At 35.8% G+C, this 60,922-nt stretch overlaps 2 protein-coding genes across 2 annotated transcripts; both read left to right on the top strand.

The window, feature by feature from the left end:
- Window positions 1-24,219: 24,219 nt before the first annotated feature.
- Window positions 24,220-44,527, top strand: LOC123665836. The gene is made up of 5 exons (XM_045600070.1): window positions 24,220-24,400; window positions 39,220-39,298; window positions 43,528-43,687; window positions 44,344-44,477; window positions 44,524-44,527. The coding sequence occupies exons 2-5, from the start codon at window positions 39,243-39,245 to the stop codon at window positions 44,525-44,527; spliced, it is 354 nt and encodes a 117-aa protein (XP_045456026.1). The 5' UTR covers window positions 24,220-24,400; window positions 39,220-39,242.
- Window positions 44,528-45,258: 731 nt separating this feature from the next.
- Window positions 45,259-51,750, top strand: LOC123665835 (protein toll-like). The gene is made up of 6 exons (XM_045600069.1): window positions 45,259-45,313; window positions 47,067-47,230; window positions 47,321-47,718; window positions 48,036-48,138; window positions 49,067-49,324; window positions 49,529-51,750. Exons 1-6 carry the CDS (start codon window positions 45,259-45,261, stop codon window positions 50,942-50,944), a joined length of 2,394 nt encoding a protein of 797 aa, XP_045456025.1. The 3' UTR covers window positions 50,945-51,750.
- The last annotated feature ends 9,172 nt before the right edge of the window (window positions 51,751-60,922 follow it).

Below are 60,922 nucleotides of genomic sequence, written 5' to 3'. Positions count from 1 at the left end.
CCTATATGCACATAAAATTTCATAAAAATCGGTTCAGCCGTTTCGGAGTTTGGTAACAAACACCGCGACTCGAGAATTTGAATATAATTTTTGGCGCTAAAGGGTTGTTTACCCCTAAGTGAGCGATTGTTTTCGTTTTATTTACAGTAATACTAGCAATAATGTAACTAATGCACGTATTAATATTAAAACCCTACAAATACTGAATGAAGGTTAATAGGGAGTAGGGCTGTCACCCGCCGCGAGTTTATAATTGTATTTGCTAGCAAAAGAAAAAACCTACTGCAGTTATCGACAAGTAATACAACGTAAGTAAACGAAAGAAAAAAAATAAGAAACGCACTAGTTGCCACTACGATTTTTGGAGATTCCCGTCGATTTCTCTGATATGCCATTGTCAGATCCTGGTTTCCTTATCATGGTTTCACCCTTTGAATATCTCCTTTCTAACAAAAAAAGAATCAGCAAAACCGGTTCATAAACGACTAAGTTATCCGCGAACACAAAAAAAAAAATATATATATATATATATATATACGGTCGAATTGAGAAACAGCCTCTTTTTTCGATGTCGGTTAAAAATACATCGAATGTTTAAAAAAGGCATTTTCAAATCCACGGGCCATATATCGTTATTGTTAAGCAATAATCATACTCAACAAATAAAACAAACACTTTTAATTTAATTACAATGCCAACAGCCCTAGCTAATCCTAAGCACTAATGGCACGCGCTCCCTAGGGCTACTGTTTACGTCCCAAGGGTGAGGGCGCACAATGCATAGTTACGAATGTTTGAAGTGAAATTTTAAGGTCAGGTCTTGGGAACTGATCGAGGGAAACGGGATAGTGGGGGGGGGGTATATATGTACATTTTAAAGGGGTTTTATTAATGGTGATCGCGGTTTCGATTTCGTTTTTGCTATGCTTTATACAAATATGTATTTAACCGATTTAAATAAAGGAGAGGGTTATCAATCAGCTGTATTGTTTGTGTTTCTTGTTCTTCATAACGTTCTTTATCATTTAAAGTTTTTATTTAAAAAAAAATTGATAAAGCTTATTACTCGGTGCAGGATTACATAGTTGATAAAGATGTGCGTACTTAGTAGCGCTGTATTTTATGCAACATGTTACTAATTTTGTACTAAAACACAGTTTATATATTATTTTTCAAAAGAGTAACTTCAGAGTTTCTTGCCGATTCTTCTCTGCAGAATCTACATTCCGAATCGGTGGTAGCTTTACTTAATATAATAATTTATTTTTAAAGTTTTAATTTGTAAAATGACGATTCGAAAGTGCTCTTTAGGCCTATTTGAATAAAGCTGTTTTGGTACTTTGTTTTTATTTTAACGTTATAAATGACAATAATATATTACAATTTTTTTACTATATATATAAATTATACTTTTAAAATTATACTATATAAATAAGATAAATTACATTAAAATAAAAAACTTTTAAGTTATATATACATAATATAATAAGCTGTTTTTGATTTTGATTTTGACATTTTGCAACTGTACCGATTTTGATGTTCCTTTTTGTCGTGTGGTCCGATTTAAATTTGATCAATATTGAAATACAGAGAATGTGTATTTGTCGACGAGGATTAATGTTAACTTTGCAAGCTGATCTGGAGAACTTCGTACCGCCTTATTTTTGTTTCTTAAATGTAATACATACATATAAAATAAAATACAGCCTATCTTTCAAGTTGGATCAAACTGGACACGGTGTGCAAATTTTATCAAAATCGGTTAAGTAGTTTAGGAGTCCATCGCGGACAAACAACGTGACGTCTAATTTATTTATGTTAAGATTATACAATTAGGTCGGCAGAAAAACGAACGGTTCCCTTGATGGTAAGTGTTTACCATAACCTATATACCCCCAATCCCCCAGGAACTCTCTACCTTACTTACCACAGGAAGATAACATATTTTGAGAGCAGTATTATTGGCGAGATTTTGGCGGTATTTTGTGAGTATTATGGTCGAGATGGTAAATAAGAATAATATATCATAAAGTTTATCTGTTGGATACCGTTATCCGTCAGATAGCGTTAACCACAACCGGTAAAACAAGCCTTAAGAAATTGGTAAAATGATGAGCGGTCAATGCATTAACACAGCGGGAGACGCCGCGGGGCACTATCAGCTAATGAGATTTCTTGTAACATAGAAAAACATAGGGATATTTGTTTTAATAACGTCGGTTAACTTAACTGATTTTTAACCGACTTCCAAAAAAGGAGGAGGTTCTCAATTCGACTGTATTTTTTTTTATGTATGTTACATCAGAACTTTTGACTGGGTGGAGCGATTTCGACAAATTTTCTTTTAATCGAAAGGTGGTGTGTGCCAATTGGTCCCATTTAAATTTATTTGAGATCTAAGAACAACTTTTCGAGCTATATCTAATAATGCGTTTTTACTTGACGCTTTTTTCGTCGACCTACATTGTATTATGCCACATAACTTTCTACTGGATGTACCGATTTTGATAATTCTTTTTTTGTTGGAAAGGGGATATCCCTAGTTTGGTACCATGATAAGAAAACCGGGATCTGATGATGGGATCCCAGAGAAATCGAGAAAACTTCTTGAAAATCCGCAATAACTTTTTACTGGGTGTACCGATTTTAATAATTTTTAATTTAATCGAAAGCTGATGTTTGTCATGTGGTCACATATAAATTTTATTGAGATCTGATGACTACTTTTTGAGTAATCTTTGACAACGCGCAGTTACTTGACTATTTTTTCGTCGATCTACGTTGTACTACTCTTCGATGTAATTGAAGTCGGTTTTTATTTCGTTTGCGAGCAAACACAATTATGTTGTTAAATATTGGTTTGTACAAATATTACTTTTCAGTTAAGTTGTCTGTCTCTGTGGGTCTCCCCACCGTGCCTCGGAGAGCACGTTAAGCTGTCGGACCCGGTTGTTATCACAGACACTTGATAGCGATCATTACTCATAGTAGGGAATATATCCGGCAACTCGCAGTAGAGCAGAGTGGTGGATTAAGCTCCAAACCTTCTCCTACATGGAGAAAGAGGTCTATGCCCAGCAGTGGGATGCTATAAGGAATCGTCGAATATTGCCAGAAAATAAATTTAATGTTTATATTATGAAGCGCTTAGTAGCTAAAGCGGTTCAGGATTATATTATCAAATAATAAATTCGAAATCACTACATAGTATAAAACAAAGTCGCTTTCCGCTCTCCGACTGTATGCTTCGATCTTTAAAACTACGCAACGGATTTTGATGCGATTTCCTTTAGTAAATAGAGTGATTCCAGAGGAAGATTTATATGTATAATCATCATCATTACAGCCTATACAGTCCACTGCTGGACATAGGCCTCCACAAGTTTACGCCAAAAATAACGTGAACTCATGTGTTTTGCCCATAGTCACCACGCTGGGCAGGCGGGTTGTTGACCGCAGGGCTGGCTTTGTCGCACCGAAGACGCTGCTGCTCGTCTTCGGCCTGTGTATTTCAAAACCAGCAGTTGGATGGTTATTCCGCCACCGGTCGGCTTTTTAAGATCCAAGGTGGTAGCGGAACTGTGTTATCCCTTAGTCGCCTCTTACGACACCCACGGGAAGAGAGGGGTGGCTATATTCTTTAGTACCGTAGCCATACAGTACGTAATGTATAATACATGCATAATATAATAGAGGAACACTAATAGTTTTTGCAAAATTACATTATCGAAGTGGCCTTCAAAAGCACTTTGTGATTTACATATTCAAATTATTATATTTTAGTTTTAATTATGTAATTAATTATAGATAAGGTGGACGGAGTGTAGATTAAGCTGTATCTTTTAATCACTGTGTTTGCTCGCAAACGAAAAAAACGAGTGTGCTTTAGACCACACGACTGAAGTAAAACTTCTTCTAATCTAACTTATATCTGTCTCTCATCCGATCACACTTTTCGTAATGCTCTCGTCACGCATCCACCAGCTTAATACCCAAGTCAAGAGTGCGTAAAGAAAATGAAACAGTCAAGTAAATACGCGTTATCAATGATTACTCAAAAAGTGGTCATCATATCTTGATCAAATTTAAATGTGACCACAAGACAAACATCAGCTTTCAATTAAACAAGAGTCATAAAAATCGGTGCATCGAATGAAAATTTATGCGCCATAATACAACGTAAGTGACGAAAATATAGTCAAGTAAATACGCATTATTAGATGTAACTCGAAAAGTACTTGTTAGATTTCAATTAAATTTAAATGGGACCACATAACAAGAAATCCTAGCTTTTTTTTAGTTTTACGTTTTTTTTATATACTCTAGCAACGTAAGAGCGGGTATAATTTACAATAAATATTCCTAATTTTTTCCTTGTATTATTGTACTGTTTGTTTCCTAAATAAAATAATATAAAAAATAAATAGCATAACTATCCACTATTACATCTTCAGAACCCCCCATTTAAAGGAACGGGTCGAATGGAAGTTAGGGGTCGAAGAATATTATATTTTGGAAACTCAATGTATCTACCTTTACCTGATTTAAAGATACAATTCGTTGGTAAACTTTGTCGTTACTGAAAGCCCTAAATATCATTTGAAAGGGCATTTTACTAACGTAATATAAAGATTAAAAGGCAATGATTCGTTTTTTCTTTACAAATTCAAAGTTGAAAGAAAAGTAAACTTTGTGTTTAATGATATTAGATTTCTGTACGCTTTGTCTTTTAAATAAAAGGAGACATGAGACAAAATTGAAAGATTGTAAAAATCAACCTTTAATTAGTCCGACTGGGGAAGTACCTCGACCTTACAGAAGGTCACAGCTAAATAACACATACGGCTCACCTGATGGTAAGCGATTACCGTAGCTTATAGACGCTTCAACACCAAATGCATCGCCAGCGCATCTCCGTACCTATCCTCAATTCCACCCAGGAGCTCTGGTCACCTTACTCACCATAGGAACACAACACTGCTTGAAAACAGTATTATTTAGCTGTGATCTTCTGTAAGGTCGAGTTCCTCAGTCGCTAGATCTGGCAAATGGTGTAACTAAACACTCAAAAATTATTACTTGTGTCTGAAACAATGCGACAGTCTTGTCGTGACAAAGTCGCACGTTTACGAGAGTCTCCCGCCGCGCCACGTGTGAACGGAGGGGTGACAAGCCATTGTCCGTGTTGACGCCAATCCGCTAATTATGGTTAAAACAGTGTTCGGATGACGTCAAGAACGAACTGGCTTTTGACTGACTTTAAAAAAGGAGGAGGTTATTAATTCGACTGTCTTTTGATGTGTCTTGCTTTATAATTTTTTAATGCTGTAGCGATTTTGATTATTCTTTTTTTTTAATCGAAAGTCGGTGATTGTAGTGTGGTCCCATTTAAATATCTGATCTGACGAGTAGTTGTGCTAGTCAACTGGTTACTTTTCGAGTACCTACGTGATTTCTCTCCACATTGTGAAAAATACAAACTGTAAATTTAAGACCGACATCTCGTCGTTGTGTGTTCTATTACAGCCTTATCTAGTTTGAAATAGATGAATTAATTACGTTTTTTTAACCGACTTCAAAGTACTTTTTAACCGACTTCCAAAAAAAGAGAAGGTTCTCAATTCGCCTGTATTTTATTTTTATGTATGTTACTTCAGGACTTTTGACTGGTTGGACCGATTTCGACAAAGTTTTTTTTAATCGAAAGGTGGTGTGTGTCATTTGGTTCCACTTAAATTTATTTGAGATCTAACTACTACTTTTCGAGTTATATATAACAATGCGTTTTTACTTGACTATTTTTACGTCGATCTACGTTGTATTATACCGCATAACTTTTTACTGGGTGTACCGATATTGATGATTTTTAATTGAATCGAAAGCTGGTGTTTTTCATGTGGTCACATTAAAATTTCATAGAGATCTGATTACAAATTTTGGAGTAATCTTTGATAACGCGTATTTACTTGACTATTTTTCGTCTACCAACGTTGTATTATTTTTCAATGTAATTAAAGTCGGTTTTTTTTCGTTTGCGAGCGAACAACAATTTTTTTTAAATATTATAGCGTTTAAGCAGGCAGAAAAACTGTAAAAATCTATCTGCATTTTATTATCTTATTACTTTTTAATTTATTATTGACTAGCCCGTTGGCGCAGTTTGTTGTGCTTTCTGTTCTGCGGGTTGCGGGTTCAATACCCGCCTGTGTTTGGTTATAATATAATATTTTTATTTATATATGTATTATTTCTATGTATATTTATGAAAAAAAAAGTTATAGCAGTCGGCTGTTACCAACACACAAGCATTAAGTTGCTTACCATAGGAACAAACGACCGTGTGTGTATGTTATAAGATATTTATTTGATATTCATTACTATCAAATCCCTTTCAAATTTTGTCAAAAATAGGTTTTGCAGGTCATCCCCAGCAGCCCTGAAAACGTTACTCACAGGAACAAAACACAAATAACATTGCTTAAAAGCAGTAATACTGAGCTGTGATCTTCTGTAAGGTCGAGGTACTTCCCCAGTTGGGCCGCTACAGATTTTAAGAAAGCTATACCCTTCTATACCCTAACCCGATTACATTTAGACCGTTGACACCGTTTGTAGTTACCCTGCTTTCACAGGAGTTGTAGATTCGATTCCCGACCGGAGGGTGTAATGTAAGTATATTTCTTAATATATTTATTATTTTTATGTATAGTTATCGAACCGAGGCACCAAAGAATATAGCCGCCCCCTCTCTTCCCGTGGGCGTCGTAAGAGGCAACTAAGGGATAACAAGGTTCCACTACCACCTTGGAACTTAAGAAGCCGACCGATGGTGGGATAACCATCTAACCGCTGGCTTTGAAATACACAGACCGAAGACGGGCAGCAGCGACTTAGGTGCGACAAAGCCAGCCCTGCGGTCACCAACCCGCCTGCCCAGCGTGGTGACTAAGAGCAACACACATGAGTTCACGCATTTTTGGCGCGAACTTGTGGAGGCCTGTGTCGAGCAGTGGACTGCAATAGACTGAAATGATGATGATGATAGCTATAGAAAAAATCAGCTTTACCAGTTGGCTGTTACCTTAGTCTGGCTGTTACGCAAGCCTCAAGTTACTTACCTTAGGATCGTGCACGAAAGCAGGCGTAACTATTATTAATTAAATTAAAATCAATAATAACACAGATGCCAGCCCATCGAAAACTGTACAAAGTAAACGCAGCTTAACCTAACATTATTTGATGGCGTAAAATGACCGCGAACGAAACAGGGGCGCGGAATCATCGTCGGTAATGGATTAGCCGTTTAACGGGCAAACAGAAGGGTTGATTTCATGTTTTATTAAATTTCTAATTGTTACGTTGATAGTGTCGATGGGGAGGGAATCATGAATAAATAAGTAAATAATAAATTCTTTATTTGGACCAAATACTTTAAAAAAAAAAAATCCCGCCAAAATGCGTGACAGTTTAGCGACGAAATTCACGCTTGTCAAATCAATTTTTTTTTAAGTACAACTTCTTTGTGCTTAGTGCGCGTTATCAAAGATTACTCAAATGGTCACCAGGTCTATAATTTAAATGGGACTACGAAACAAGCATCAGTTTTCGATTACAATAAGAATCATCAAAATTAGTATACCCAGTGAAAGTTTACGCGCTTCAAATTATAATACAACGTAGGTCAACGAAAAAATTGTCAAGTAAATACGCATTATTAGATATAACTCGAAAAGTACTTGTCAGATCTCTATTAAATTTAAATGGAACCTCATGAGTCACATGACACGCACTACCTTTTGATTTTAAAAAAATCATCGAAATCGGTCCACCCAGTCAAAAGTTCTGAGGTAAATACATTAAAAATCCGCATTGGAGCAGCGTGGATTAAGCTCTGATCCTTCTCCTACATGGGGAAAGAGGCCTATGCCCAGTAGTTGGGTATTACAGGCTGAAGCGATACCTTAAAAAAATACAATCGAATTGAGAACCGCCTCCTTTTTTTTGGAATCGGTTAAGAAGTTCTACCGTCTTCATATCTACGTGTTTAAAGGTTTTTTTACGCGATTTGAATCTATTCGACGATATAATGGATCGGTTATTGTGTACATGTTATAATTTCGAGTAAAGCTTTGTACGAAGATTACACGTCAGACGTCGCGAGCAAGTGTAGTGTGACCACAAAGTATGAGATTGTGTAGCATTTTATTGTATTCGAGTTTACTTCTCAATAGACTATATAATTATGTGTCTATGTAAGTGTATGTGTTAATACTTGTAATTATGTAATATATTACAGTTATTTAGCTATTTTCATTTTCTTTACGTTATTATTTCTTGCACTGCGTTCCCCGCTATATGACACTCTCTCTCATGACCATTGGTTGACTGGGAGAGATCACTTCTAGGGATAAGTCCACCTTTGCTATCAAATTTTTCTGTATATTATTTTTAGTGCAATAAAGTATAAAATATAAGGTAACAATAATTGTGTTTGCTCGCAAACGAAAAAAAAACCGACTTCAATTACATCGACGAGTAATAGAACGTAGGTAGGCGAAAAGATAGTCAAGTAATATGCGTTATCAAAGATAACTCAAAAAGTAGACAGATCTCAATCAAATTTAAATAGGACCATATGACAAGCACTATATTTTGATAAAAAAAAAAAAAAAAAATTGAATCGGTACGCAAGCAGGCAGGTAGGTCAGTGCGTACATTTCTGCGCAATTTTTTTTGGTCGTACCAACTCAGAACCTTTGTGAGCTCATGGACAATACTTTGCTGAAGATCATGACATGATCAAATGCATAGTTTGCGATTCTATAAAGGACATACAGACAAACATTCATTTATATATATAGAGAATACAACATAGGTCGATGAAATAATAGTCAAGTAAAAGTCCATTATTCCACCACCCAGTCAAAAGTTCTGAGGTAAATTAAAAAGATACAATCGAATTGAGAACTTCATCCTTTTTTGGAAGTCGGTTAAGAAATGTGCGTGGGGGTTGTAAAATCATGAGAAATAACGAAACAGCAGCGACGTTGAGTGACGCTTTACAGCGCTTTCAGCTGTAGCGATAGGTAAAGCGTTAGTGTGTGTTTTGATTGTAGCATAGAGTATATTTTAATCTTTGATTAACACGTCAGGTGTTCTTATTTTTATTATTATTAGTTATACATGATAAGCTTATGTAATGAGATTTCCTTACTCACCACAGGAACATAACATTTCTTGAAAGCAGTATTATTTAGCTTTAACTTTCAAGATTAAGGTTTTCCATGCGAACTGCTCCAGAGTTTGAGCAGGATGTTGTTGGCTTTCTGATGAGTTGTGTTCCTGTGGTGAGAATGGTGGCCATATCTCCTGAAGGGGGTCGGCAAAACGCTTGTTGTTTTGCACGGGCTGTTTTCCGCAACTCGACGTCTTAGTGCGCCTTTTTTGCGTGATTGCGGCAAAACACTTGCATTGCTTCTGATGTTGCAAGCGTCTATTAACTACAGTAAACGCTTACCGCATTTATAGTCAGGTGGGCAGTACGCTTGTATGCCGACTTTGTTAAATAAAAAATACATTAATAAATAAATATTACTAAATAACAATCCGCCAGTTATTTTCTTACAATCTCAGTACAGAATGCTCACCCTACACAGGCGTCCCGCGGTGCGAATCAAAAATGTCATATCTGAGTCGCAGTTGCAAAACAAACTTACACTCAGACAAAATGCCATACACCTTAACTGAAGGAAATAAAGTTCGATTTCCTTTAACATCTAATTTATTAACAACAAAAGAAAACTTACAGCGGTTTAAGAAGTCAATGATAATTTTAATAAAAGAGTCGTTAAGGGATTTCAGATGTTATTTCGCTTTTATATAAAGTCTAAAATTGCTTAAAATTGTTCAGTTTTTGATGTTCTTGTCAATAACAGTAAATTATCAATCGAGGGAAAACCTGGGGTTGGAAATGTTTAAGGGATGCTCAATCTGTTTGATTATTAGGTCAGAAGGTAACTGTCAGGTGGAAAAATATTGCAGCGCTTGCTGATAAATATATATTAAATATGATAACTAACAGATAAAAGTGAATAAATTCTAGTTCTAAATCTGGAGTATCTTGACTGGAGAAGTACCTTACAAAAAAAAAAAAAACTAGTATGCTTACTGGGGTAAAACTTCTGCACAACAGGTCTGCACTGTATCTTAGATATACCAAACGTAACTGGCTATGAGAGGAAGAGAGAAAGAAAATGTGAACTGGCACCTCTCTCTCTCGCTCCGTTCGCCTCGCGCGATCACACTTTTCGTAACGCTCTCGTCACGCATTCATCAGCTTACTTAAAGAAGGTTTACTTCAAAAGTACAAAATTTAATAAAATTTTAACAGTCAACAAAATCTAAACAATCAAATTAACTTAAAAGACATTAAAATATGTTTTGGCTGAACATATTTTTCGCTTCAGCCTTTAATATCACACTGCTGGACATAGGCCTCTTTCCCCATGGAAGGATCAGAGCTTAATCCACCACGATGCTCCAATGCGGGTTGGCGGATATATTCCCTACTATGAGTAACGATTGATATCAGGTGTACATTATAGCAACCGGGATCGACCTACTAGGACTGAACAAACACCCAGACCACGGCAATTATCTGTATGGCAATACAAATGTTTGTCATGTTAAGGGATCGAACCTGCAACTAAAAACCAGTGCTGTGACCGTTGTGCTAACGCGTTTTTTATTTATTTTTATTTGTAAATAGTATCATTTCAGAGTAAAATCGTTAGAAAAATCGGAATAATTTCAACAATCAAAAATTTGTGAAAAAATCCATTTCGGTTTTTTAGGTAGGTGCCCATATCGGTAGAAATGCCGAAAAACCGATAGATTTGTGACTAGTGGCTCCAATGGAGGCTCAGGGGTAGAGTCGGCAACGCGTTGGTACTGCTTCTGGTGTTGCAGGCGTCTATGGTTATGATTAAAAGAATGGTATGAAGTATGAAATGATGAATGAACAAAGATGAAGGTTAGGTGATGTTTAAAAGAGATCGATTTTCATGTTTAATTTTTTTTTGTATAGTATTTTTAAGAACTATTGGTTTAAAGTTATTATAATGTATGTATATTTTTTTTCAATGAATACAACTATTTGTTCCTAAATAAAAGAAAAAAAAAATGATGATTGGCCAACAGGTGAGCCATACGCTTGTTTGCCGATATCTAATATATAAAATTCTCGTGTCACAGTTTTCGTTGCCATACTCCTCCGAAACGGCTTAACCGATTTTGATGAAATTTTTTGTGCTTATCCGGTATCTATGAGAATCGGCCAACATCTATTTTTCATCCCCCTAAATGTTAGGGGTAGTCCACCCCTAAATTTTTATTTTTTATTTTTTAGACAAAATTTTTAATTTCTGTTTTTTTATGGATACAATATTAAAAAATACATATAACCCTAAATTTTCAACCCTCTAACATCAACCCCTATTTTTAAATAGCGTTTAGCGGCAAGACAACGTTTGCCGGGTCAGCTAGTAGTTGTATAAAAAGGATGTTTGAAATATTTTGCGGAAGGTATTTTTGGTCGTAAGGTAACCAGAGCTTCTGGGAATTTGCTGAGTGGTGTTAGAGACCTAGTTCCTAGTGTTGCAGTTCATAGGCTAGGGTATCTGACCATCAGGCTGACCTTACTTATTAAATATTATATAACAAACACACACGACTGTCTGTTCCTGTGGTAAGCAACTTGATTCCTGTGTAACAGGTAACAGCCGACTGTTATAGCTAATTAATTTTTCGATAAATAATGCTTATACAAATAAATACATATATAACACAAATAATCGAGGTGGGAATCGAAACATAAGCCCCTGGAGCAGAAAGCAGGGTTTCTGCTAACTGCGCCAACGGGCTAGTCAAATTCATATTTATTTATAAAGTTAAAGAAAAATAATTGTTCTATTCACAATTTGTTTTTCGGTGGTTAATTTAATCCGATCCATTATAAATATAAATGTTTTTGTGGATGTCAGTCAGTTCAGCCTATGGCAGTCCACTGCTGGACATAGGCCTCCCCAAGTTCGCGCCAGACATCCCGGTCTTCCGCAATCCTCATCCAGCCTACACCGGCAATCTTACGTAGATCGTCGGTCCAACTTACAGAAGACCACAGCTAAATAATACTGCTTGCAAGCAATGTTGTAAGGTGGCCAGGTATTAGGTTTAAGGTCGGCAACGCGTTTGCGATGCTTCTGGTGTTGCAGACGTCTATAAGCTACGGTAATCGCTTACCATCAGGTGAGACGTACGCTTATTTTTTTTAATGTCACTAAGTCAGCAAACAAGCGTACGGCTCACCTGATGGTAAGCGATTACCGTAGCTTATAGACACCTGCAACACCAGAAGCATCGCAAGCGCGTTGACCCAATCCCCAATCCCCCCAGGAACTCTGGTCACCTTACTCACCAACAGGAACACAATACTGCTTGAAATTTAAAAAACAGTATTATTTTGCTGTGATCTTCTGTAAGGTTTACCGATATAGTTGTAGCAATGATGTACCTAACACAATATGGAAAGACGCCTCTGATTTCCGCTCTGGGCTGATATGAAATAGTCCTAGTATTATAATATATTATAAATGCGAAAGTTTAAGAAGTAAGACTTCTTTACGCAAACGACTTGGGGAGTAAGCTGGTGAATGACGAGAGCGTTACGAGAAGTGTGATCAGAGAGTTACGTTCCTTAAGTTTTACTTCAATCGTGTGGTCTAAAGCACACTCGTTTTTTATTTTGTATCTGTTAATCTCACGTAAATACTTACTACAAGATCTAATTATAATGAAATTCGTAATGTATGTTCGGGGATGACTTCGTCGTTCATGAAACGATTTTGATATTTCATTTTTTGTTGGAAAGGAGTTACCTTAGGTGTGGTACCATGATATGGAAACCGGGATCTGATGATGGAATCCCAAAGAAATCGAGGGAAACACTCGAAAATCCGCATAAATTTTTACTGCGTGTACCGATTTTGATGATTTTTAATTTAATCGAAAGCCGACGTTTATCATGTGGTCACATTTAAATTTTATCGAGATTTGATTACAAATTTTGGAGTAATCTTTGATAACGCGTATTTACTTGACTATTTTTTCGTCTACCTACGTTGTATTACTTGTCGATGTAATTGAAGTCGGTTTTTTATCGTTTGCAAGCAAAAACAATTATTCTTCAACAAACGCTCTGGTCTAGTGGTGCAAGTAGTCGCCTAAAATACCGACGGTTTGCGAGTTCGAGTCCCGGTCGGGATGGATATTTGTACTCCTACAAATATTCTCCGTTTGGATGTCTGTCCTTGTGGGTCTCCCCACCGTGTCTCAGAGAGCACGTTAAACTGTCCCGGCTGTTATCATAAATACTTGATAGCGATCGTTACTCATAGTTGGTTACGCAAAGATCAGCGTGGTGGATTGCTCCAGTCCTTCTCCTACATGGAGAAAGAGGCCTTTGCCCAGCCGTGGGATGTTCAAGACTAAATGCGATGCGACAATTGTCCTAGATTTCAAATATATTGTAAAAGGTACTAAGTGGTAAAGGTACGTAATTAAAAAAAAAAGAAAATTAAGCTAATCATACAGAAAAAAGTACGTGGGTACAAAGTACATGTCAGAAGTGAAACTTCTTTGGCAAACTAATTTTTATTTCTCGTTGATATTTATACAAATCTAAAGCTTTGGATTTCCGTTCCAGCGCCATCGACAAAAGCGTTGCCGTTTCATCCGTAAAAATGTTACCCTCATGCGCCTAATGAGTTCACTTCGAAAACTCAGAGAACCCAAGGATTACTTACAATTGTGTTTGCTCGCAAACGAAAAAAACCGACTTCAATTACATCGACAAGTAATACAACGTAAGTACGCTACGATTTTCGAGGGTTTTCCACGATTTCTCTGGGATTTCATCGTCAGAGCTGTGATTCCTTATCATGGTACCACACTTGGGATATCTCCTTGGGATATCTCCTTTCCAACAAAAAAAAAAAAAGAATTATCAAAATCGGTTCATAAATGACGAAGTTATTCCCGAACATACATAAAATATATATACATATATATACACGGTCGAATTGAGTAACCTCCTCCTTTTTTGAAGTCGGTTAAAAATGCTTGTACCTATTTGACAGTTCGCAAGAAAAACGTCTGCCGTTTCACGTAATATACAAACAAATATACTTACATATGACGAAACAAAATCCGTTCAATAAAAGCACAAGAACAGACACACAAACAGAACGCCACTTGCGCTTCTTAACGCTTTTCATGAATCACTGAATGTAGGGGTTGATTCGGAGGGCGGGGTTCGGGGTGGGCGTGACGCGGCCACGCCCAGGGGGTTGGAAGGTGAATTATTAAACAGGGGATGAAACCACCCCCGTTGAAAACGTAATCTAGGTAAATGGTTAGGTTCTAGCATTTATTATTTAATGAATGAAATGTTTTGTCAGGATTTTGAAAGCTCTTTTGAAAAAGTTTAAAATAACATTTTAATTTAGTGACTAAAGCGTGTTATTCGTTCTGGATTAAATCACAATACCCATCTTTTTTATTTCGAGTCGGTTAAAATACGTTAAATTCAAATGACTTTTTTATTTTTGTGCTACCCACACATTAGGAATTCTAAACATTTTTGAATATCAATATCAAAAATTGACCGCTCCAGCGGGGATCGAACCCGCGTCTCCGATTGACCGTGTCAGTGCTCTAGCCAATTAAGCTATGGAATTGGAAATGGATATTAAGCTATCGTTCCATAGCTTAATTGGCTAGAGCGCCGACACGGTCAGTCGGAGACGCGGGGTCGATCCCCGCTGGAGCGGTCGATTTTTGATATGATATTCAAAAATGTTTAGAATTTAAAATTAATAGAATATTAAAAATTTGTATTAAACAAAAATCGATATCTGAAGCAGATGTGCAATGCTTACTTTCAGATTTCGAAAGATGTGCCTGAATATACTTTAGAACAGCGGTAGACTTCAGTTTGCTTAAGAAATGTTTAGATAATTGTGTTTGCAGGCAAACGAAGAAAAACCGACTTAAATTATATCGACAAGTAATACAACGTAGGGAGACGAAAAAATAGTCAAGTAAATACACATTATCAAAGATTACTCCAAAAGTTGTAATCAGTTCTCGATTAAATTTAAATGTGACCACATGATAAATATCGGCTTTCAATTAAATTAAAAATCATCAAAATCGGTACACCCAGTAAAAAGTTATGCGAATTTTCGAGATTTTTCTTCGATTTCTTTGGGATCCCATGATCAGATTCTGGTTTCCTTATCATGGTATCAAACTAGAGATATCTCCTTTCCAACAAAAAAATAATTAACAAAATCGGTTCATAAACGACGGAGTTATCCCCGAACATACATAAAAAAATATATATATATATACGGTCGAATTGAGTAACCTCCTCCTTTTTTTGAAGTCGGTTAAAAAATCGTTTTTTTTGGTTAGAATTCCTCTTTTTTTTAAGTAAGTTAAAAATTATTTAGTAGCTTAAGCATATTATTCGGTTCAGGATTATATCTTTACTAATATATATTATAAAGACGAACGATTTGATTGTTTGTTTATTTGCATTGAATAGGCTCCGAAACTGCTGAACCGATTTGAAAGATTCTTTCATTGTTAGGAAGCTACACTATCCGCGAGTGATATGGGCTATAATTTTCAAAAAAAAAAAAAAATTTGGGTAAAAAATATTTTGAAAGTTTTGTTAAATACACGTGAGAAGCCGGCGGGCTGCTAGTTAACGATAAATATGTATGGATTTAATGAAAGTGTTTTTAATGCCAAGATATTATACTAATTTCTTAAAAGATTAACTGCGGAGTTTCTTGCCGATTCTTCTCTGCAGAATCTACATTCCGAATCGGTGGTAACTTCAGTTTTAACTATTATGTAATATATACTAAAAATTAATGAATTAATTATTGTTTTAATGAACTATAAATTAGTAAATAAATATCTATAACATACACACACGGTCGTCTGTTCCTATGATAAGCAACTTAATGCCCGTGCTACAGGTGACAACTGAGTGTTATAACTATATTATACATAGAAATAATACATATAAATAATACATATAAATAATACATATATACATACAATTTTTTTTTATATCACTAGTTCGGCAAACAAGCGTACGGTTCACCTGATGGTAAGCGATTACCGTAGCTTATAGACGCCTGCAACACCAGAAGCATCGCAAGCGCGTTGCCGACCCAATCCCCAATCCTCCCAGGAGCTCTGGTCACCTTACTCACCAACAGGAACACAATACTGCTTGAAAGCAGTATTATTTAGCTGTGATCTTCTGTAAGGTCGAGGTACTATCCCAGTCGGGCTGCTCCATATAAATAAATAAATACAAATATTACACCCAGACTCAGGCAGGAATCGAACCCGCAACACGCGGTATAGAAAGCAGGGCCACTACAAACTGCGCCAACGGGCTAAACAATGACATCTACCACTCAATGTCGCCTTGTCACATTTTTTTTGACATTTAACTAAATTCCTGGGTTAACAAATGAACGTAATATTAACACTCTAAAGAGTACGGAAATTGTAATTAAGGCCGTTTCCTTGTATGCGTAAGTTGATTTTGCAATTATATAACTGTCTTGACATATGTAATGCGATCATTTTGTTTGGGTTTTCCCTAACGGCTAGATTTGTAATGATTGACAGCTATATATGACAAGATGAAATTGAGAATATATGATACTAGCGACCCGCCCCGGCTTCGCACGGGTGCAATGCTGATGTTAAATATACTACAGAATGTTATTTATAGTGTGAAGCTAGCTTATAGCATGGTTATTAACATAATAACAACAACATTCAAATATGCGTCGTTAGATTACACGTTGTTAAAGAATGCGTCGAAGAAATAAAGGTTCACTGCTCGTTCCCGGTAGGTGATAGCGTAATAATTTGTAGCCTATATGTTGACCCGACTTCTTAATAATATTCGTGCCAAATTTAAAGTAAATCCATGCGGTACTTTTTGAGTGTATCCCGGACATAAATACAGACAAACAGACAAAAATCCTAAAAACTATATTTTTGGCTTCGGTATCGATTGTAGATCACACACCAAGTATTCTTTTAAAAAAATATTCAATGTACAGTTTTGACTTTCCTACCATTTTATTATATGTATAGATATAGATGACCTTCGTCGAATCTTCACTTCGAAGATTCTTCAATGCTTGAGGGCAAAATTATTCGAAAAATGCGTCCTGCCTGTGTTGACATAGCGGAGACGTGGATAGTGACGAAGGGGCCGGTCCAAAAGTTTAAAGTCGCTCAACGTGCGATGCAACATGCTTTGGGTCCCTTTCACAGATAAGAACAGAATTGAGACTATTCGAGAGTGAACGAACGTAATCAACATAGCCTGTAGAACAATAATTGTGTTTGCAGGCAAACGATAAAAACCGACTTCAATTACATCGACAAGTAATACAATATAGGTAGCCGAAAAAATTGTCACGTAAATACGCATTATCAAAGATTACCCCAAGTTGTGATCAGTTCTCGATGAAATTTAAATGTGACTACATGATAAGCATCGGCTTTCGATTAAATTAAAAATCATCAAAATCGATACACCCGGTAAAAAGTTGTGCGGATTTTCGAGTTTTACTCGATATCCCTGGAATACCAACATCAGATCCTGGTTTCCTTATCATGGTACCACGCCATGGATATCTCCTTTCCAACAAAAAAGAATTATCAAAATCGGTCGAATTGATAATCTCCTCCTTTTTTAAACTTGGTTAAATCAAATTTTAATGCGCCATAAAATACATCGATATCTTTTATTGTAATGCGAATACAATAACAATATTATACCTATTATAATGAAACAGCAGAACCTCCCGTGACCATGGTTGCTGTATCCGAAACATCGGATATCTGAAAAACTTAATAAATCGCGATAAAATCAGAAAAAATTGTTTCATTATAATGACAACAAAAATATGGACATACGTCTGAAATAAATTATTATTATTATTATTATTGTTAATGAACGAAGTTCGCGTAAACATTAAAAAACAATATTGTACCATAAGAATTGCTAGCCAGCGGATCTTTTATTATCATAATTACCTATATATTAATACATTAAGGTTAAGATGTTTTTCTCCCTTTTTAGAAAAAAAACCTCACAATTATTCCACATAAATTATATGTATATTATTTTATAGATAATTGCTCGCTCTACCGGCATCCACATCTAAATTTTTAAAATTTTATAGGTATACTAGCTGATTCGGTAAACGTTGTCTTGCCGCTAAACGCTACTTAAAATTAGGGGTTGGGGGTAAAAGGGTGAAAATTTAGTGTTGTATGTATTTTTCAACGCCAAATCATAATAAAATAAAAAGTAAATAATTTATCTAAAAAATAAAAAAATAAAATTTTGGGATGGACTACCCTTAACATTTAGGGGGATGAAAAATAGATGTTGTTTGATTCTCAGACCTACCCAATATGCACACAAAATTTCATGAGAATCGGTCAAGCCGTTTCGAAGGAGTTTAACTACAAACACCGCGACACGAGAATTTTATATATTAGATGATGGCTTTAATTTTGAAACGGCGTCAACATGATTGATGGTCGGTAAATTTTTGTTTACAATTCCCAGATAATAACTTTAATTTTTTTTTTAATTAAATTAAAGCAAAAGCGTAGGTATTATTCTATTCGAGATAATATAAATGATAAAGGTGTGTGTATTTGGCGCAGTATTTCATACAGATATGAATAAATTTATTTAAATGACCTACTGTGACGCAGTGTTTTAATCCAAATGAAAAACGATGATTTGTATGTGAAGTTATTGTTAACTATTGTATGTTTGAAATAGGGATTTCAAAATTTTCATACAATTTTTATCTGTATTTGCTAAAAGAAACATTGCTAAAAGAAACATTTAGCATCAGACACAACAGGCAGCGTTATCATTGAAATAATAATAAAAAAATTTTTTTACTAAGCACTTGATTTGTCATTTTATAAATTAATAATTAAATAATATTTATTATATTTGCCTTAATAAAATAATAGTGTTTGCAGGCAAACGAAAAAAACCGACTTCTATTATATCGACAAGTAATACAACGTAGATCGACGAAAAATAGTCAAGAAACAACGCATTATCAAAGATTACTCAAAAAGTAGTTATCAGATCTCGATGAAATTTAAATATGACTACATGATAATCATCGGCTTTCGATTAAATTAAAAATTATCAAAATCGATACACCTAGTAAAAAGTTATAGCGGATTTTCAAGAAGTTCCCTCGATTTCTCTAGGATTCCATCATCAGATCCTGGTTTTCTTATCATGGTACTAAGCTTGGGATATCTCCTTTCCAACAAAAAAAGAATTATCAAAATCGGTACACCTAGTAAAAAGTTATTGCGGATTTTCAAGAGTTTCCCTCGATTTCTCTAGGATTCCATCATCAGATCCTGGTTTCCTTATCATGGTACTAAGCTTGGGATATCTCCTTTCCAACAAAAAAAGAATTATCGAAATCGGTACATCCAGTAGAAAGTTATGCGGTATAATACAACGTAGGTCGACGAAAAAAGCGTCAAGTAAAAACGCATTATTAGATATAGCTCGAAAAGTAGTTGTTAGATCTCAAATAAATTTAAATGGGACCAATTGGCACACACCACCTTTCGATTAAAAGAAAATTTGTCGAAATCGGTCCACCCAGTCAAAAGTTCTGATGTAACATACATAAAAAAAAAAAATACAGTCGAATTGAGAACCTCCTCCTTTTTTGAAAGTCGGTTAAAATCATCGAAATCGGTCCACCCAGTCAAAAGTTCTGCGGTAACATGGATAAAATAATTGTGTTTGCTCGCAAACGAAAAAAAAAACCGACTCCAATTACATCAACTAGTAATACAACGTAGATCGACAATAATTGTGTTTGCTCGCAAACGAAAAAAAAACCGACTTCAATTACATCGACGAGTAATACAACGTATATCGACGAAAAAATAGTCAAGTAACTACGCGTTATCAAAGATTACTCAAAAAGTAGTTATCAGATCTCAATAAAATTCATACGTGACCACATGATAAACATCAGCTTTCGATTAAATTAAAAATTATCAAAATCGGTACACCCAGTAAAAAGTTATTGCGGATTTTCGAGAATTTCCCTTGATTTATCTGGAATCCCATCATCAGATCCTGGTTTCCTTATCATAGTACTAAACTAGGGATATCTGCTTTCCAACAAAAAAAGAATTATCAAAATCGGTACATCCAGCAGACAGTTATGCGGTATAATACAACGTACGTCGATGAAAAAAGCGTCAAGTAAAAACACATTATTAGATATAACTCGAAAAGTAGTTGTTAGATCTCAAATAAATTTAAATGGGACCAATTGGCACACACCACCTTTCGATTAAAACAAAATTTGTCGAAATCGGTCTACCCGGTCAAAAGTTCTGATGTAATATACATAAAAAAAACACAGTCGAATTGAGAACCTCCTCCTTTTTTGGAAGTCGGTTAAAAAAATAGTCAAGCAACTACGCGTTATCAAAGATTACTCAAAAAGTAGTGATCAGATCTCGATAAAATTTATATGTGACCACATGATAAACATCAGCTTTCGATTAAATTAAAAATTATCAAAATCGGTACACCCAGTAAAAAGTTATTGCGGATTTTTGAGAGTTTCCCTCGATTTGTCTAGGATCCCATCATCAGATCCTGGTTTCCTTATCATGGTACCAAACTAAAGATATCCCCTTTCCAACAAAAAAAGAATTATCAAAATCGGTACATCCAGTAGAAAGTTATGTGGTATAATACAACGTAGGTCGACGAAAAAAGCGTCAAGTAAAAACGCATTATTAGATATAACTCGAAAAGTAGTTGTTAGATCTCAAATAAATTTAAATGGGACCAATTGGCACACGAAACCTTTCGATTAAAACAAAATTTGTCGAAATCGGTCTACCCGGTCAAAAGTTCTGATGTAACATACATAAAAAAAAAAAATACAGTCGAATTGAGAACCTCCTCCTTTTTTGGAAGTCGGTTAAAAATACAATCGAATAGAGAACCTCCTCCTTTTTAACCGACTTCCAAAAAAGGAGGAGGTTCTCAATTCGACTGTATTTTTTTTTTTTTTTTTTTTTTTTTTTTTATGTATGTTACCTCAGAACTTTTGACCGGGTAGACCGATTTCGACAAATTTTGTTTTAATCGAAAGGTGGTGTGTGCCAATTAGTCTCATTTAAATTTATTTGAAATCTAACAACTACTTTTTGAGTTATATCTAATAATGCGTTTTTACTTGACGCTTTTTTCGTCGACCTACGTTGTATTATACCGCATAACTTTCTACTGGATGTACCGATTTTAATAATTCTTTATTTGTTGGAAAGGGGATATCCCAGGTTTGGTACCATGATAAGGAAACCAGGATCTGATGATGGAATCCCAGATAAATCGAGGGAAACTCTCGAAAATCTGCAATAACTTTTCACTGGGTGTTCCGATTTTGATAATTTTTAATTTAATCGAAAGCTGATATTTATCATGTGGTCACATATAAATTTTATTGAGATCTGATAACTACTTTTTGAGTAAACTTTGATAACGCGTAGTTGCTTGACTATTTTTCGTCGATCTATGTTGTATTACTTGTCGATGTAATTGAAGTCGGTTTTTTTTCGTTTGTGAGCAAACACAATTATTGTGGAAGTCGATTAAAAATATAGCGCCTCATTTTACTTTTTTGGGTATAATAGTAGTAATTTTACATAGTATATGCATAACACCGAAAATAAAAATGATTAGACAATTATTTCAAATAAAACCAGCCAGCTGTATTAATACTCTTTCGTCATTATATATTTTCTTAATTATTTTATGTTAGAAAGATTTCGAGATAAATAAATACTCGGAATAATAATATAATTGTGTACATAATTAGTTTACCTAATTTGTATGTTTCTCAATAACAAACGCCATAACGTCTCGAACGTGACGAAAGAGATGGCTGTATGCCGTCTCTTTCAACCGTGAGAACTGGAATAGACTTTTGCGAATAAATGTGTTGCTATAATGAAAAATATTGCCTAATCTATCTCTTTAATAAGGAAAAAAAGAGCTATAATTAATCTAATACGCATTTAAACATTTTCTTTTGGTATTTATATGAAAGTTTGGATAATTTAATTCTTATGTTATATGAAAAATAAATTATATTAATTTGATAAATGATATAAAATATCTCGAAACGCCACTACCGCCTTGGAACGTATAAAGCCAACCGACGGCGGAATAACCATCCAACTGTTAGCTTTGAAATACATTTTTATTTTTTGAATGACCCTTTTTTCATTATCTTTGAATGTATCTTTTTATACTATTATTCCTATTAAAGTATGTCGGCAGAGTTAGGATAGTATTTTGACATTTTTATCAACTTTTAAACTAACTTATGAATCAGTCTGTGGATTAATTAAAACATCATGAAAACAGAATTAAAACTCGATCAGTAGTTTTAGAGTTTATAACAACTCAAAATCAGATCAGATCTTACTCAAATTTAAATGGCACTTAGTACACGACAACCTGCTCACTTTCGAATGAAAAAAGAATCTTTGAAGTTAGTACACCCAGTGAAAAGTTATAAAGTAAAACATATACAAAAAAATGTGAGGCGTAACGCGACGGCTGGTAGATGTGAAACATTTAATAAACATTTAATTTGGTGATATAAGAAAAAAAAAATTCAAAATTTTCTTAAAAATCGAAACAACTCAATTATTATATAGTATAATATAGTACATACATATATTCCATCATATAGGTTGGCGATGTGTCTCCATGGCCTCTATCGCCACGCCAACAATCAGGTATACCCTCACCAATATATGTTTCACATCACAATAGAACTGAATTGAGAATCTCTCTCTATTTTCTTAAGTTGATTAAAAAAGATATGATAATCATACTTACAGGAAGCTACAAAAATTAAAAAAGCAACTGAATAACTTTTAAAATTTATTATTATGTCTCTTTTACTGTTTTAGCTTCACTGTGTATTCATCCTTCTTCAGATGCTACTGCTGTAGTTGTTAGTTCTTGTGTGATCTGTCTTCGGCTTTCATTCTCCAACTCTTTTCACCAACAGCGTTTATGTAGTTTTTCTCGGCTTGGTCATGTAATCTATATTTACAACAAAAAGGTCAATACTTTTTATAACATAATTTTACCTAGCATCTAATAAAAATTATAAACAAAACCATAGTAACAACCACTCTGGTGTAGTGGTGCGTCGTCGTCATCGTTTGCGGGTTAGATTCCCGCTCGGGATGAATATTTGTATTTCTAAAGATATTTCCTTCCGGTTTGGATGTCTGTCCTCGTGGGTCTCTCCACCCTACCTTGGAGAACACGTTAAGGCATGAGCCCCAGTTGTTATCATAATTATAATTATATTAATAATAGGGTACCTATTATTCATCAACGCGCATTGCGTAAGTAGCGTAGTGGGTGAGGCTTCAATTCTTCTCCTAAAAATGAAGAAAGAGGCCTATGCACAGCAGTGAGATGTTACGGTCTAGATGCGAATGCGTATAGTAAACAAAATCCATGATAACATAAATCAGAACTCAAGAAGTGGACGTGTTATTTAGTTTGCTAATGGTATTGTATTTAGGCTTATTGGCTTTTCAAATACACAGGCCGAAGACGGGCAGCAGTGTTTTCGTTGCGACAAAGGCAGCCCTGCGATCACCAACCCGCCTACCCAGCGTGGTGACTATGGGCAAAACATATGATTTAACACAATTTTTGGCGCGAACTTGTGGAGGCCTATGTCCAACAGTCGAGTGTATTAGGCTGAAGTGATGATGATGATGTTGATGATTGTATTTAGAACGTTAACATCATCAAAATGGCGGCCACGCCTATTAGCAATTGACTACTGATGTTAAGTGGTATTTTTACTTGGTATTTTTTAAATGTTATCCAATAAATTTACTTATATAAATATTAAATATATTTTTATTTATATATTCAGGGAAATATAAATATAATACCTGGCAACACAATCCGATGTCATTCAAGTCGGCCATAGCCCATATTTCTAGATATGCTAGAATACTAGACGTGTAAAAGTCGTAGTAACGTCGTGAAATCGTTTCGTGTTTTTTTTTATGTTTGTTATTTGTTTTCGTATTGTATTGTGCATGTGAATATTAAGTGTTTGTGTGTGCTTTGTTGAATATTGTTTCATTGTAACATAAGGTAAGATGTATGTTTGAGTATGATATGTAGATCGTAAACAGGATCTAACCGTAGATAAATTCTTTTAAGGAAAAGTCATTGATATCTTCTATACAAATAGAAATCAATCGCCAAATGTGTTAATTAGCGTTAAACTTAAGAAGGACTTGACCGTTTCTAGTAATGTTTTGTTATTAACATAGTTAATACTTTGTATAAGGTGCTTACGGATTGAAAGTATTGAAAAATTGCGTATAACAGTAATAAAATCGTAAACATGGTAACGATGATTTGAAATTTCACGCTATTGACAGATTACAAGACAGCGCGTATTTCGTTTAAACTAGTTTTGACATAGAAAACTAATTTAAAATTTATTTATTAATAACGAGCTGCCTGGACAGACATTGTCCTGCTAAAACATACTCATCATTACAGCCTATACAGTCCACTGCTGGACATAGGCCTCCACAAGTTTACGCCAAAAACAACGTGAACTCATGTGTTTTGCCCATAGTCACCACGCTGGGCAGGCGGGTTGGTGACCGCAGTGCTGGCTTTGTCGCACCGAAGACGCTGCTGCCCGTCTTCGGCCTGTGTATTTCAAAGCCAGCAGTTGGATGGTTATCCCGCCATCGGTCGGCTTCTTAAGTTCCAAGGTGGTTGTGGAACCTTGTTATCCCTTAGTCGCCTCTTACGACACCCACGGGAAGAGAGGGGGTGGCTAAATTCTTTAGTGCCATAGCCACACAGCACACATAATACACAGCTAAAACATAATAGTAAAAAAAAAATATTTTTTTTCAGTATTAATACCTTCTGTAGGTCTTAAGAAACATAAAAAAAAATTAGCCGAATTGGTCGAGCCATTCTCGAGTTATGCAATTCGTAACATTCATTTTTATTTATATAAGATTGACCGCTGTGCCTACTTCGTCCACGTGGAATAGTGATTTTGGACAGCATTTTTTGGATATATCTTTTGGTTCATTTTTATTATAAACATTGTCATTTGGCTATTTACATGTTCAACGTGATTCTTTAAATTGACATAACTTTTTTATTTCTGAACCGATTGACATGAAACAAACACTCAATGTTAAGTGAAGCTTACCACAATATATTAGTGAAAACCGCATCTAAATTAGATGAACCGTTTCTCAGATTAGCGTGCACAAACGTTACATTTACATTTTAATTATATTTATCAATAATAAACATGCATAATTATGAGTAGAGATTTACTGATGAAAATCGTAAAAAACATGCACGTAGACTAGAATATTTATTTATTTATCACGACAACTTACAATACACACTAATATAGATACTTTTGGTTTCGGAGCGTTTTGAAACAATTTATATTAATTTACTACTAACTAACTTAATTTAAATAAAATAAAATGAAAGACATGTAACCGATTTGGAGGCTTTGATGTCTCTGTCTCTTAAAATTCTCTGAATTTTATTTATAGTATCTTATTCTTTGTACCTTATCCTATGTATTTTATTCTATGTAATAATATATAAGGCGGATGGACGAGTCGTAATTATAACTAGATTTTACAAGAATATTTATAGTTATTTGTGGAGTGTTGGTTTATTTAAAAGTTACAAAGGCATTGTAAAGGATGGTTTTATCTATGTAATTAATAACTTTTATTGAACTACTAGATGACCAGGTGAACTTCATATCATCTACACTAATAATACTATAAGACTAGCCCGTTGGCGCAGTGCGTAGGTGACCCTGCTTTCTGCTCCGGGGGTTGTGGGTTTGACTCCCACTCTGAGTCTGGGTGTAATATATATATTTATTTATATATTTATATATGTATTATTTATAAGTATGTTTATCGAAAAAAAAATATTATGTAGATATACCAGTCGGCCGTTACCTATAACACAAGCTTTAAGTTGCTTACCGTAGGAACAGAGAACTGTCTGTGTATTGTGTAGATATTTATTATGTATTATTATTACATATATTTGTGATAAATATGGTTATATCCTATTACTGCCGTAATATTCAGATTATTCATGTTTTTAAAGACAATATCCTGAGAATTATAATATACTTTGCTGGAAAAACTACATAATTTCTGGATAAACGTCGTTTAAGAACATCACGTGATAGATGGATGACCCCTTTCATGATAAAACTCGGCTTTTTTCAAAAGAGTAAAAGTGGAGTATCTTGCTGATTTTCCTCTGCAGAATCTACATTCCGAATCGGTGGTAGCTTGACGTTTACTATAACTAATTATTTATTTAAAACAAATTCATCGAAGTAAAACTTCTTTACGTACGCTTGACTTGGGGAGTAAGCTGGTGAAGGCATGACGAGAGCGTTACGAAAGGTGTGATCAGGTGAGGCGAATGGAGCAAGAGAGAGGATATATACTAATTTTTATGTGTTATGGGTTAGGGTTGTGCTGACTTTCGTTGACAATTGAGAGGGGGTGGGTGAAATTACTGAAATTCCGCTTACGTAGGTAATACTTGAATGATCCCGTGTTATCAATATAACTATAATCTATACTAATATTATAAAGCTGAAGAGTTTGTTTGTTTGTTTGAACGCGCTAATCTCAGAAACTACTGGTCGGATTTGAAAAATTCTTTTAGTGTTCGATAGCCCATTTATCGATGAAGGTTATAGGCTATATATCATCACGCTAAGACCAAAAGGAACGGAGCACCAATGAAGAATGTTTCAAAATCGGGGGTTCTTTTTTCCTTTTGAGAGCTTCCGCTGCGTGCGCTGTGAAAACAGTTAAAGTTTCGCAAAAATCATGTATGACAGAATTGATCCTCTTTAAAAGTTCTAAAAAAAAGTCCGCGACAGTATATATCTATCTTTTAAGGTTGGCTCACTATAACCTTTTTTATGCTAACCAAGTTTGTTCTAAAATAATGCATTATTTGCGAAGGTGTTTTTATAAACATGATATTAATCTTACCTAAATAAATACGTTATTTATCACAAGTATTTAATTTAAAACAAAATAGCCTTTTATATTATTCGATTCCAATGAGTATCTCAGGAGATATCGCAGTTTTAAAATAACATCGCAGCAAAATAATGATCAAGTATTGCGCGCGCATCTGTTCCACGCGGACGAAGTCGCGCGCAGACGATAGTAATATAATAAGAAAATTTTTGTTTAGAATAATCCAGTTTTTTGAGTACTGTCGCTTCAGCCTGTAATATCCCACTGCTAGGAGAAGGATCAGAGCTTAATCCACCACGGGGCTCCAATGCGGTTTGGCGTATATATTCTCTACTATGAGTAACTCTATCAGGTGTGCATGATAACAATTGGGACTGACGGCTTAACGTGCTCTCCGAGGCACGGTGGGGAGACCCATTAGGACTGCACAAACACCTAGACCACGGCAAACATCTGCATGGCCAGTACAAATGTTTGTCATGTGCGGGGGTCGAACCCGCAACCGTCAGCACAACGGCCACAAACCAGTGCTGTGACCGTTGCGCCAGCGTGTTGTTTTGTACTTTAGTACTTTAACCGCTGGATATTTGAAAATTGTCTATCGCTCTCAGCTAGCGGGTATACGTTGTCTATATGCAGGAATGATAGTCTTTTACATAGGGTCTTTCAACAAGAACTTTGTTTTAAATCGACTTCCAAAAAAGGAGGTTCTCAATTCGATTGTATTCTTTTTTTATATTACCTCAGAACTTTTCATTGGGTGGGACTAACCCTTGTCCCATTTAAATTTAATCGAGATATGTTGACTACTTTATGAGTAATATTTGATAACGCGCATTTACGCCTCAAAATGATGCATAACTTAAACATCCTGATAATATTTTTTATCGACCCCCAAAATACCCATTACGTAAAAAGCTGACATATTTAACATACATCTGCCGACCATAGCAAATTGGATATGTGTTAGAAGATCATTAAGAATATGGACAGTATGTAATAATATAACCTGTGATCGCCAATTGGTCGAAATTCAAGTTCTGGTAACAAAGAAAAATTAACTGTCCAAAGTCATCATATGTATCGGAATAATTTTTACAATAGAGCAAATAGTCAGTCAGTTCAGCCCCTTGCAGTCCACTGCTGGACATAGCCAAGTTCGGTGCCAGATATCCCGGTTTTCCGCAATCCTCATCCAACCTACATCGGCAATCTTATGAGATCGTCAGTCCAGCTGGCTGGAGGACGTCCAACACTGCGTTTGCTAAGACGCGGTCTCCACTCCAGGACACATCTGCTCCAACGGCCATCGGTCTTGCAACACAGGTGTCCAGCCCACTACCAATCCAACTTGGTTGCTTTCGACTCTCGCGGATAGTCTCATTTCTAATCCTATCCGAGAGAAATCCCAAGCAAAGCCCGTTCCATTGCACGTTAAGCGGCTTTAAACTTGTGGACCAGTCCCTTCGTCAGTGTCCACGTCTCGGCTCCGTATGTTAACACAGGCAGTAGTGATTGAGTTAATTTACTTTGACAGTTTCACCCTGTAAACTATAATATATTAGTCTGCCACTTTTAAAGGTTAAAAAAAATCAATTCATGTGACTAGATCGCACAATTATCGCGTAATCAAAATAAACGATCGCGTCGCGCTGGCTCGTGTCGCAATTAAAAAGTCATTTCAATCATTCATTCACTCATCAATTAATTACGGTTGAGACAGTATTACAGTGTTTAATTTAAAAAACCCATAATTATCGCTCCAATTAAAATCTTTGTTTGTAAGGTTTTTGGTGCTCACTGAAGTTGACCTAATTTGGTTCCGGGATTGATTTCTGCTGAGGGCGCAAAATAGCTTATTGATGTGATAGCGATTTGAACCTCGCATCCCTACTGGGGCCGTTACGTGTGAGGCTTTCAAATTTTGATATATATAATTACATAATGAATTAGTATTTGGGAAAAAAGCTGTTAATATCGTGTGCCTAAAATGAAATGAAATGACGGTTTACGTGTCAACTCCGAGACACGACTGGAGTTTGCTGCTTCCGCTTCAGCCTGTAATATCCCACTGCTGGGCAACATTTTATTATTTTATTTAAGTATTTATTTGTAACACTAAGAAAAGCATTACATTTACCTACTTGCAAAAGCCGTTAAGCTTGTCCGCAAGTAACACTCACACATTTTACTATAACATTATAACTCCAATAGTTACAAAAACATATTTATACTACGCTTAGACAATTTTTGTTAAACAAAGTTTTGCGTCTACTTATTAAAAATAGTTTCTCCTTTATTAATTTAACAATACTATCATCGACGGTATGGACGGTATGGTCACAAAGACGATTACAAAAAGCATACGGGTGTAAACGAGATAGTTGTTGTTTTTTTTTTAATTTAAAAAGCCAAATGTCATAAGTGTTGAAACTAGCGTTTTTCCATTACATTTATATGTATATATTGTTCTACAACTGCGATTAAAAAAAAGGAAGAGACAATTGTTCAAGGAATCGCTCGATTTTTGTAAGGCGAGTGTCGAGCACAACCTCATCCGCTTCGCTTATGAGGCGTGCAATTTGATATGTCTTATTGGTAAATAAAAGCGTAAGTCATGGGCGGGAATCGAAATTGTGACGTCTATTATCCAGACCATTGATAGCGTTATCTTATTATTAAGGAAAAAATTGTGTATTTTTGCAGTTAACCCTAAACCAGTATGGAAGTGAAAACCCATTACTAACTCATATAATAATAACTCATTATCGACAAATATACTTATTATTATATACTTTATTGCACTCAAAAATACATATAGAAACATAAAATAATACTAAGGTTTATGGTAAAGGACTTATCTCTGAAAGAGATTTCTTCCAGTCCACCCATGGTCATGAGTAAGTGTTTCATATAGGGAGGCAAACAGTGCAAGAAGTATTTAAAAACAACGCTTGGAGTAATTCTAACCCATAGTCATGAGTAAGTGTTTCATATAACGAGGCAAACAGTGCAAGAAGTATTTAAAAACAACGCTTGGAGTAATTCTAATGATAACTGCGAAGTCGCTTGCCGGTTCGTCTCTGCCGGATCTACATTCCGGATCGGCGGTAGTTTTACTTAAATAATCTTGTAACATACACACGGTCGTCTGTTCCTATAGTAAGCAACTTAATGCTTGTGTTATAGGTGACATCCCATCGCTGTAGCAATTTTTTTTTGTTGATAATTATACATGGATGTAATACCTACACATAAGGCGAGGTAACCGCGACCGTACAGAAGATCACAGCTAAATAATACTGTTTCCAATCAAGCAGTGTTGTGTTCCTGTTGGTGAGTAAGGTGACCAGAGCTCCTGGGGGGAATAGGGTCGGCGACGCGCTTGCGATGCTTCTGGTGTTGCAGACGTCTATAAGTTACGGTAATCGCTTACCATCAGGTGAGCCGTACGCTTGTTTGCCGACCTAGTGACATAAAAAAAAGAACAGAAAACACGAACAATAGAACGCAGGGCCACTACAAACTGCGCCAACGGGCTAGTCAAACCTAACACACTTTCAATGACTATTAAAATTTTAATTGGTTGGATGACGATTCGAAGATGCTTTTGAAGCCTATTTGAATGAAGCTATTTTGATATTGAAATATAAATACAAAAGTTTGTCAGGATGTATGTTTGTGGATTTTTCAAGAATAATTGTTTTTGCTCGAAAATGAAAAAAAAAAACCGACTTCAATTACATCGACAAGTAAACAAACGTAAGAAAAGTAACAAACGCACTAGTTGTCACTACGATTTTCGAGGGTTTCCCTAGATTTATCTGGGATCCCATCATCAGATCCTGGTTTCCTTATCATGGTACCAAACTATGGATATCTCCTTTCCAACAAAGAAAGAATTATCAAAATCGGTTCATAAACGACTCAGTTATTCCCGAACATACATAAAAAATATATATATGCGGTCGAATTGAGAAACATCCTCTTTTTTGAAGTCGGTTAAAAATACTACTGATTTGATCGTAATAAAACTGGGTACGTAGATAGTTACGTAGATATCTCAACAAGATTTTAACTGAGGTAAAGCATAGTAGAAAATATCCTGGTCCAATCTGGAACAGCCCGACTGGGGAAGTACCTCGACCTTACAGAATATCACAGCTAAAAAATACTGCCTACAAGCAGTGTTGTGGCTCCTAGGGCGAATTGGGGGTAGGGTCGGCGACGCGCTTGCGATTATTCTGGTTTTCCAGGCATCTATAGGCTACCATTAGTTGGATCTGTTATATACATGTTATGTATGTAATAACCCTGACACTGGTGCGTCGTAAGCACTTTGAATTATACGCTAACCAATCTTGAGTCTTTAGGTTCAGTCTCCAGTCAACATCGGGCCAGACCATTCGCCTTTTCTGTTTCCACTGTTTCAAATTAAGTAATTTAAATAAAGTTGCCTTTTATTATAAGTCAAGTTCTGATTTCTTTTTGCACTTTTTTTAAATAATAATAATAATAATTTTATTTCAGACAAAGTTCATACAATTAAACAGCAGTATACAAACATAATTAATAAAGAAACAGAGAAATAATTGTGTTTGCTCACAAACGAAAAAAAACCGACTTCAATTACATCGACAAGTAATACAACATAGATCGACGAAAAAATAGTCAAGCAACTACGCGTTATCAAAGATTACTCAAAAAGTAGTTATCAGATCTCGATAAAATTTATATGTGACCACATGATAAATATCAGCTTTCGATTAAATTAAAAATTATCAAAATCGGTACACCCAGTAAAAAGTTATTGCGGATTTTCGAGATTTTCCCTCGATTTATCTGGGATCCCATCATCAGATCCTGGTTTCCTTATTATGGTACCAAACCTGGGATATCCCCTTTCCAACAAAAAAAGAATTATCAAAATCGGTACATCCAGTAGAAAGTTATGCGGTATAATACAACGTAGGTCGACGAAAAAAGCGTCAAGTAAAAACGCATTATTATATATAACTCGAAAAGTAGTTGTTAGATCTCAAATAAATTTAAATGGGACCAATTGGCACACACCACCTTTCGATTAAAACAAAATTTGTCGAAATCGGTCTACCCGGTCAAGAGTTCTGAGGTAACATACATAAAAAAAAAAAAAAAAATACAGTCGAATTGAGCACCTCCTCCTTTTTTGGAAGTCGGTTAAAAAACAAAATAAAACATAGAAAAATAATAAAAAAAAGATAATTATATCAAAATACAGACACATATACAATATTCATAACCGATTAAAAAGACTTAAACAAAAACTCGCATAACAAGATCGAACGTATGCGGTAAATCGTAGTATCATATCATCATCATCATCATCATCACATCAGCCTTTCGCAGTCCACTACTGGACATAGGCCTCCACAAGTTCAAGCCAAAAATGGCGTGAACTCATGTGTTTTGCCCAAAGTCACCACGCTGGGCTGGCGGGTTGACGACCATAGTATAGTTAAAAAAATTTTTTTTTTGTACCAGTAAGTTTTCTCAATAATTTTTTCGAGTATTACCGAAGTCAAGCCCTTAGCGTAGTTTTTTTTTACGTACGAGGTTAAGGTCAACGATCTTATAGTAAGAGGTTCGCAGCGTTCTGATCTCGTCATACTTGTTTTTGTAATGAAAGGGATATACCTTACATATCGAGGCTTATCCAAATGTCAGATGGCAAGGTCGGAAGGTCATTCATTCACAGACTAATTAAGTTATCATAAAAAAGAGAACAAGCAAGGGCGTACTGATAAAGTTTACAGTCAACGTCAAACAGGCCTACATTCGGGATAAGAAGTTGGCTATGTGTTATTCTGAATTTCCAGGTGTCACGTAACGAGTTTCATTAAAATTAGATCTGTAGTTGGTGCGTGAAAGAGTAACGAACATCAATCCTCACAATATTTCACATTTATGATATTAAGTAACTAGCAATACCCTTTTTTTTGTATCACTAGGTCGGCAAACAAGCGTACGGCTCACCTGATGGTAAGCGATTACCGTAGCTTATAGACGCCTGCAACACCAGAAGCATCGCAAGCGTGTTGGCGACCCAATCCCCAATCCCCCCAGGAGCTCTGGTCACCTTACTCACCAACGGGAACACAATACTGCTTGAAAACAGTATTATTTAGCTGTGATCTTCTGTACGAGGTACTTCCCCAGTCGGGCTGCTCCATATTTTGAGCAGGAAGTTCCTGCTGTGCCTTACCTCAGTTGCGTATAATTCGCACTAAATAAATAAAAAAATTACCCACCGTCAATCATGTTGACGTCGTTTCAAAATTAAAGCCGTCATATATGTAAATTTAATAATTAAGTAATATACAAAACAAGCAATAACATTTTTTGTTATTGATGCCATAGAGCAAGCAATCATCTATAAAATGATATATAATTTATGTGGAGTAATTGTGAGGTTTTTTCTAAAAAGGGAGGCAAACATACCTTACCATATTAATATATGTAATAGGATTAATGTGGCTATTAACTGACTTCAAAAATGGAGGAGCGTCTCAATTGGACTATATTTTTTCAAATGTATGTTACCTTAACTTTTTCACTGGGTGTACCAATTTTAATCATTCTTGTTTTAAATGAAATTGATGCTTGTCTTGTGGTCATATTTAAATTTGGTCGAGATCTGATGACTAGTTTTTGAGTAACCTTTGACAACGCGTATTTACTTGAATATAGTTTTGTCCACGTTGTGATACTGGTCCATGTAATTGAAGTCGGTTTTTTTTTTCGTTTGCAAACACACAATTTTTTAGAGTTATTTTATATCTGCTTCACGCGGGAATCGAAACCGTGCTAAAATTTTACGGTTTTTCATCACCACTACAGTACACAGTGTACTGTGTGGCTACGGTACTAAAGAATATAGCCATCCCCTCTCTTCCCGTGGGTGTCGTAAGAGGCGACTAAGGGATAACAAGGTTCCACAACCACCTTGGAACTTAAGAAGCCGACCGATGGCGGGATAACCATCCAACAGCTGGCTTTGAAATACACAGGCCGAAGACGGGCAGCAGCGTCTTCGGTGCGACCAAGCTAAGTACTGCGGTCACCAACCCGCCTGCCCAGCGTGGTGCCTATGGGCAAAACACATGAGGTCACGTTATTTTTGGCGTAAACTTGTGCAGGCCTATGTCCAGCAGTGGACTGTATAGGCTGTAATGATGATCACCACTACAGCAGATCACGCCACGATTCAGCCCGTAACATCCCGCTGCTGGGCATAAGGCATAAAGCATTGGGCATTGTTCATGTAGGAGAAGTGTCGTAGCTTAATCCACCACGCTGCTCCACTGCGGGTAGGCGGATACACGAGATGCGTAATAAATATGTTTTTAGTGCATAAGTGATAAATGATATAATTTTTTTTTGCGTTGATACGAATTTGCGCTCGGGTAAAACCCGGTCTGGTAAAATTGATAAGTATATTGTTTTGATTTTTTATGTATATATATGTACTTGCGTGTTTGTGTATATTCTATATTTGTTATCCATATATTAATACGTGAAGCAAACACTTTGTTCAACTTTTTACGAAAATTGCGCGGACGGAGGAGTGTGAAATTTCGCACATTTTTTTTATATCACTAGTTCGGCAAACAAGCGTACGGCTCACCTGATGGTAAGCGATTACCGTAGCTTATAGACACCTGCAACACCAGAAGCATCGCAAGCGCGTTGCCGACCCAATCCCCAATCCCCCCAGGAGCTCTGGTCACCTTACTCGCCAACAGGAACACAATACTGCTTGAAAACAGTATTATTTAGCTGTGATCTTCTGTAAGGTCGAGGTACTACCCCAGTCGGGCTGCTCCATATTTTGAGCAGGAAATTCCTGCTGTGCCCTACCTCAGCTAATCTAATAATATCTCTTAATAGTTATCTATACTTCTATACTAATATTATAAAGAGGAAATTTTGTTTGTTTGTTTGTATTGAATAGGCTCTAAAAGTACTGAACCGATTTGAAAAATTCTCTATCTGTTGGGAAGCTACACTATTCGCGGGTGACATAGGCTATTTTATAGTTAAAAAAAAAAAAAAAAAAAAATAGTGAGATTAAAAAAAATGTAATGTTTGTTAGATACCCGTGCGTCGGGGCGGAATGCTAGTAGTTTATATAGAGGAGTGCAGAATGCTAATATTTTTTTAAAATTACGCATAAAAAACAGATCAATAAAACAAAAACATTACACACACTGCCATGTATTTGACACGCCCAAGCATATATACTCTTTTGTTTAATGTTCAAACTTTATAATTTAAATTAATTATGGTCGAATTTCGGTTGGTCAGTTTATTTATATATATATATTATATATAAGTAATATACATCCACGGGCGTTTGAAGCCGTCCTTTTTTATATCTAAAACATGCAATTTTATTTTAAATCAAGGTAGGCGTTTGTATGTGTATGTGTACTTAGTACGCACGTAAGAAGGTATACTTCATTGGCTAGCTAACTTCACGTTGCTAATTTCTTCTTCGTTGACTAGCTAACTTCAGGGAGTCGGTGTTTGTGACGGTGTGCGCGCGCATCGTAAACGTACCCTCATCATTTTTCCCTAATACGCCAAAAGCCATAACTTCAAAAAACCGAATTCAATTACATCGACAAGTAATACAACGGAGGTAGATGAAAAAAACAGTCAAGTAAATACGCGTTATCAAAGATTACTCAAAAAGTAGTAATCAAATCTTGATTAAATTTAAATGGTATTAAATGATAAATGAGCTACCACTCAAAAAACAGCACAGTCGAGTCGAGAACCTCTTTATTTTTAAATTCGGTTAATAAAACATTTGTCTGGCGTATAATTTATATATTGTGATAACCATGTCCAAACAAAGAGTGTGTGGTGATGAATGTCACTTCGATAACAGTATCTATTGTAAGTTATCTACGCATAATAATAAGTACCCGGGTGACCGAGCTAAGCTCGGTATTTTTAGTAAATCGTGTTTTTTGGAAATCATAAAGTATAAATACGAATTACATATTGATAAAATATGAATAATATTTTTCGATTTTACCGACATAATAATAAAAAATAAGAATAGTTTATTTAAATAAAAAATAACGAGTGCAATTAGAAAAAGAAAAAGAAAAAATAATTGACCAGGGACATGTGGATTTGAACCATGATCTTCTCGGTTGATCCCGCGCGGCCGATTTCCCACCGAGCTATTTCAACTACATTGACTTATGCGAAATTTACCTTCGTATTCTAACGATATTTTTTTCGATTCCTGAAAACAGGGATAAAACGACATTTCCTGAAAATGAATCCTAGCTAGATAAATTTATCTCCCCCGAAACCCCCTAAATACTAAATTTTATGAAAATCGTTGGAGCCGTTTCCGAGATTCAGATTCTATATATATATATATATATATATACAAGAATTGCTCGTTTAATAGTATAAGATAATAACAATAATATACATTATTAACATTATTCTGCACTATTAATATAATTTAACACAGTAACGAAATAAAAATTATATATGGTTATCGCTGCAGCCTGTTATATCCCACTACTGGGTATAGACCTCTTTCCCCATGTAGGAGAAGGATTAGAGCTTAATCCACCACGCTGCTCCAGTGCGGGTTAGTGGAAGGCTATATAACTAAATAAAAGTGAATCTTTCTTTGGAACGACAGCTCCGGATTGGTTAACTCTTTTTTCTGTTCGTTATTGACAGGACAATATTTTTGTATCAGAAAATTGAAAAAAGCTTGTTACGATAATTGTGTTTGCAGGCAAACGAAGAAAAACCGACTTCAATTATATCGACAAGTAATACAACGTAGGTAGACGAAAAAATAGTCAAGTAAATACGCGTTATCAAAGATTACTCAAAAAGTTGTAATCAGATCTCGATGAAATTTAAATGTGACCACATCGCTGGCCCCGGGCAATAAAGCGGTATACGCCGGTTACACCCTTTTTAATGTTATTTAATTTTTGGCTTCTCTGAGTATCAATCTATCACTCTTATTTTTTTCAGTTTTTTTTATTAATATTTCGTTAGAATAAATGACAATAACCGTTTTATTGCATGGATAATTCTCTTACGACTAAGCTATGTATTATTGCATTACTCTAAGAAAAATAACACAAAAAACTGGTGAACATCTTTACAGTAATTGTTAATGATCTTGCAATTAAAATAGTATCATCTATGAATTGTATTATACATTTTTTTAATTATTTCATTAAAAAATTATACGATTTGTTTTTAAAAAAATATTTTTAAAAGCTTAATTTGGTAAAAAAATAGCTTTCATTTGACATATTGAACGTCTGTTTTGGATCACTGTACACTGCACTATAAACAAATTAGCTTCTTTTATTTCTCCTGTAAAATTTGATTTTTGATATTACCGCTTTATTGCCCGGGGACAGCGACATGATAAACATCGGCTTTCGATTAAATTAAAAATCATTAAAATCGGTACACCCAGTAAAAATTTATGCGGATTTTCGAGAGTTTCCCTCGATTTATCTGGGATCCCATCATTAGATCCTGGTTTACTTATCATGGTAATTGGTACCAAACTAGAGATATCTCCTTTCCAACAAGAAAATAATTATCAAAATCGGTTCATAAACGACGGAGTTATCCCCGAACATACAAAAAAAAATATACAGTTAATTGAGTAACCTCCTCCTTTTTTTGAAGTCGGTTAAAAAAAGATAACGAGTGTGCTTTAGACCACACGACTGAAGTAAAACTTACGAAACGTAACTATCTCTCTCTATCTTCACTAACTTATATCTCCCTCTCAACTTCCGTTCGCCTCGCCCGATATCACTTTTCGTAACGCTCTCGAAGTTTAACTTCTAAAATTTTAGTACCACTCAGTTGGTCAGATCAGCTTATCAAAACATATATAATAAAAATGTAACGGGTCGCTATCTGTACATTTAAGATATATGAGAAAAAATATTATTGGGACCTTTATCAAAGCAAATAGCACCTGTAACAATGATTGTCAGAATTTTTGTCTGTCTGTTTGTGCATGCTAATCTCAGAAACGACTTATCCAATTTAAATGTGTTTTTTACTAACATACTGCGGCAAGTTTAGCTTAAAATTAAGTGTTGTCAATCGGTTCATAAAAAAAAAGTTATGCCAATTTAAAGAATCACGTTGAACATGTAAAGTTCCACGCGGACGAAGTCGCGAGTTTATAATATAAATAAATTATGAAAAATTATGTGTTGTCATGGGACACCAGGTCGGAACGAAGTTCCTTCGGATAGTAGGTATAGAAGCAACACAATAAAAAAAAAAAAATGTTGAATTTTATATATATTTTCTATTTGTTGATTTTTTTTTTTAATTTTGTTGATTGGTTTTTAATTAAGAACATAAAAGTATTTAGAAAATTTAGTATTTAGAAAATAACAAATACCGTAAAATAAAATAAATCAAACAAAATAATAATAATAATAATTTAAACTATTAAGTGTTATAAAAAACATATATTTATTTATTTTTGTCGACAGTATAAAATTACATAAATAATTAAAAAAAGTTTACTAGTAATATTTTAGTTTTACAAACGTCATATTATACAGTCGTGTGACTGATATTACGTCACTTCTGTTATATATTTTCTTACGGTTTTAGTATCATATTTTTTTTAGTTCGGTCGCCCAGCCAAATATCAAGCCTGCCGTAAGGAACTTCGTTCCAATATACTTGTATATGCATGCGCAAGGGTTACTTCTCGAGAATTCTCGAGAAATTTGTCTTTCATGTAAAGGTGTTATGTTGATTTATTTTAATAGATTTGTGACTAATAATGGATACATTTTATTCCAGATATGGACAGAAGGTAACGCAGGATGCTGCTATGGGTGGTGGTGGCCACCGTCGCGCTGGCGGCGACAAACGCCCAGATGTAAGTATAAAATTGCTGATTCACAATTTGTTGATTCTGGGGGCTATGTCGGTTTCTTTAATACAACTAGATGAGCAGTCGAGCGTACGGCTCACTTGATGGTAAGCGATTACCGTAGCCTATAGACGTCTGCAACACCAGAAACCAGGTGACCAGAGCTCCTGGAGATGGTCAGAAACGCACTTGCGTTGCTCTTGGTATTGCAGGTGTATATAGACTATGATTTGTGACGACGGGTTAGCGCTTCGATCACAGCACTGGCTATTGCGCGAGCTATCGCGGGTTCGATCCCCACTCACGACAAACATTTTTACAGGTCATATAGATGTTTGTCATGGTCTAGGCATTTGTGTATTATGTGTTTCCCGACCCCGACACAGGAGAAAATCTTACCGTCGGGTCATAGGTTTTTTAGCCACTTTAGTGATATGTTTCTTTCTTTTGCCCTTTTCTTGCCCTTGATATTCCGTGGGAATTTCCAAGATAGTCTTGGGAGACTTTGTTGGCGCAGAGGTCACATGCTATACAGATGTTGGTCGTGCTTTATGCGTTTGTCCACTACAACCTTTAACATCCCACTGCTGGGCATAAGGATCTTTCTCCATGCAGGAGAAGGATCGAAGACTAATTCACCAATACTATAAGTAATGATTGCTATCTTCTTATATTTTCTGTTTGTTGTATATGCTTTAGGCCCTCAGACACATTTCACACTATACGGAGGGCCGTAGATTTTTGTATTTTATTGATTTCCTTAGAATTTATTCCAAAGTAACGTTAAGTAACCGGTTTATAGAATGAGACCTTGAAGTTTGGGTTTTTTTTTGAATATGATTAAGTAAGAAATTGCTTTTGCGGTTTATCTTTCTTATGGACAGGTTAACCGGTGACTGATAGAGTTTATCTCACGCATAAGTTGTAGATAAATTTTATATTAGGTTATGTTGATTTGAGTTTTACATCCGCTTGCTCGGTATAGGCCCCTATGTCCATGTAGAAGAACGGTCGGATCTTAAATCCACCACGCTGCTTCACTCCGGATTAGGTTAGGTTATCTGTAGTTATTCGCTTCAGCCTGTAATATCCCACTACTGGGCATAGGCCTCTTTCCCCACGAAGGATTCCCTACTACGAGTAACGATCGCTATCCGCTGTACATGATAACAATCGGGACCGACGGCTTAACGTGCTCTCGGAGGCACGGTGGGGAGAGCCACAAGGACTGCACAAACACCCAGACCATGGCAAACACCTGTATGACCAAAACGAATGTATGTCATGTGCGGGGATCGAACCCGCAACCGCTAGCGCAGCCGGCACAATCCATAGCTGTGACCGTTGCGCCAACGCGGCGTCGGTGTAGTTATTGATCAGTATAAATTCTTCCTCATTATATAGCCCATGCTAAGTCGGGGTGGATTAGCATACAACTTTGAGGAAAGATTTGGTTAGGTTCAAAATAGATTACCTTAGAATTATTTAACAGACTAGCTTTCCGCCCGCGACTTTATCCGCATGTATTACACGACTAGTCGTGCCCCGTGATTTTACCCGCGTTGCTTTGGCTGTCTAATAATCAAAAAGAATTTTTCAATTTGAAGCAGTAGTTCCTGAATAGCGCGTTCAAAGAAACAAAAAACAAACTTATCAGCGTTATATTAGTATCCTTGCAGGAAACTATTAACCCTTTAACCGCTATGTCCATGATGTAAGATATCAATAAATTTAGCATAATTAGGTAGACTCATGTCTGCATTAGGGATACTAAGATAGAATAATTAGTTCTCTGAATGTAAGCTGCAGTAGTGTACCAAGTAAACGATCACTAACAAAAATAAAAATCGGAATAACAAAAGCACGGGCATTGTAAGCCTGTGGATATAACTTTATATATATAAAACCGCCATGTCATAGTTAGCGTGGAGTGCGCCAGCAACCTTTAGGTACAATTTTGCATAATGTTGGAAGGTATAGTTTTCGATAAACGAAGTAATAAAATAAATAAAATTTACAAAATTTTAATCAAAGTACCGCACATAAATAAATCTTCAAACATACGTTAATCAGTCTTTTAACATACTTAATCAGTCTTAATTGTTATTTCTTCATAAAAATATTTACACCCCGGTGATGGACACGGGCTGAAAGTCTCTCGATTTTCTGTTAGGTCATCATATTTCCATTGTTTGATTGCTTAAATAAATTTATTAGTTCTTCATCGTCGTATAACATCATCGACAACTACTTGACACTAGCAAAGAACTAATCATAAAGTGAGCACGTGTTATCACGGCGACGGCGCTAGCACAATGGATCTTTCTACAAAATATGACTAGTTGATCTTGAGCCGCACGTAAAATTACGGTGACGGCGTTCTCGGATCGCCTGCACTAGTGACGTTCTGTGATAAGTCGGTAATTTATATTTCTTTCGTACGATTTTATTTTTGTGTTACCCACACATTAGGAAATTCTAAATATTTTTTTTTAAAATGTCATATCAAAAATCGACCGTTCTTCCGACTTAACGCCACGGTCGCTTAGACCGAATATAAAATTATCATATCGAAAATTTCGATCTAGCGAGTACATCGTTCCACAGCCTAATTGGCTAAAGCACCGACACGGTAAGTCGGAGATGCAGGTTCGATCTCCGCTGGAACGGTCGATTTTTGATATGATATTTAAAAAAAATGTTTATATTTCTTTGTTTACTTTTGTATATTATTTCACTTTAGATTATTGGATTATGAATAAAAAATTTATTCGGTAAAAACGATGAAATTATAATGATTCTTTAGTTGATGGTTTGATAAAAAACTAGGTGGTAGAATACTAGTCTGAGTGAAATCGAGGGTTTGATGAAGAATGTAGATATTTAGACGTATCATGAATTAAACACCATTAATTATTTCATTTTATTAACTAAAATATTTATCTAATACTATAAAAAAAAAGTATCAATACGAAATATATTAATATTTAATAAGCAGTCAACATAATTATTGCACATTTTTTTAAATGACAGGACCTTTACGTTATATTCCGACGTGGCGACTGAGGCACTACTCTTACAACACGTAATATTACGGCGATGGCGGTTAAAGGGTTAATAATATTCTTCAGTAATATCAACGCATAAGCAAATTTTTCTTGGAAGTGTTTAAAATATTACTCAGAATGTTTACCTAAATGTAATTTTTTATCGAAAGATAGATTCTCTAGCGCGTTTATCGTGAAATTTTATTGAAAACATCCTTATTGATTTTATCCGAATGCCGAATTTTGTCTGAATATCAAAAATAAGCGGGGGTTCCCCAATCGACTGTATTTTTTTTTATTGTCACCTTATAACTTTACCGAGTGAACATATTTTGATGATTATTTTTTTAGTCAAAAGTTGGTGCTTGTCACGTGATCCCATTTAAATTTGATTGAGACCTAACAAGAAATTTTCGAGCGATACAATACATTCACTTGACTAGTTTTTCGTCTACCCACGGTGTATTTATTACTTGTCGATGTAATTGAAATCGGTTTTTTTTTTCGTTTTCGAGCAAATACAATTATTTTTGTACATATTATTTTGTACTTTGCAGGTGTCGACTGACCTGCGATCTTGTTCCCATGGAAATTTTTATGTTATCCTATATATTATTAAGAAAGTGCGCGCGTCCGCTCCGACACGCGACCGGAGTTTACTTCATAACAACGAATACTGTGACATCTAAAAATATGTTTAAAAATATATTTATAAATATACTAGCGGACCCGGCAGACGTTGCCCTGCCCGGAAAACAGCTACCAAATTCGATTGCTTACATACCGACAGCAGCGTCACCTACCGGATTCAATTGAGATAAAGACTTGCCTATCTCCCAAGTTGAACCTTATAACAGATGCTTACAAAATTTAATAAAAATTGGTTCAGTAGTTTCGGAGTTTATTGTTAACATACATCGTGACACGAAATTTAATATATATATATATTAAATTTATTAATATATATATATATATATATATATATATATATATATATTTTGTATACCATGTGCCTTATATCGTTAATTTTAAAAATTATTACATTTCAATATCAAGAACATAACGACCTTAATGTGCCCAGTCTTATGCGATAAATTTAAGTCGACAAAGATCAAGCTTTGCACCCAAGAACAGCAGTATAGGTTCAGAATGTACGCGATAAAAATTGTTATTTTGTATATTTTCCAGGGACTTGCTGGACATGCTCAGCGACTGGGGTGGTCCTGACGAAGGCTGCAGGGAGGAGATAGGAGTCGGGGTGGTCATACTGAGCTGTACGCTACCCAGCGGGAATCTGACCGTCCGCGTCGACAGGTCCGCCAGCTACTTGGAGATCATTTGTGAGAAGGTCAGTTTGTCTAATTTATTAATCCCAAAAGGCATTGGGGGTAGACTTAGCAAAATACTTGAGATGCTTCTGGTGTTGCAGACGTCTACAAGCTACAGTATTCGCTTATCATCGGGGGAGCCGTACGCTTGTTTGCCGAACTAGTTGTTTAAAAAAAATAATTATACCTTGATGAATTGTATACTTATGATATCTATACAAATAAATAAAGCTAGAGTGTCTGTTTGTAATATTAAAATAACCGCTTTTTACTAAATGCATATGGATACACGGTACATATACCAAAATAACATTTTTTACAATTTTTGTCAGTCTGTCTGTCTGTTTGTTTCGGCTAATCTCTGAAACGGCTGGATCGATTTTGACAGGACTATCGCCGGCAGATAGCTGATGTAGTAAAGAGTAACTTGGCTACTTTTATTTTAGAAATTTATCTATTTTATATCTCTGCGAATTGAACAATAACTTTTTTGTTAAATTTCGTCGGTTTTTTTTCGTTTGCGAGCAAACACAATTATGTTATTATAAATTAGAAGTTCTTTTGAAGTCTATTTGGATAATATTTTTGTTTGTTTTGTTCCTTTTTTTGAAATGGCTGTAAGTTGAATTGTGGAACATAGATTTTTACTGACTTCGAAAATTATTTTACCTTACAGAACAGTACGCTAGTTTGCGACGAACTCCAAGATGCGAAGCCCTTCATTGACAAATATATAGATACAAGCAGAAGAAATAAAAATCTTAACTTCCTATACATAAACACATGTAATCTGCCCCACGAAAGTCTAGCGTGTCCCCTGGGTGTTGTGGGTGCGAATGGAACAGCCCTGGTGAAGCTAGAGGGGGTCGCGGGGAACCTGGAGCCTGTTCACCTCGAGGGTCTGGAAGGGGTTACCAAGTTTAGGATGTATGATGTCGGTGAGTGATTTTATTGCCACGTGCCATATTTTTATTTGACTGAGATGCTGTCCAACGGTCCATTTAGTGGTATGCGATTACCGTAGCCTATAACCGCTTGCAACTCTAGGGACCTACCCTCGCTGTCGATACATCGCCTTTTTTATGAGCTCTGGTATCTGGTACCTTACTCACAAAAGGAAGACAGAACTGCTTGAAAGCAGTATTATTTAGCTGTGATCTTCTGTAAGGTCGAGGTACTAACCAAATCGGGCTGCTACAGATTTGAGCAGGATATTTGAATCTGTTCATATATAACTTGCGTGGGAACTCCCCCATTACAACTCCTTAAATGTTGAGTACTTTATATGCCATAAACAACGAACAACCATTTTAATATAACTGTAAATGTAACAGGTCCGCACTTGTACTCCTAATTCTTTATCTGAAAAAGTGACATGAAATTTTATTCCCCAGATGAAAGCACAGCATCCGTACCGTACAGCGCTTTATCTCATTTACCGAATCTCAGGAGTTTTATTATGAAAAAAGCATCCTTGAACCTCACATCAGAGACTGGTTACGTTTTGTCAGAATTGAAGACCTTGGAATTAGCCGAGGGTAGAATCGAAAGTATACCGAAAGGGGCTTTCAAATCTACCCCCAAACTACAAATGTTGTCGCTTTGGAACAATAAAATTGAATTTATCGACGTCGACGCTTTTGAAGGTATGTATTTTTAACCGACTCCAAAAAACGGATGAGCTTTGCTATATGATTGTATTTTTGTTTTTTTTTTCTAACCTTTTACTGGGTGTACGGATTTTGATGATTCTTTTTTGAGCGCAAGATGGTGCTTGTTATGTTGTCCATTTAAATTTGATCGGGATTTGATGAGTGGTTTTTAACCGACTTCCAAAAAAGGAGGACGTCCTTAATTCGACTGTATGTCTTTTTTATGTATAGAACTCGTACTGGGTGGAGTGATTTCAACGATTTTTTTTTAATCGAAAGATGGTGCGTGTCATGTGGTCCCATTTAAATTTAATTGAGATCTAACAAGTACTTTTCGAGTTATATCTCATAACGCGTATTCACTTGACAATATTTTCGTCACGACCTACGTTGTATTACTTGTCGATGTAAATTGACGTCTGGTTTTTTTTTTGTTTGCAACCAAACACCTCCTAATACAAGCTCTACCCGCGACTTAGTTCGCTATTGTGCACTATTGAATTTCATTTCTTTTAAAGTAAACCCGAGTTTCTGATTTAAGATTATATTAATGGTAAAGGTGGGTACTGTGTGGCCACGGTACTAAAGAATATAGCCACCCCTTCTCTTCCCGTGGGTGTCGTAAGTAACGACTAAGGGATAACACAGTTCCTGCACCACCTTGGAACTTAAAAAGCCGACCGATGGCGGGATAACCATCCAACAGCTGGCTTTGAAACACACAGACCGAAGACGGGCAGCAGCGTCTTCGGTGCGACAAAGCCAGCCCTGCGGTCACCAACCCGCCGCCCAGCGTGGTGACTATGGGCAACACACATGAGTTTACGCCATTTTTTGGGACGAACTTGTGGAGGCCTATGTCCAGCAGTGGACTGTATAGGCTGTAATGATGAAAGGTGGGTAATAAAAGAAGTTTATAATGATTGACAGTTTGATGACAGAAGCGTATTTGCGCAGTTTCTTGAGAATTCTCAGTAGAGCCTACATTCCGAATCGGCGGTAGCTTTACAGAAACAATAATAAATTTACCAAACACTAATATAGTAACACTGACCAAGGGACTGGTCCACAAGTTTAAAGTCGCTCAACGTGCAATGGAACGGGCTATGCTTGGGGTCTCTCTCAAAGACAGGATTAGAAATGAGACTATCCGCGAGAGAACGAAGGTAACCGACATAGCCCACAGAATTAGCAAGTTGAAGTGGCAGTGGGCTGGTCATCTGTGTCGCAGGACCGATGGCCGTTGGAGTAGACGGGTCCTAGAGTGGAGACCGCGTCTTGGCAAACGCAGTGTGGGACGTCCTCCGGCCCGTTGGACCGACGATCTACGTAAGATTGCCGGTGTGGGCTGGATGAGGAGTGCGGAAGACCGGGATGTCTGGCGCGAACTTGGGGAGGCCTATGTCCAGCAGTGGACTGCGATAGGCTGAAGTGAATATAGTAAGTTAAATGTTTATTCAAGTGCTTTTGAAGGTAGTTTAATATTATAAATATTTGAAGTATAACTTCTTTACGCACGCTTGATTAAGGGAGTAAGCTGGTGAATGCGTGACGAGAGCGTTACGAAATTTGTGATCGGGAGAGGTGAATGGAGCAAGAGAGAGAGAGTTGCGAGCACACATTATCTTTCTCCCTTTCTCTCATAGCCAGTTACGTTTCGTATATCTAAGACACAGTGCAGGCCTACTGTGCAGAAGTTTTACTTCAGTCGTGTGGTCTAAAGCACACTCGTTTTTTATAACTTCAGGTCTAACTAAATTAGTGAATCTCAGCTTAAACGCGAATCTCTTGACTCATCTACCCGGAGGCATGTTCAGACACACACCGAACGTAGCACGTCTCGACTTGTACGCGAACAAGTTGCTCGACTTGTCAGACGACTTGTTCACCGGGTTAAACAAGCTCGAACAGGTAATTAATCTTTAACATTTAACAGGTAACCGAAAATATTTTTTTATGATATTTTTTTTCTGAAATTTTTCAATTAATTTTTATTTTCAGATTTTAATCTTCGATAACAAGGCGATATTGAAACTCAGCAACAAAACTTTTTCAAATCTACCCTCGCTATACGACTTAAAGTTAGATAGGTGTTTCATCGAGAATATACCAGCAGAGCTATTCCGAAACACTACTAATTTAAAAAAATTATCCTTACAAGGAAATAACATAAAATATTTACCAAACAACACATTCAAAGGTCTAAAATTGATTTATTTAAATCTAAGTCATAATAAAATTAGTTATTTGAATAGCGACGTGTTCTCGGAGCAGACTTCGATGACTGAACTTAAATTGAGTTACAATGAATTGAAGAGTTTGCCCGGCGAGTTGTTCTCTAATATGAACAGTTTGAAGATATTGGATCTTGGGCAGAATTCGATTGGGTATTTGAATAAGTGAGTGTTTTTGATATTTATTCTTAGGAGACATCTATAAAATACGTTACGCAAAATTTTACCGAATTCGTATAAATAATTATCTATGTATTTAACACTAAATAGGCTTCTAAGAACGTGATGACTTTGAATCGTTACGAATATATATAAATTACCCTCCCCCCTCAATTTTTTCCCGTTATGTAATATAGCCTTCAAAGATAAATGGTCAAATCAATTGTAAAATAATTTCTCAATTCGAACCGTAGTTCCTGAGATTAGCGCGACCGAACGATTTCGTCCACCTCTTAGATTTTTCACGTGTATATTGTTTTCAGATCAATTTTCAATGGACTTGGGAATCTGAAAGAGTTGTCACTAAACGAGAATCGACTAGAGTACCTCGATCACGCGATCTTCGAGTTCACAAGTTCTCTAGAGGTGAGTGTAACGCTATATGGGATATTTGCTTTTTGAAGTTAAACTTCACTACGCTTGCCCTAATTGGAGAGTGAGCTGGTGAATGCGTGACGAGAGCGTTACGAAATGTGTGATCGGCCGAAGTGAACGGAAGTTGAGAGAGAGATATAAGTTCATCACATCATCATCACATCAGCCTTTTGCAGTCCACTACTTACTACACAAGCCTTCACAAGTTCAAGCCAAAAATGGCGTGAACTCACGTGTTTTGTCCATAGTCACCACGCTAGGCAGGCGGGTTGGTGACCGCAGGGCTGGGGCTTTGTCGCACTGAAGACGCTGCTGCCTGTCTTTGGCCTGTGTATTTCAAAGCAGTTGGATAGTTATCCCGCCATCGGTCGGCTTTTTAAGTTCCAAGGTGGACACTCACGGGAAGAGAGGGGGTGGCTGTATTCTTTGATGCCGTAACGATCGAATCGAATAACAATTTCATATTTGTTACAATTAAACATTAGGTACATTACAAATCAGTTAACGTACCCAGTGCTATGCACAAATAATTTCTTTGTATGTAATAAATGACACTAAAGAAAGGTACCATAGGTATAGGTATATCTCAGCTCCCCTGGGTATAAGACAGGGTAATGCAAAAGTGGCAGGCAAGTGTACACGGGGAATTGACAATGACAGGGAAGTGAATCTGGGTGTATAATTTTTATTTATTCATTTATTTATATATGTTTTATTTCCATGTATATTTATCAAAAAAAAATATATAGCTATGAGTAAATAAATAATAAAAAAGTTACTTACCATAGGAACAGAGGACCGTGTGCGTATGTTATTAAAAAAATGTAATAAAGAATAATTATATTTTGTAATGCTGTGGTATGCCAACAAACTATATAAACTAAAATTAAATTAAACAGTTAACCGATGTAATTTCCAGGTGCTGTCACTATCAAAGAACAAGTTGACAATATCCGAGGAAGAGAACGTCAGAAAGATCATAGAACCGTCATTCACTCTGGACGATGATGAAAGCGCTTCACCCATCATAGCCTACTACTCCCCTCTGAAGAACCTGGTGAGGCTGAGGACCCTGGACCTCAGTCACAACAACGTCTCCATCATTTGCGAGGACTGGACTAAAATGTTCAGTTTGACCGAACTCGATCTGTCCTACAATAACATCACCTCCCTTTCGGTAAGTAGGTTAAATGCTAACGCGCGTACAGTTTTGGTGGCGTAAGCACAAATATAACAAATAAAAGTATATGTTAAGTTTGTTAGTAATTTAGAGGCCTTAAAATGTCCATAACATTTCCAGAGCTCAAGGCCTCTATGCAGAAGATAAAACAATTTAATTGGTAAACGTAACATAACAACACACAATTTTTTCCCATTACAGATCGTAGATTTCAACTTTTCAACGGATTCCAAGATTGATTTGCGACACAACAACATTGAACGATTCGAACTGCCCATCAACAGTCAGTACACAACAGATGCAACATTCCTTATGGACTACAACCCATACAGATGCGATTGTAACCTCTACTACTTTATCCACAATTATAAATTAGGAACAAAAATGCCCAAAATTAATATAAAAAAAGCAGAGTGCGCTCAACCGACTGCGTTGAAAGGGGTTAAGTTGGTGAATTTGCAACCAGACGTACTGACTTGTGACGTAGACTGTAAAACTGGGGGTATAATCAAACATCCCAGCAACGATTCAAATTGTAAGTGCATATTGAATCCGGTTCAATTGAGATTGGAGATGTTTTGCGATTACCTCCCGGAGGTGTACCCCAAACTGCCCCAACAGCTCAATTCTACGTATTTGAAGCTGAGATACGTCACCGATGTGCCATTGCTTCCGGCGGAAGTGAAGATTGTTGATTTTTCGTCTTTGAATCTCACCGAACCACCAATTGCCAACTCTGTAGCATTAAATCTGACGAACAACCATCTAACTAAAGCTCCTCTCGAGTTGTTTCAAAGGAATTGTTCGGTGTACTTAAGTAATAACCCCTTTGACTGTACTTGTGGGGGGGAGGACAACGTGTTAGCTCTTAACGCCTTCAAGAATCTTATCCCCGACTACAAGAATCTGACCTGTTCTAACGGCATTTTCGTATCAAACACAGTCGTAGAACAGCTCTGCGCTGTAAGAAATGGCGCCATCATCAGTCTATCACTTGGCATAATTGGTATTTTAATCATCACCTGTACGATAATAGCCTTTAAATATACAACGGAATTGAGGATAATTTTGAGGAAATTGGGACTTTGGCGCGGAGACGTTCTCGGCGGGGAGGTTTACGATGCATTTGTTTCCTTCACTCATCAAGATGAGGACTTTGTGAGGGAGAAACTGCTACCGAAGCTGGAGAAAGGGAAACCACCTCTGAAGATCTGCATACACTATAGAGATTGGGTGATCGGTGACTATATACCGGCTCAAATCTCTCGGTCGGTCGATCAATCGCGTTACACAATCATCGTGCTATCGAAAAACTTCGTCGAATCAATGTGGGGACGTATGGAGTTCCGGACCGCTCATGCAAAAGATCGAGTGATTATTCTCATGTTGGACGACTTATCGGCCGACAAATCGCTCGATCCAGAACTAAGGGCCTATATCTCCATGAATACGTACGTAAAGGCCGACGATCCGCTAGTATGGGAGCGTCTAAGGGATGCCGTGTTACACCGTAAGCGGAGTGATCTTAAATCCGACAAGTTAACTAGCACAATGCTGGATGTGACCCTTGAAAATGGGCAACTAGTAAATAGAGCGATGACAGCGCCATCTGTCTAACCATAAAAACCTAATCAGGTGTTTCAGACACGTTATTGAGTTCAAGAGACTGTAAGAATCGTTTTAAATGTCTGAGAGGTCAGTAATCTGTAGTAGATTTAATAGTGGTATTAGGACATTGAGGGCCTGTTCCACCGGTTGCCGTTAAATCTATCTGACGTATGAAGGTATCCAACAGATAAAAGCTTATGATGTAGTTTTTCGCCATCGAATTCCGCTTAATTGATGGGCTATTTCTATTTACAATTAAAAAAATGTTATTAATTGAGGCTAAAAGTCTATCCGTAACTTATGTGCAGGATAAACCTTATCCACAACCGGTGATACAGGCTTAAGCTGTAATGATTTATACGTAAGAGTTTTGTGTTCCCAATATTTTTGGCAACAGCAAGCGCAACAAATGTCAGTAACCACTTCCCATCTACTGTCACTTTTCGATTAGTTCAGTAATCGTATTTAAGCAGACGATTGCGCGCAAATTGCTAAAGAATTGCTACCAAATCGCAAATTGTCATTTCAATGTTTGTCTAGACCAATTTAAATATAAATTTTAGGAAAAAGAAAATAATTTTGGAATATTTTATCGATATATTTTTTGAGATGTTTTCTACATTTCGAATGCATTTTGAATGCCTTTAATGTACTCTATTGTGATAATGTTTACTATAAGCAATAATAATGATCTTTAATATTTTGTACGGTTAGCTAGGCTAGCCTATAGTTAACTTTGGAGGGTAGTTATATCCACTAGGATATCGACTTTGCCATTTTTATTTTATACACGAATTAAAAAAAAATATTCTGTTTGACTGTATTTTTTAATTATACCTAGTATATGTACCGTCTTCGTCAATTACATTGAATTTTAATTTCTATTTTATAATAATATATACTGGGTTCAACAGAGACCTTTAAATTAAATAACACACATAAATAATTTACAAAATATATACACTGTTTATGTGTGATTGATGTTTTGTGGATAGCTTATAAATGGTATGTAATCAACCGCCAGCTCCAGCGGTATTCGGAGAAGCACCAGCTGATTAGCGATCGCCAATATGGCTTTCAACGGAGTGGCTGGTGATCTTCTAATATTCTTAGCTTCACGATGGGCGGAGGCAGTTGAGAGCAAGGGAGAAGCGCTGGCGGTTAGTTTGGACATAGCGAAGGCCTTAGATCGGGTGTGGCATAGGGCACTTCTAACAAAGCTACCATCCTATGGGCTTCCCGAGAAATTATGTAAATGGATCACCAGTTTTTTGGCAGAGAGGAACATCAAGGTCGTTGTTGATGGTGCATGCTCGGACCTAAGTTTGTTAATGTTGGCGTTCTCCAAGGCTGTATACTATCACCTACCTCGTTCCTTCTGCATATCAATGACCTGTTGCAAACTAGTGGCGTTCATTGTTATGCGGACGACAGCACCGGGGATGCCTTATACACAGGCCGTCCTAATATTTCTCGGGAACAAGTCGATGAGTGTCGGAACAAACTTGTGTCTGAAATGGAGTCTCTTTTAGCCAGTCTCGCAATTGGGGTGACTTAATCTAGTCCAGTTTAAGCCTGATAATACACGGGTTTCCGCGTTTACCGCTAAAAAAATCACCCTTCGTCCTTCCTCTCAAATTTGAAGGCACTCCCCTAACCGCCTCGGCCTGTATTGGAATACTTGGCGACCACATATCGAGCTGTGTGCAATTTCGTAGTCATCTGGAAGGAAAGGCTAAACTAGCCCTCAATCCCCCCAGGAGCTCTGGTCACCTTACTCACTGCAGGAATTTGAGCAGGACATTTCCTGCTGTGCCCTGATTCAGTTAAAATATGCCATGCTCCGGGTATATCCATTTATATCAGAGTAAGACGAAATGTTTCAGCGGATGTTAAAGTCGCTATCAACTGAAAATGTCACTGAAGATGTCACTTATAAAACTCTTTAATATATTGAATCTCGTGTATTTTTATTGATTATTATTTATATAAATATTGCGTTATGCTGCTATCAAAATAATATTTGTTATAATTTTAAGATTATCATAAAATATTCTTTTAAGTTTTATAGCTTTAAAGATCAATTAGAAAACTGTATGTGATATATAACTGATTCATCAACACATTACTGTTCCTTTCCATATTGGGTAAAAGAAGTTATGTAAAAACAAATTCAATTCAATTCCTACTTAAGTCGATTTCTCCGATATAAAACTAAAATTAACTGAATTTAATTAATTAATTAATATTTAAAAAAACAAACTGTGTTAACATGAACATTAACTACAAATTTAGGATGTGTGATTGTGGATGAGTGAACAGTACTTCATTAAACATTAACAATTCAAACAGGACATAATATAACACATAATATTTTTACATCAGACTGTCTGTCGAGATAGGCTTTAAAATGTCTCGCTGTTATCGCAAGAGTGGAGCTGTAATAAAATAAAGAAATTTATTACTGTGTCTGTCACCTGTATATTGTTTTCTAACTTGATTATCGTTTAAAATGTTTTATATACTTTTATTGGTAAGTAAAGATGACGCTTCAGCGACTGAAAGTCGACTCAAATGTACATAAATATGAAAAATAAATATTCTTTGTAACAATAAACTTTATAAATACCTATTTATGGTTGTTTTTTTACTCTATTTCTTTCTTTTACGCTCCAATGATGTGAAGGACTTAAACACTCCCGAGTCTCCCCAGTCTCTGGCTACCTCACTCACAGGATTCCAACACTCCTAGGGAACTAACAACTAAACTTCCCGATTCCCTAGGACCCAGGAGCTCTGGCTACAGGCACACAACGCTACATGAGAGAACCGCTACTTGCCTGTGATCAAGGCTGAGGTACTTCAGTCGGGCTGCTAATATTCTGAGCAACTCATTTCCAGCTGTCCTCTACTTCAATAAGTATTGGAAATATGTTAAAAACTATTTCATTAACTTATAAGCACGCATAATTCTGTTAATAACGAGCTAAGCGCAATAGTTTGAATAAATTAAAAAGTAAGGGTTGAAAAAGTTTTAAAATAAAACTTAAAGTTGTCATTGACACAAGTCAGTACGTTTAAATACAAGTTTGGCAATAGTTAATCACTAATTTGTAACAAAATTCCTCATTTGTGTTTAATTCAGTACCTATGTATAAATAATATTCAAATTTTTTTAATTGTCAACCGCGCCCTTTTCAAATCCATAAACAGACTATGTTGTTTTAAAATTTATCCCCAATAGGGAAAGGCAAAGGACTATAATCCATACAGCCCCATAAACAGACTAAATATAATTGACAGTTTTAAAACAAAAACACTTGCCAGTAACGAAAATCATTCGTTACTGTTCGGATTCGTGTCTGTTGCGGACAAAGAGCAACACGGAGGGGAGTAGCCATGTACAGGCGTTCCCCTCTGTCAAGGTATAAGGCCAAATGGCCATATGCGTACAATAAAACTAGTTGCAGCCGCACTGATCACTAGACTAAATCTAGTTGCGCGATTGAATCAACGTCCTTCAAAAAATGCCAAATTGTTCTGTTTTTTGCTTCAAAAAAAGATCTGCCACGTCAAATTTACTAAAACATGGCGTTACCTTTCATACGTAAGTATTTTTTAATCACATTATTACTTGTATACTACTATTAAACCTTTTTTAAACTTAAAAATTACAAATATTATCGGTCGTGTTGACTCGATTTGTTTACCAACATAGGCCGCTCGCCCTCATACAATATGCGGATCGGTCGAGCGACTGATCGGAGTCTACTTCCGAGAAGTCACTGTCGCCGAGCGATAGTGTTGTTACCGGTTTGTTTGTAGATAGTTATCGATAAAAACGGCAAAGGCAAAAGAGGTGACAGACATTTTTGAGATCTTGATTTATTTATAATATAATATTGCTAGCTTTTTTTAATAAACATAGTTATATAATAAAATTGCATTAAATTAAATATAATACGCGTATTACGAGTATTAATACATTTTACTAGAATTACTTAATGTGAACTTCGACCATAATGCTTTATATAAAAATTTGGCAGGTTTTCTGAAAATTCAAATTTAAGGGATACATGGAAAAAAATTGTAATAACAGACAGACCTGGACGCCCACAAAAAATAGTGTAATTTGTTCAGATCATATCAATACCACTAACTTTCAAGTGTTGGCGAACAATAGAAGGATTAGTCGAGGGCACCAAACCAACACTAACGCCACACTGTTTTTGTCCCGTAAGTTTTTTTTTGTCTCATGTACAAGGTAATCAAGATATGGTTCACCTTAGTCATAGTAGTGAAACGAAACTTAGATTTGTCAACTTTGAAAATTAACAATGTTAAATCCATCCTTTCAGAGTCATCAACAAATCATTCAATCTAGCAGATGACAGGCTATCATCTTATGATGCCATTAGTGCTACGCTCCTTATTCCTGATTCGTTGACATCACAGTGTACATCATCAACTCCACAAAATGTGGGTTAATTTTAAATCGTTTATTGTAGACTGGCATTGTTTGGCACAACAACGTTGCACCAAACGTATTGTGACATAATTATAATAGTTAGACATATGCTGTCGCGACACTTTTTAACCGACTTCCAAAAAGGGAGGAGGGTCTCAATTCGAGTGTATTTTTTATGTATGTTACTTCAGAACTTTTGACTGGGTGGACCGATTTTGATAATTTTTAATTTAATAGAAAGCTGATGTTTATTATGTGGTTGCGCTTAAATTTCATCGAGATCTGATAAGATCTTTTTGAGTAACCTTTGATAACGCGTATATATTACATATATTGTATTACTTGTCGATATAATTGAAGTCAGTTTTTTTTTTCGTTTGCGAGCAAATACAATTATAGTAGATAATAATGTATTCTACAAAGTCTTACTACATTTTGTATTTCTATTATCATTAGTTTTTGCAGCGCACGCAATGTAAGGAATTTTTTAGGATATTTTTTTATCCTTTGGGTTACATTATTGGAGTTTTAGTAAAGATCCCAAATATTTTTAAAAATATAGTATAACCTATGTCGCTCAAGGATAGTGTAGCTTCTCAACGATGAAATAATTTTTTGAATCGGTCCAATAGTTTCGGAGCCTATTCAATGCTAACAAACAAACAATCAAATCTTTACTCTTTATAATCGTTTATTTTACATGAAGATGTTTGATTTGTAGTATATAATAAATTAAGTCTATTTTCATAATAATATCTTACCTTTGTATCACTTTAAAAACATTATTTCCCTAACCGAGTAGTTGAATTTATCGATAATGCATATCGACAGTTGTTACAACCACGGCTGTAAGCAACTTTTCAGTGTAGTTGCGGCGTGTCATTATACTGTAATGACATAGAATGTATCTATGTGTGTGTGAAAAATGTAAGTGTGATTTTAATTTAGTATGTGTGAGTTTCGTAATGACAGACGATTATTTTTGTGTGGGAATTAGATAAAGTGTGCATGTGTGTAATTTCCCCCCGCAAAAAATGACAGAAAGTTTTGTATCGGTAACAAACGCAATGGCCACTCCCCTCCGTGTTGCTCTATGGTTGCGGATGCAAAACTGACATCTGGGTCATCCGCAGATACAGATATGGATGTCAGGATTTTCAAGATATACAAATTCAATTAATACGTGAACCAAAAACTTTGTAACCCTTTTTTACGAAAAATGCGCGGACGAAGGAGTATGACATTTCGCAGACTTATAGTATACCTATATAGAGAAGGAGTATAGGAGTATAGGAGTGCAGAATGCTACCTCTGGGCGAATACTAGTTTCAATAGTTGTATAAAAACAATGTTTTATTTAATCATGTTGTGATCAACATTGAAAAGGTTTTCGTCTTTGTTATAGACATTTTAAGTATAATTTTATAATGAAAAAAAGTGTTTGTGTACTTATCTACACACGTAAGAAGTTATACTTTCTTTCCGATACCGGGTCAACGGCACTGTCTTCGCCCCTTCCTATCCATGCAGGAGTCCCTCAGGGCGGTACTCTCACCGCTTCTCTATTTTTTTTATATTGTGTCCCGGAAGCGAGTTAAGCTCGCTACGTCACTAGTACTAGATACATGTCTGCTTGCAAACGTGGAGAGAGTTTTAAGTTCAGCTTCATATACTTCGCACCAAGTTTTGTAAGAAAGCATTCTTTTTACAACAACAAATAAATAATAAATTATTCTAATAGCACTAGCTCACGTCAACGTAAGTTGACGAAGAGTAGTCAAGTAAATACGCGTTATCAAAGGCTATTTATGCGAGTTTGCGACCTAAAAATAGTAAATAAATATGCATTATTAGTTATACCTCGAAAAGCACCTATCAGATCTCATTTAAATTTAAATGGGACCACATGACACGCACCATTTTTTGTTGTAAAAAATTGGTTGTCTGTGAAGTTGGTTTAAGGACGATAGTTTAACGTGACAACGTCATAACAAAACATCTCCTCGGACGCATAGGCCAATCGAGTGGAAGTGAGATAGATGCGGCGCAAGCGTATAATGAGCGTAACGGGACAATGAGTCACCCTTTTTAACCGACTTCCAAAAAAGGAGGAGGTTCTCAATTCGACTGTATTTTTTTTTTTTTTTTTTTTTTTTATGTATGTTACATCAGAACTTTTGACCGTGTGGACCGATTTCGACAAATTTTGTTTTAATCGAAAGGTGGTGTGTGCCAATTGGTCCCATTTAAATTTATTTGAGATCTAACAACTACTTTTCGAGTTATATCTAATAATGCGTTTTTACTTGACGCTTTTTTCGTCGACCTACGTTGTATTATACCGCATAACTTTCTACTGGATGTACCGATTTTGATAATTCTTTTTTTGTTGGAAAGGGGATATCCCTAGTTTGGTACCGTGATAAGGAAACCAGGATCTGATGATGGGATCCCAGAGAAATCGAGGGAAACTCTCGAAAATCCGTAATAACTTTTTACTGGGTGTACCGATTTTGATAATTTTTAATTTAATTGAAAGCTGATGTTTATCATATGGTCACATATGAATTTTATCGAGATCTGATAACTACTTTTTGAGTAATCTTTGATAACGCGTAGTTACTTGACTATTTTTTCGTCGATCTACGTTGTATTACTCGTCGATGTAATTGAAGTCGGTTTTTTTTTTCGTTTGCGAGCAAACACAATTATTCGTCCATGAAACCGGCGTTCATCGATTTATTAGACGTTATGACGTCAAAAAAATTTAAATGGTGTAATTTAAATTGCTTAATGTGCTAGTAACAAACACAGTCCAAATAACAAAAAACGTATCGAAATCGGTCCACCCACTAAAGTTTAGAAGTAATATACATAAATAAATAAAATGGAATTGACAACCTTCTTTTTGTTTTTTAGTATTTACACGTATTTCAGTCATTATAATGAAACAAATTCGGATTTTAATGCGGGTTATCGATTGTTTTTACATTTTTTAGATGCCAAACGTTTCGGATACTTTACAGCAACCCGTGACCGTGACATGTGTCACAAATGTTGTTTTGAATATTTATTAAATTTATACTATTGCAACACCTTTTAGAAATATATGAGTATTATTTTGCGAGTAGAAATGAGATTAAAAAAAATGGACTGGGGAAGGTAAAATGTAATTAGAGACAATACGAATGTGAAATGAGTAGTGAAAGAATATTCCTGTCAAAAGAAAAAAAATATTGTTTTGAATTTAATCATATGTAAATATGTGACGATCTAGACAGTTAATACAAAAGTGGCGATTGATTCGAGAGTATTATTTGTAAAGCCTTTAACCGCTAACACATGGACCATGGAAAATATTTTTATATTGGATGCGACATTAAAAAAAACGATAAGAAATTCGATATATTATCGATTGTTTAGTTACTAAAATAAGATTTTAAGAAAAATAATTATTATTTTATTAATCGACTTTGACTGTTTTCTCAGGAAATTATCGGTAAATATAATATAAGGAGATATCTACCATAAAATAATCGAATTATTATTTTCTTTTGCAAAAAAACAAAATTACGATGAACTAAAAACCGAAGAAGAAACAACAAATCTGTTATTATAAAAATCGTTCAATTTCCACATACTTCATTTAATACGATAATTGAAAGTAATTCGGAGTAATTATGATGATATAAACTCAATTTGATGATTGAAAATTATTTAAAGTCAGAAGCAATTTTCTGGGTTTGGTATCACTTAAATCTGTAAGTACAATGATATCTAAACTCTCTGTACCGGCGATTTTGTTCGCGTGGGAGATTCTATCTGGATAATTTTTTTTATTTTTACGACGTGACCCCGATCCCGTGCGTGTATTTTACTTTACGATCGTTTTTGTTAACTTGGACGATGTAATTTTTATGTGTTACCTTATGACTTATCTCTGGGTGTATTGTGCCTACGTATTATTTTCTATTAATGTAAACGAAATCCCTGACCATATTGGCACGTACAAATAAATCGATATTCGATATGCTACAATTGCTACAGAGTCGATTAATAAATCATATATATTCTGTCGCCAGTCGCCATTCTAACTTCGCACTGTATATTGTCGCCATAATTAAATATTGTAAATTATAATATTACAATACGTATATCTACACTCGATTGCCTTTAATTACATCAACTATAAGACATTTGGGCAAAGTATCGATTTTGATATTGTTTTTATCGATCTTGTCTTGTGGTCCCGTTTTGAATTTGGTCGAGATCTGAAGATTACTTTTTGATTTATCTCTAATAATGCGTAATTACTTTACGTTTTTGCGAGTCGGACTCGCGCACCGAGGGTTCCGTACAAACTAAATTATCAAACGGAATGTAGATTTGAGTGTTTAATATGAATTCAACGCGTTCCTGAGATAATTGTGTTTGCTCGCAAACGAAAAAAAAACCGACTTCAATTACATCGACAAGTAATACAACGTAGATCGACAAAAAAATAGTCAAGTAAATACACGTTATCAAAGATCATACTCAAAAAGTAGTTATCAGATCTCGATAAAATTTAAATGTGACACATAAACCACATGATACACATGAACTACAAGATAAACATCAGCTTTCGATTAAATTAAAAATTATCAAAATCGGTACACCCATTAAAAAGCTATGCAGATTTTCGAGAGTTTCCCTCGATTTCTCTAGGACCCCATCATCAGATCCTGGTTTCCTTATCATGGTACCAAATTAAGATATCTCCTTTCCAACAAAAAAAGAATTATCAAAATCGGTATATCCAGTAAAAAGTCATGCGGTATAATACAACGTAGGTCGACGAAAAATGCGTCAAGTAAAAACGCATTATTAGATATAACTCGAAAAATAGTTGTTAGATCTAAAATAAATTTAAATATGACCAAATGATACACACCACCTTTCGATTAAAAAAAAAAATTGTTGAAATCGGTCCACACGGTCAAAAGTTCAGATGTAACATACATAAAAAAAACAATACAGTCGAATTGAGAACCTCCTCCTTTTTTTGAAGTCGGTTAAAAAGCATCCTCTTATATGCATTATAATTTACGCCGCGTTGGCGCAACGGTCACAGCTATGCTAAGTTCTGAAGTAACATACATTAAAAAAAATACAGTCGAATTGAGAACCTCCTCCTTTTTCAGAAGTCTGTTAAAAAAGGGTCTTGACAGACAGACAACAAAGTGCTCCTATAAGGCTTCTGTTTTTTTCTTTTGAGATACGGTGCCCTAAAATTACTATACGTATATATATGTATGTATATATATATATATATATATATATATATATATATATATATATATATATATATATATATATATATACGTCGTTCGTCTACTTATATAACCTTCATCACTATATCTCTATATCTCCTAATGATTGTCCCATAAAAATTCAACACAATTATCTAAACAAAAAGTTGATTGGAAATAATTATCGTATTTTATAAAAAATGTTTGGGTATTTCATATCTATCTGGG

The sequence above is a fragment of the Melitaea cinxia genome, chromosome 25 (genome assembly GCF_905220565.1).
Source record: "Melitaea cinxia chromosome 25, ilMelCinx1.1, whole genome shotgun sequence".
NCBI lineage: Eukaryota > Metazoa > Arthropoda > Insecta > Lepidoptera > Nymphalidae > Melitaea > Melitaea cinxia.
The sequence above is the reverse complement of the archived record's forward strand: the minus strand, read 5'-3'. Positions and strand labels throughout refer to the sequence as shown.

Bases quoted from the DNA above. Each gene is read 5' to 3' on its own strand.
- LOC123665836 (XM_045600070.1), top strand. From the start codon at position 39,243: ATGCTGCTATGGGTGGTGGTGGCCACCGTCGCGCTGGCGGCGACAAAC. The intron at 39,299-43,527 runs GTAAGTATAAAA...TATATTTTCCAG, and splicing joins GCGGCGACAAACGCCCAGAT to GGACTTGCTGGACATGCTCA. The intron at 43,688-44,343 runs GTCAGTTTGTCT...TTTACCTTACAG, and splicing joins TGGAGATCATTTGTGAGAAG to AACAGTACGCTAGTTTGCGA.
- LOC123665835 (XM_045600069.1), top strand. From the start codon at position 45,259: ATGTTGTCGCTTTGGAACAATAAAATTGAATTTATCGACGTCGACGCT. The intron at 45,314-47,066 runs GTATGTATTTTT...TTATAACTTCAG, and splicing joins CGACGTCGACGCTTTTGAAG to GTCTAACTAAATTAGTGAAT. The intron at 49,325-49,528 runs GTAAGTAGGTTA...TTCCCATTACAG, and splicing joins ATAACATCACCTCCCTTTCG to ATCGTAGATTTCAACTTTTC.